The 72,089-nt window shown below is 50.2% G+C and overlaps 1 protein-coding gene across 1 annotated transcript; it reads right to left on the bottom strand.

The window, feature by feature from the left end:
- Positions 1-22,036: 22,036 nt before the first annotated feature.
- On the bottom strand, positions 22,037-64,217 carry LOC142576458 (uncharacterized). The gene is made up of 3 exons (XM_075686597.1): positions 64,145-64,217; positions 26,316-26,715; positions 22,037-24,272 (listed from the first exon to the last, which is right to left on the bottom strand). The coding sequence occupies exons 2-3, from the start codon at positions 26,481-26,483 to the stop codon at positions 23,136-23,138; spliced, it is 1,305 nt and encodes a 434-aa protein (XP_075542712.1). The 5' UTR covers positions 26,484-26,715; positions 64,145-64,217; the 3' UTR covers positions 22,037-23,135.
- Between the last annotated feature and the right edge of the window lie 7,872 nt (positions 64,218-72,089).

Below are 72,089 nucleotides of genomic sequence, written 5' to 3'. Positions count from 1 at the left end.
AAGGGGACAGCAGACACTGGAGGGCGCCTTTGAATAACAAAAGATCGACCATGAATGTGGTGATTTGAGACCAATAAACTCCAGAGCAGCACGGATAGCTGCGGATTCTGCAGCCGTCGATGATGTAACGTGAGACGTCTTGAATTTGATGGTGACAGATTGAGCGGGATGTACCACTGCTCCAGCTGAACTTTTAAAGGAGACAGAACCGTCCGTGTAAACGTGGGAGCGTCCGTTGTGTTTTTCATGTATGAATGAAAGAACGGTTTGTTTGAGGGCGAAAGATGACATCTCCGTTTTCTTTTTGATGCCGGGAATAACAAAAAGGGCCTGGAGAGGATGCAGGCACCACAGCAGTAGAGATGGTCGTGCTGCAGGTGTGAAGTTTGACGGTAAACTTCCGTGGCTGGCAGCAATAATTCTGCTAAACGCTGAACGAGGTCGAGCGGCAGGAAGGAAGGCGAGATGATGCGATGGAAGTCGGGCGGAGTGCCTGATGTGCACCCTTAAGGAGTCGACATGAATATACGTATTGATAGGGTGGTCATGCGCGATGGCTATTGTTGCGGCCGTTGATGCACACCTGGGAAGGCCGAGACAAATTCGCAGAGTTTGTGCTTGTACAGACTGGATGGCTCGGATGTTGGTCTTACCGGTCCCGCCTAGCACAGGTAAGCTGTAGTGTAGGAGACCCAGGAACAGTGCGTTACAGAGTTGGAGCATTGCACTCACAGACGCACCCCATGACTTTCCTGCAAGAAATCTGAGCGCGTCTGTTATCATGACTATAGTTTCCTTTTTAGGTAAGAGACGTGAGGACTCCAGCAGAGGTCTCGATGAATTATCACTCCTAGAAAACGGTGCGGCTTCTCGTAGGCAATAAGTTGTCCATTAATTCTAGCAACGTATTGTCTCATTGCTTTGCGCGTGAAAGCGACCATAGACCATATATTGGATGATTAGGAATTTGTCAACCGCGGTGTGACGTCACGTCCGGAGCTTTCCTAGGGGAAGCTCCAGTTATTTACATTCCAGAAGTTTACAGGTGTTCGCAATTGACCACCTCGCTCTTTTTGAAGTTCCAGTGCTTGTTCTCAGCGTACTGGAACGGCCGACAGTCCGACTGTTGTGGGTGCGGGAAAACAATGCGTCCAGCACCTGTTGCGCACGTGTTTTTCGTGCGACTTTCAACGCCTCTCTGTCCAGACGCCTTTGGTCCGGCTGGACTCCAGACCATTTTCCGGCTCGTAGATACTGGTACCGTGTCCCCGTCAGTCGCTGGCGCGTGAAGTCATTCGAACACTAGTGCAACTATTGAACCAGCCTGAGCGATCGCTTATGTAGGGTATACAACGCTGACGTCATGAAGGCTGGTGTTGGTGTGCACCCAGCACGGTGACAAGCTGGGATTGACCTCTATCGGCTTATCTCCAGCAGCACAGTGGAAGCTGCGAATAGCATATGCGAATGGCGCACATGACGTCACGAGAATACTCTCTGCGCCCATACAGCCTTTGCGTGCACCTTCCGTTGAGCGCAGAGCGCTCTCTCTCTTCCTATTTTCATGTTTCCATTCCTCGTTTTCCTTACGCGCAGTGTAGGATAGAAAAGCGGACGCTCATCTAGTTGACCTCCTCACCTTTCCTATTCTTATATACATTCTCTCTCAGTGCAAGAGCGTTGTTGCTCGTGTTTCGTGCAAAGAGAGAGAGAGATAGAGAGATAAACGGGGTGGGAAAGGTAGGTCGGTTAACTGGAAGACATTGTAGCTTGCTACCTTGCACTCTGTGAAGGGGAAGGGGAAATTAAAGGTGGAAAGAATAGCGTAGAGCAAAAGCAAAGGCACGAAAATAAAATAGACGAGGTTGGGAAGGTCCGTGAGAACTATAATCCACATAGTTATAGCTACACAGTCATAGTGCAAAGGTAGAGACTGTCCGATTGGCTAACTCTGCACAGCGGGAACGTGCGGGAAAGATAGAAGAAAGAACAGAAACATGAGAGAGAACGCTCGACTGACTATAGGAGGGACACCACTTTTTTCGAGAACGGAAAATGGGCGTCAATTGTGCGCAGGAGACCCGCGCTGCGACAGCGTCAGAACAGCGCCCAGTTACACAGCGGCATAAACTTCTCGGCGCTTTAACGAACCGCTCAGCCGGAGCAGTGTTCTGTTACGCACGATCGGTCCAGTGGTCAACGGTGGCGACGGAGTCGTTAAAGGATAAGCATGGTCAAGCGGGACTTCGCAATAACGGAGAAGCACAACGGTAAAAAAAAAAAACGGTGAAAAAAAAAGGGCAACGAGAAGCAGACTAAGAGAGAGAGAGAGAGAGAGAGAGAGCGGACGGCGCAACAACGGGAAAGGTCCAGCGCCACCGCTTTTCGGCGCGGCCCTAATCCTCGCTGCGGAGCCGAACAATGGGATGTGAGTCGTAAGCAGCGAAGAAAACGCGAAGCGTATATCGGGGTGACTGATCGATTCGCCGCGGCTGATGACTTCCTTTCCCATCGAGGCCACAGGCGGCCGCCTCGAACGGCGACGACGCGAGCTCGCGTGCGCTGCCATGGGCGCGGAGACACGCTACACCGCTCGCCCGGGGTGGAGCAGTTGAGGACGCGAAAGGAATTCTAGAATAAAAGCGAAAAGGTGGCGCGTACCGCGTTTGCCACCGTGTGAGTCGGCCTGGGAGACAGTAGCTGAGCGACACGCTCCCTGCTTTTCCGCCGGCACGGTAATCACGATTTGGAATTATGGCTATCTTTCCATTTCTTTCTTTCTTTCTTTCTTTCTTTCTTTCTTTCTTTCTTTCTTTCTTTCGCCTTCTTCTTCCGCTTCTTTCTAATCGCCATGCGAAGAAGACTGGATGCCCGTAAGCCGAAGTTACGGCGGGAATCGTAAAATTCCGATTTCGGACCGAAATACGCGGACAGGCCGATCGAGTTACGCGCGAGTTAATGCGTTACAAGCAGCGCTTTGCGTGCGGGCGGATAGATGGGGGCGATCACTTCCTGCTTTGCCTCTGCCCCTGCTCGGCTCGATAGCTTTTAGCCCGTTTTACGAGAGCGCCGCCACCGCCTTTCTGCGGTATAGTGCCTCGCTGAGTGCACAGCCAGTGCGTGTCCGTGCACTGCGAACGAGACCACTCGGCGTCCGAGTGGTTTCGTTGCCGGTGGGGCTTGTTACGTGCGCCTCGGCCGCGTCACGTGTAAGGGGCCGCGTAGAACCCGTGTATCTGATCGTCTGCGTTGAGCCGAACGAGGTTAAGGGATCGTCTGTTAGTTTCGACATCCAGGCACTCCCACCCTGTTATCGTTTCCCCGCTGTTGTTCTAGGTAGGGTTAACATGGGCGCATCAGGTGGAGAGGTTGCAAGCACTCGCTTCCGCCTTTTACACTGCTCTTCTATTACAGGCTACTGCGCTACGAGTGATGAAAATTATATTTAAAAAAGAACATAAAATTAGGTGTAAGAAGGCTAACTGAATCGACCGACAAAAGAAATGATGGCAGAAACAGTGGAGGGAGCAAAGCCGCACTGAAGCTCGAAGTGTAAAGAAATACGCAGAGAGAGAGAGAGAGAGACGAGCGAAGCTCAAACACATGCACATTGTCGGTACTTCGGAGCTAGGCGTACGATTTTTCCTGCTTGATACAGGGTTCTCCACTCCGCTGGGCAAACAAGCGGAAATGATAGGAGTGTACATACCAGATGTGCTGTACGCAAGCACACGATGATCTCGTTCTTGTTTTCAGGATACCGGCGCAAGTTGCCCGAGGGACATTGTAAAAAAATGACTTGCCAGTTAACGAGCGTCCATCGCCGATGTCCTGTACACCACGAAGCCATGTGCGAGAATGCCGACTGGCTGCTCTAGCGACAATTACATTTGCTTCAGGAATTCGCTACCATGAACAATCGTGCAGCCTTTGTGAAACGATTCGAGGTAGGTCAGTTCGAACGTCGTTTAAATTCGAATTTATTGCGTCAGAGTGAACGCCGAAGAAGAAAGAAGTGGATATGAAGGTCAACTGTTGCAATGCATGGTGGCCACTCCGAAACCGTTAACGCCTTGAGCGCGAGAGCGTTTCGCACAGAAAAAAGACTGATCAGTGATATATTTATTGCTGGAATAAGAACTGATATTCCTTTTTTCCGAGACAGGTCGTTTGCGGAACACTTCGATATGTGTCGGGAAACTCGGTTTTCAAAAAGGCATAAGCGCCCCCCGAAATGTTTCCTATTATACTCAATACAGTCAATCAACGAGCCTGTAGTGTTCTTCCAGGCAGGCAGGAACCAGGCAGTTACAGGGAAAGTACGCAAAAAGAATTTCTTTATTCCATGGACGAGGTGACTGGCGAGCGCCAGCACAGCTGGGCCGCCGGCTGTGATAAGCTGGGAAGAAGTGCGCCGGCTACGCTCGGCGGCGCGGTATATAAGCCCTTATCAAAGGGGCGTGTCGCAGTAGCGCACGTGTCGCTTATCGGTAGGCGTGCGGTCACTGCAGAGCCCTTATCTATTATTTGGGAAAATTGGCCAACAAAGAAAGTGTAGCTATTCTGAGCCAACATTTATAAATTAGCATGAAATTTTTTATGGTTAAATATGTTGAGCCGCGCAACAAAAGTTAGCTCAACTTTTATTTTTATTTTCCCCGCTTTTCATTTTATGTGTGTGTGTGCGTGTGTGTGTGTGTGTGTGTGTGAGAAAGAGAGAGAGAGAGTAAAGGGGAGGGGAAGATAGTTGAACCAGAAGGGAAAAAAGCCGGTTTGAAGCCCTACACTGGGGAACGGGGGAGTGGGAATTAGAAAGACGAGAAGGTGCAAAGAGACAGTGAGTACAGACTTAGCGTCACAGCCTGTGACTATCACCTGAGACTATCACAGAACAGCGTCACTTGTAGCACAAGACTACAAGAGACTGTGCAGGTCTGTTGCGCGAGCTATACCAGCCGGAATTTGTGGGTACCTACATGCATATTTCCGGTGGGTGTCGCATCGTTCCGCTCTGTGAACCATTCATTTCCACAGTGGCTGCAGAGTAGCGCAGATGAGTCGGCAAGTGGTGAAGCGGCGCACCGTTCTTCTTGCCTGTGTGTGTGTACAGCGTTCGCGCGCTTACACTTGCGAGCTCTCTGCGCCTGCTGAATGTCACGAGGTACGCAGCGGGTTGGCGAAACTATGGAGGGTCTGAAGTATTCCATTTGCTTTTTTTTTTTTTTTTTGGCAGCGCATGATCGGATCGACGTCAACTGGGTGGAACTTGATAATAATAATAATATTTGGGGTTTTACGTGCCAAAACCACTTTCTGATTATGAGGCACGCCGTAGTGGAGGACTCCGGAAATTTTGACTACCTGGGGTTCTTTAACGTGCACCTAAATCTAAGCACACGGGTGTTTTCGCATTTCGCCCCCATCGAAATGCGGCCGCCGTGGCCGGGATTCGATCCCGCGACCTCGTGCTCAGCAGCCCAACACCATAGCCACTGAGCAACCACGGCGGGTTGGGTGGAACTTGAGTTTACATTCGCGACGTAAGTGGTATTGTAATTTTCTTGGCTGCTGTTCATATTATTGTCATTAAAGGGAAGCGTTCTTTGCCTGTCTGCTTTTCCCTGATTTCGCGTGGCTGTCTGGCTGCTGGGTGCTAGTGTGCTGTTGGGTTGGTCGCCATCTCGGCCTATATATATATATATATATATATATATATATATATATATATATATATATATATATATATATGTGTGTGTATATATATATGTATATATATATATATATATATATATATATATATATATATATATATATATATATATATATATATATATATATATATATATATATATATATATATATAGTGTGTGGGGGGGGGTTAAGGTTATATGCAAGTACATACAATCATTGTATGCCAACCAACTAACCAGACAATAATAATTTACTGCGTTGTCAACTTCCTACATTAAACCTGAACATACAATGTCGTCTCACAGACGCATGTAAAGCACACCGATTTTTTTAATAGAATGGTGAAATTACATTTCACGAATTCTTTTATTTAGTTTAATTATTTTATTTTAGCGATTCCATATGCACCCCTCGCGCTGTTGAACCGCAAGGAATTTGTCGAGATGTCCACTGCAGGTGGAGGCCTGATGGTCCCAGGACTTCTCCCCTCGGGCTACTGAACTATACGTTCCCATAGACTGCTGAGCACGAGGTCGCGGGATCGAATCCCGGCCACGGCGGCCGCATTTCGATGGGGGCGAAATGCGAAAACACCCGTGTACTTAGATTTAGGTGCACCTTAAAGAACACCAGGTGGTCGAAATTTCCGGAGACCTCCACTACGGCGTGCCTCATAATCAGAAAGTGGTTTTGGCACATAAAACCCCGCAATTTTTTCTTTGTACTTTCACTCTCGTCTTCTTGTAAAGTAATCAAGAGCGACCCCGCAAACCGGCTCGCTCGATGAGCGCGCTGCGGGGAAAGCCAGCCTCGTAACGTGCGAAACACCTTGCGGCACAGATTGTGGTTGCGCGATGCCCCGATACTGCACGGCTCTACTCGTCGATACCGGCTCAACAACAGCGCAAGTCTTCACTCTTGAGGAGACGGCACTCCCGGTAAAGTTGACGAAAAGAGAGACAAAAAAAAAATCGTGCGCAGGTTATTTCCTGGCATCGACGTCGGATGTGACCATCGCCGACGTCGAGCCACAGCACCTGTACGGTTCACTCGGCGTTCGGCATCTGGCGGGTGCGTTAAGTTTAGGAAAGAAATGCTGAGCACCTGGCTTCACCTGTCCGAACGCGCTGTTTGGATCGCACCGCTGGCGCGATCGGTTGGGAACTCGGCGCTGACGCCCGTGGTTGTACCTGGGTCGCAAGCCCCAAGGGTAGCGTTGGCCTGGCGGCCTGGGGTACAACTGGAAGCATCCGAAGGTCCCGGCAAAGCAAGAGTCGACTGGTAACAACAAAACAACTTGTTTATTTTAACATCGCAAAGAGTTGGCGGTCAGGTTTGACCGAAGTAGAGAGACGGGAGAGCACTTCACTCAACAGAAGAAATCGGAGCCCTCTTTTTGGCGTCCGGGGGCAGCTGTTTTTATACTCTCGCAGTTGAGGGCAAGAAGGAACCCCTCAAAAGACGAGCACGTGAATGTACAATGGGCTAATGGTGACGCACACTGTCGTAGCGATGCCGTAGCACCATGTCGAGCACGATCTCGTAGCACCCTGTCGTGGCGCTGCCGGTCGGACACAATGACTGTAATGAGAAGATGGTCCCTGCTTTGGCATCGCCTGTTTCGGGCATAATGACTGGAACGAGATCCCTGCTTTGGCATCGCCTGTTTCGGGCCCAATAACTGGAATGAGATCCCTGCTTTGGCATCGCCTGTTTCGGGCACAATGACTGGAACGAGATCCCTGCTTTGGCATCGCCTGTTTCGGGCCCAATAACTGGAATGAGATCCCTGCTTTGGCATCGCCTGTTTCGGGCACAATGACTGGAATGCGAGGATGATCCCTAGGCGGTCGCATCGCCGCAGTCGCGCCTGGAAACACCTGGCGATGAGTGTTGCGGCGACGACGATCAGGCCAAAATGTCCGCCGCCCCGCCGCAGTCGCGCCGGCAAAACCACGTGTCGCAGGCGAAACGCAACAGACCGCCCCGCCGGGGGAAGGAGATCCCGATGGACAGGGGACTGCATCCGCTGTCCGGAGGGATGTCGCTCGATGATGCTCATAATCGAAGTCGGGCGTCCCTCGACGTTTCTTGAGCGCAGCGCACAGAGAAGGCCTCGTTCTCTTGTTCAGGTTCGCACGGGACACTGCAAAGTGACTTCGGGAGAGTTCACATTTTTGTTCTCGTTCCCGGCAAGCGTTAGAACTACGCTGAAACTCAACCGCTCAGTCAGCAAGCACGGCACAACCCTCACTAAGCCCTGCCAGGCTCTTTCCCCTTTTTATACCACTGCCTAGTTCCTTACAGTAGTCTAGCATCACTCAGAACGCGTCCACAAATTGAAAAATTGCACTAGAAAGCATATCATCACTTTGAAACACTAAACAAAAGCAATATGTTAAAAAAAAATCCTGCCTCAGGAAGAAAAACATCAGTAACAAACAATTTTGAGGCTGATTCCTACGTTAGGGGCTTCGACTTAAGCCATCGGCGTTACCGTTGAGACTCCCCTTTTTGTAACGCACCTCAAAGGAATATTGTTGTAAAGCGAGGCTCCAGCGCAGGAGGCGGCCATTTTTGGGAGAGATGGTCTGCAGCCATTGGAGAGGGCAGTGATCCGTCTCAATGATAAACCTCGAGCCGGCTAGATAGCATGACAATTTCTGAACGGCCCACACGAGACATGCACACTCTTTCTCGGTGGCGCTATACGCCTGCTCACGACTGGTCAGCTTACGACTAGCATACAGGACGGGGTGTTCTACTTCTCCATTTTCCCGTTGGCACAGTACAACGCCCATGCCTCGCTCACTAGCATCGCACTGAACAATGAACCCTTTTGTATAGTCTGGCGATCGTAGCACAGGCTGGCTTGTTAGGGCACTCTTTAGGGCGCTAAAAGCTCTTTCCTTTGTCTCGTCCCAGACGACTGTTTGAGGCTCTGTCTTTCTTAGAGCATCCGTCAGGGGAGCCGCGATATCAGAGTACCAAGGGATGTACCTCTGATAGTAGCCGGCGACACCTAAGAACGACCGAATATCGGTCTTTGTGCGCGGTTGCGGAAAGTCTCGCACAGCGGCCACTTTTATTTCAGAGGGGCGGCGACGACCCTGACCAATCACGTGACCGAGGTAGACAACCTCGGCCTGTGCTAACTGGCACTTAGGAGCCTTGACTGTCAAGCCCGCTTCGCGCAGGCGGGTTAGCACTGCCCGCAAGTGTGCCATATGCTCAGACCAGGATGCGGAGAATATCGCTACGTCGTCTAGATACGGTAAAGCGAATTCTTGCTGTCCCCGCAACACTTTATCCATGAGACTTGAAAAACAGTATGGCGCGTTCTTCAAACCAAAACTCAACACTTTAGGACGGAATGTTCCCATTGGTGAAATGAACGCCGCATACCTACTAGCCTCTTCTGTAAGTGGAACCTGCCAATAACCCCTGACAAGATCTAGGGTGGAAATAAACTGAGCGCTACTAACTTTCTCAAGGCGCTCCTCGATGTTAGGGATCGGATAAATTTGATCCTTAGTGATGGAATTAAGCCTGCGGTAGTCGACGCAAGGACGAGGTTCCTTGCCCGGTACCTCAACTAAAATCAAAGGGGAGGTATAATCACTCTCACCTGCCTCAATAACACCGAGCTGTAGCATTTTCTTTACCTCAGCCTCCATAATATCGCTCTGGCGGGGTGACACCCGATACGTCTTGGATCGTACTGGCTCTGTGGAGGTAAGTTCTATATCATGAGTAAGTACAGAAGTCCTACCAGGCCTCTCAGAGAACAGACCTTGAAACTCTTGTAATAGCTGGTGTAGTTCGGTTTTCTGCTCGGGCGACAGCGGTGCTTTACTGATAAGGTCACTAATGACTTGACCGGTGTCTTCCCTGTTCGTCACTGAGCCTAGTCCCGGAAGCTCGACCGGAAGCTCTTCAGGAACGTTTACCATCATGCACACCACTGCTTCCCGTTGTCTATAAGGTTTGAGCAGATTACAGTGGTAAACTTGCTGTGCTTTCCGCTTTCCTGGCAGACTTACCACGTAGTTAACGTCCGACAGTTTCTGAACAATTCGTGCTGGGCCCTCCCACTGCACGTCTAGTTTGTTGTTTAGCGATGTGCGCAATATCATGACCTCATCGCCAACCTCAAAACGACGGGCCCTGGCTGTCCGATCATAATAAACCTTGGCCCTCTGCTGGGCCTTTGTCATTGCTTCACCTGACAACTCCTGTGCCCTTCTTAAGCGTTCGAGGAGCTTAAGCACGTACTCCACCACGACTGGGTCGTCGCCCCTACCTTCCCATGATTCTCGAAGCATGCGAAGCGGAGATCGAAGCGAGCGACCGTACACCAGTTCAGCTGGCGAAAACCCCGTAGCCGCATGCGGCGCGGTCCTTAAAGCAAACATCACCCCAGGCAGACACAGCTCCCAGTCAGTTCGATGTTCAAAACACAACGCTCTCAACACGCGCTTCATGACGGAGTGGAGCTTCTCAACGGAATTCGACTGTGGGTGGTACACTGAGCTGTGTAACAGCTTTACCCCACACCTTTCGAGAAAAGTTGTCGTCAAAGCGCTAGTAAACACTGTGCCCTGATCTGATTGAATTTCTGCAGGAAAACCAACTCGCGCAAATATGGACAGTAGTGCATTGACTATCTCAACTGAGCTGAGTTCTTTAAGCGGCACTGCTTCAGGGAACTTTGTCGCTGGGCAGATCACAGTCAAAATGTGTCTGTACCCCGTGGCTGTTACCGGCAGAGGTCCCACTGTATCAATAACGAGCCGTCTAAAAGGCTCCGTTATGATAGGTACCAATTTCAACGGCGCCCTTGATTTGTCCCCTGGTTTGCCCACCCGCTGACAAGTGTCACATGTCCTCACGAAATGGTCTGCGTCCCGAAAACACCCTGGCCAATAGTACTCTTGCAAGAGACGGTCCTTAGTTTTCTTAACTCCTAGGTGTCCGGACCACGAACCCCCGTGTGACAAGCGCAACAGATCCTGACGATAGCATTGAGGCACGACCAGCTGATCGAACTCCACTCCTCTTCGGTCTAGATACTTCCGGTACAGGACTCCACCTCTTTCCACAAAACGCGCAGTTTTCCTGGCGATACCTTCTTTGACATTGCAGCGCACGTTTTCCAGGCTGCCATCCTTTTTTTGCTCGGCTATCAAAGCCGACCGGCTGACTTTTAGCAACCTATCAAGTCCGTCTGACGTAGGCGCGATGAGCAAATCAGTAGATAGCTCTTCTAACTTTCCCGTGTCGGGCGTTTCCTCTCCAGTATCTGGCGCCTTTAACGTTACAGACTCAAGTTTATTCAGTTCGGGCGTGCTCGGAATATCAGCTTGCTGCGCCTCTGACCCTTTTTCGTTGTTTGATAACGTCGACCCCGCAACTACCGCCTTTGCAGCGAGCTCCCGAACCTTCGATCTGGTTAAGGCCTGAACACTAGCTTCACCAAACAAAAGCCCCTTCTCGCGCAGGAGGTGATCGGACCTGTTTGAAAATAGGTACGGGTACTGGGGTGGCAGCATAGATGACACTGCCGCCTCTGTCTCAAGCGCTCCGAAAGGTCCTTCAATAAGCACTTTTGCTACCGGCAGACACACGCTATGAGCTTCCACGGCTTGCTTGATCCATGCGCACTCGCCCGTGAACATATGGGGTTCTACGTAAGACGGGTGAACTACATCCATCGTAGCTGCGGAATCGCGAAGCACTCGGCACTCTTTCCCGTTCACGAGGAGGTCTCGCATGTAAGGCTCGAGAAGCTTCATGTTCTCGTCAGTGCTGCCTAATGAAAAAAACACAACTTTTGGTGTTGTTTCCGGACACTGCGCCGAAAAGTGACCCGGCTTCTGGCACGTATAACACAAGCGCGCTCGCCTCATCTCGAACCGCTTTCTGCGTTTGGCTGCCGCCGTCTCTTTACGTTTGGTCGGACTGCTTTCACTCGCATCCTCACTACGCGTGTCCCCCTTTAATCTCATGGGTGTGAACTTCGGCCTCTCAAACTTCGAGCCAAATTCACCCTTTTGACCGTCCTTAGCTCCGCGAGCTCGACGCGTCACAAACTCCTCGGCTAGCTCAGCGGCTCTAGCCACCGTACTCACGTCTGGCCTATCCAAGACCCAGTATCGCACGTTCTCAGGTAACCGACTATAAAACTGTTCTAGCCCGAAACACTGCAGAACTTTATCGTGGTCACCAAACGCTTTCTCTTCTTTGAGCCACTCCTGCATGTTCGACATAAGCCTATACGCAAACTCTGTATATGACTCACTTCTGCCTTTCTCATTTTCCCGAAACTTCCGACGGAACGCCTCCGCAGACAGCCGGTACTTTTTTAGAAGACTCGATTTCACTGTGTCGAAATCCTCTGCCTCCTCTCTATCCAAGCGAGCGACTACGTCGGCCGCCTCGCCGGGTAACAAAGTGAGCAAGCGCTGTGGCCACGTTTCCCGAGAGAACCCCTGCTTCTCGCACGTTCGCTCAAAGTTAACCAGGAACAAACCAATGTCCTCTCCAAGCTTAAACGGCCGCATTAGGTCAGTCATTTTGAACAATACGCGTTCTCCTGCACCGTGTGCCTGACTTCCATTACGAGCGCGTTCCATCTCTATCTCGAGACGCTTCATTTCCAAAGCGTGTTGATGGTCACGCTCTTCTTTTTCTTTCTCTTTTTGTTCTTTAAGTTCGCGCTCCTGTCTTTTTGCAGTCTCCCTCTCTTCAATAGTCTCAAGGCATTCCGACAGCTCGTCATCCTCAGCCTCTAACTCAAGAATAGCCTTTATCAGTTCTGGTTTTCTGAGTTTGTCTGAGACATCCAGACCCAACTCTCTTGCAAGCTCCAACAATTTCGGTTTGCGCAACGACTTCAAATCCATGGCTGCTCTGAATGCTGCTTTCTCTACTGCTTACTATTGTCTTGCCGCAAACTAACCCGGCAGCAACGACAACCACAATTACCAGCTCTGTTTCTGACACTAACAAAAAGCCTGGCAAAGCTCAGAAGAAGAAAGTCCCGCACTCACCAAACCTCGCAGGCAGGAATTCCGCGCAGTCGTTCCGCTGCAGGCAACCAGTCGTCACACAGGGCTCGTTGCACTGCTCCCGGATCGTCGTTGAGCTGCTCAGCATACTGTCAACTGCATCTCTTTGCTGCTGGCCTCCGTTGTCGCGATCTCGCCGCTGGCAGACCGTTGTTTGAAGTCGTAGGCGATCTCACCGCTGCCAACCAGATGTTTGGGATCGGACCGCTGGTACGATCTGTTGGGAACTCGGCGCTGACGCCCGTGGTTGTACCTGGGTCGCAAGCCCCAAGGGTAGCGTTGGCCTGGCGGCCTGGGGTACAACTGGAAGCATCCGAAGGTCCCGGCAAAGCAAGAGTCGACTGGTAACAACAAAACAACTTGTTTATTTTAACATCGCAAAGAGTTGGCGGTCAGGTTTGACCGAAGTAGAGAGACGGGAGAGCACTTCACTCAACAGAAGAAATCGGAGCCCTCTTTTTGGCGTCCGGGGGCAGCTGTTTTTATACTCTCGCAGTTGAGGGCAAGAAGGAACCCCTCAAAAGACGAGCACGTGAATGTACAATGGGCTAATGGTGACGCACACTGTCGTAGCGATGCCGTAGCACCATGTCGAGCACGATCTCGTAGCACCCTGTCGTGGCGCTGCCGGTCGGACACAATGACTGTAATGAGAAGATGGTCCCTGCTTTGGCATCGCCTGTTTCGGGCATAATGACTGGAACGAGATCCCTGCTTTGGCATCGCCTGTTTCGGGCCCAATAACTGGAATGAGATCCCTGCTTTGGCATCGCCTGTTTCGGGCACAATGACTGGAACGAGATCCCTGCTTTGGCATCGCCTGTTTCGGGCCCAATAACTGGAATGAGATCCCTGCTTTGGCATCGCCTGTTTCGGGCACAATGACTGGAATGCGAGGATGATCCCTAGGCGGTCGCATCGCCGCAGTCGCGCCTGGAAACACCTGGCGATGAGTGTTGCGGCGACGACGATCGGGCCAAAATGTCCGCCGCCCCGCCGCAGTCGCGCCGGCAAAACCACGTGTCGCAGGCGAAACGCAACAGCGCGCACCTGCGAGACTGCTGCGTGGCCACGGACGCGGTCGTTCTGCTGAGGTTCCTGGGAAGCTCAAGTGCACAAAGCTTCATCGCCTGTCACGGCGTGGCTCGTCAATGAGGTAAGGGGACGCACGTGATTTTCTACTGAATAAATGTTATTGCGTTATAGTGGGCGTTATACTGAGTAAGTGAAGTAATCGATCGATAACAAAACGGTCAACATATGTAGTTGATTACAGAGTTACGTAACAATCTGGCACGTGACGGACCGACACGAGGACTCGTAGGGTACCTCTCTTGCAGAAAGAAATGTTACGTCTCGTGCACGCTGTGGCGATGGGCTTGCGTTGCGCCATTGTAACCACTTAATTTTGGAGAAGCGGCAAAAGCACGTTCACCATTTTGCTTTCTCGTGCGAACTACGCGTGCCTCGTCATTACTGGTCGGCCCGTCCTCATCGTGCACGTCTTCACTGTGTTCACCTTACTGCCAAGCTAGCACAAAGTATAGTTGAGAAAAAAAAAAAAGAATCAAGCCTGTAGCTTCTACTGCCCCCCCCCCTAATGTTTCTTCTCCTCCTAGTCACAAGACAGACCTGAATTGTGTAGCAGATGAGATGGCAGGAAAAAATCGTTGGCGTTTGTAGCTTCAAGTGAACTCTGCAATCTTTTCGGAGCACTGTGTGCGTGTCTGTGTGGTACAACAGGCAGCTGCACACAGCAGGGACGCTAATACATATATTGCCTAAAGCAAGGATGACGAAATATAAGAATTATTAAAGCAACTTGCAACTATGAAGGCAAGACTATATAGATTTCGGCCACTACACGTGCAAACTCGGTGCAGTTCGTATACGTTGTACAAGGTGGTACCAAGTTCGGCGAGTTGGTATATTTCTTACGCGGTAAAAAACAGCGCGAAGCAACAATACAGGGACGTCCTGGCTGTTTCTTTTTTGGTGTCTATTGCTCGCGGTGTTTTCTTTTTTTTCGCGTATGATGGTTGCGACCAGCCATAAAACTTGGAATAACAGGTTGCCGGATACCAGAAGAGTACCGCGGACTGCCTTCCTGTCTAGTTCTAATTTGTGCCGCGTCTGAACAGCATACCACTCCTTCGTCCTCTCCCTACTTGCACGCCGACATCCAAGAAAAAAAAAAGGAGGTAGCAATATTAGTCGACCGATTCAGTCGTAAACCTCTCCAAACGATAATGAAGTCGCTATCACACATGGAGAGAGAGACGCGGGAGGCTCGCGCGCTAATCGGTAACCGCGCGACACATCACCCGCAAGCTCGCGAGGTCGTGGCCCCCGCAGGGAAACGCTTCGCATGACGGCGCAACCGTTGCTCGGCAGTTGCAGCGAAGTATGCGCGCGACCTCCAGTTCTAAACTTGGGCCTCGAGAGACGGAAGTTGCCGGCGTCCGCGCGAGACTGTGCACCGTCCAAGCGTGACCGTGGGCATCGCGGAACGCGAGATGCGAATCGCTTCGACTTCGAAGCGCGCGATCGCAAGCGCTCGGTCTCGCTCCAGCGGCTCTGGCATCGTCGCCCCTCGATAAGCCGCTTTTACAGCCGCCGATAGTTTCGATGTTACGTGGGCCGCGGCGAGGCGGCGGCCCCCATCCGACCGCGCCAGCTTGGCTGAAAGGTAGATCGTGAAGCCTGCCGCAGACGGAGAGCGAGGAGTGTGCGCGCGCTCTCGCATTAAAGGGGGAGGAGGAGCGAGGGAAGGGGTCTGGGCGCGGACACCGACCCGCGAGCCAGCGATTAAAACTCCTCGATATGCGATCGTTCGGTTCGAATCACGCGACGATTCATCCGGCGCTAATACAACCACTCGGACGCGCTCGCGGTGTTCGACTCTGTTCGACAGTGCTGTATCACCGGGCATGCCGCGTGGGAACGACAGAACGTCACGCGACGCTTTCGTTTAAAAACGCTGCGGGGTGAAGCCAGCTCTGGCTCCGCGTGCAGTGCACGGAAGTGTGCTTGCGTGTGCGCCTGTGCCATCGCGTACCTTACCGAGTTATCTGAAAGCCTGCGCCGAAGACAAGCCTCGGTGATTCGCGTCCACTGTTGCAGCAAGTATGTGCGCTCGCCTCCCTTCGTTCGATGAGGACAGCGGCCCGTATACACCCAGAACCTCTTGCGTTAGACTCGTTCGTTAAGGAAAAGTTCAGCCTATCTCGACGATGGACGTATATCATTATCGAAGGCGGCGGGCAAATGGGAAAAGAGCGCGCACGAACGAGGAGCTTTGTGAATTCGGCCCCGCGTTCCTGCGTTGCGTACAGGAGCGACACTTTATGACTGTCGCCCGCGAAAACGGCCCTGGTGTTGGGATTCCTGCTAAGCAGACGTGACTTCACCGCTGCTGAGCTTCAATATTTCAGTTGTGAACAATTAAAAAAAAGTTGATTAGTGAACTTTCCTAATTAGTTGCCTAGACATCACGATTTGTAATTAACGTTAAGGTCTTCAAGTCATCCACCATGCAACAGGGTGGATGGCCCTATGTGCTCCAGATTATATCGTATATTTTTGTTTCAACGAAAGCACACACACACACGCACACACACACACCAACTCTATAGCTTATCGCAGATGTTCGAGGTTACAAACACATTCCTAGAAGGACCACATGCGAACATATACCGCCCATTAGGTGTGCGAGCATTCCGCATACTACAGAAGCTATTATATTTCTTTTCTTTTCTTCTTTTTTTTTTTTGTTTTTCCAACTGAACTTCAATGTTAGCTTGTATATGTACGGATGATTTTGTTTCCATGCGGACTGAAACCAAAGTTACGGCAAAAAAAATTATTCGAAGCCTATAATACTTAATCTAGCCTAGAGTTGAGCACTGCACTCCGAACTCGACCGCATGAACACTGCCCTGCACTTTTCCCTTTCTGGTTATAAGGATAAGGCACGAATAATGTGGTGTTTCCTCGCGGAAGCTATGATCCCTATGCTTTAGCTGTCGGGTATATGTTTCTGTCAGGTGTTTGCGTGAATGTCGGCGCGTGAGGTCTCTGTACAGCTACGTGCAGATAAAATATTTAATTCCTTTTTTTCTCCTCGCCTTCCACGCATTGGTGCGGCACCTTGGACGGTGGGGTCTCGCTCTTCCACAGGCACTTGCTTACCTTTCGGTCAATCGTTCTGGTAAATGTGATTTCGTTGTTACGGACATTGCAAACCTCTAAGTTCGCTCACTCGTCACTGGCGAAATTGTCGATTAGCCCCGAGGAAGCGCTTAGACAAACGACGAAAGGGCAGTGGACAAAAGTTGTGCCAAGTACAATTAGTTCAGTGATGCGAACTTTAGGACGTGCCATGTTATTCAGTGCCTGTAAGGTCTAACTACATTGTCCCTCTATTTTTGCTACGTTTACTTGCTTTGCTTGTCTGCCTCCCGCGATGCTCGTTTCAGTTATTTCCTGCTGTCAAGCACGCTTGGAAGCGCCGTCTTTTCCAAGCTAGCGCGTTAAACATTTCGCGCCTAAAGGAGGCACTGCAGTTCTAAATATACTTCTCTTCAAACCGTTTCATACGAAAAAAGAAAAGGGGGGGGGAGGGGCAGGAGGGAGAGACGACTGTAACTTAACGGCGGAGGATAGATCCACATCTCCGCAATTGAGCTTGCGAGCCTTATTGCGTCGCGCGCGCAAGGCTGCAGGGATTTGCATAACAGTTGAAAAAAAAATAATAATCGACGTTCTTTCTGGTGTTGCGACTACGTTACTTCGACGGGGTAATCCCTGAAGGTGTCCTGCGCAGCGCGACTTGACTGCGTCGTCTAGTCGACAGTGCGCGAGAGCGTGACAAGTGAGACAACCCTGTGGTATCGTTGGGCGCAGCGCGTTGTAGTCCATGTCGGGCGGTAAATACAGCCCGCTCCGCAGTTGCAGCAAGAGTTTGCTCTGGAGAAGCGCACACAGTGTTCTTCCCGCCTTCTCAACGGACTGCGGAGCATGGCGTTTACTAGAAATTTTCAAATTGCTTCCCACGCATGCATGAGATGGCGTTGCAACCAACGAGGCGGCGGATCCAATATTTCGTCAGGTTTGTTCAATATTTCCTAAATAAATAAGTGAATATGTAACCCAGCTGCATGTAAATCTATTATCGCGTGTGATATAGAGTTTGTGCATTTCTAGTGCACATTTTAGTTATGATCTAAAATTTGTATAAATGATTTGGAGATAAGAACCCTGTTCTTCAATTATTCTAGTAATTGCGTTGTTCCTTTGGTGTGTTGATGTTGCTCTTAGCTTATGTTCCCAAGCGTTTTCTTGATGCCATGTTTCTGCAATGTTTACTGCTTTTGCGTTCTACAGCGAAATGCAATGTTTTCACGAGGGGTGCCGACCCTTGGTCAAACCCTTGTAGATGTTTTTTTCTTTTCTTCTTTGTCTAGGCCACTAAGATCGCTGTGATGTGAAATAAGTTTCATTTGGTTTCATAGACTTCCTCGCGACGCCAACAACGAAGGTTCCTAGATACACTCAACGTCCTCTAAAACAAGCTATCGCCGCTCGTTTTCAGTATTTATGGTGACCACATTACCAGCCCTGCGTGAGCAAGGAACTGTGCAGGATACAAAGCGTGCTCAGTTCCAGAAGGCGGGCCAACGCGGCCTCGTGCGCGCGTCGCTGTTCGCGGCGCCTCGATAGGCCACCCCAAGGTGCACGTTGAGTAGTAGCGTGCTGAATGGCATGCCTGCCTCATACCTTTCGCGATTCTTAAAGGGCCCCTGAAACGGTTCGGACAAATTTTGTACACGCTTAAGCAGAACATTCGCACCACAATTTAAGTGAAGCGTTACGTATTAATAGAGCTACAAGCGATTACAAGTTACCCTCCTCCCTAGGCGTGCTTTTCCTCCTCAGCGCGTTCGCCGAGCGATCGGGGCTAAGCTCCGCCTTCACTGGTGCTGCGTCACGGTGCGACGTCACATCGTCCACTTCCGGTTGTTTTGGAGACCGCCCACGCCCGCGCGATACCTCTCCGCTAGCTGCTTGGCCGTCGACCCCAAGCGAGAGCTATCGAAGCAGCGTGCGTTGCGAGCATTCTGTCGCAGCGCCGAACGTGTCTGGTATTCCGGTGACCACGCACTAGCTGAACGTTTCAACAGAACGGTGGAGGCATAAACTCAAGCTTATTAAGGAACTTTAGCGTAGACGTACGTGAGCTGCCTGATCGGTCTCCACGGTCCAGCCACCCGTTGGCGCAGAGCTTAACCAGACAAAGAAAGAGCTAATATTGCTCTAACCAAGTGTGCAACATCTTAAACATTTACAAAAACAACGTGTTAACGATTACACTACTGCGAAAAATTTACACCAGCGCCAAAGAAGTATACATTTTGTTACTGCTACTGTGTCTGGTGTCTGGTGTCTCTATGCCACCAGGTGGCTGCATCGTGCAGACCATTCACATTTGCGCTTCTGTTCATCCCCTGAAACGGCACGCAAGGGGACACGGCTAGGCCCTGTCCCCTTGCGCTTGCGTTTACCCTAATACCGGACTCGGGAAACGCTATTGCGTTAGTAATCTTCCGGTGTAAAGTGACGGCCGCAATCGCGCAAATCCTGGCGCCGATCAGATAGCGGCAGTCCGATGCGCTGCAGCCAGTCCGCTCGTCTATTGGCTTGCAGAGGGACACTATGTCGCAGCTTTACATATTGCCAGTCGCTACGTTTGCAGTCCACAACGCAACATAGTCGAATCATAGCGCTCGCGAAAAGACAGACCGACACTGACGGCGGAGCTCTCGTCAAAGACGGAGCACGTTGTAACACAAGGAGACGACGCTTGCTGTGTGCTGGAAGTGATTAAGTGTAGTGAAAAATTGTTCTTGTGCATTCCCTTTATGTTACTTTCTTTTTATAAAAACAAATTAGCTAACATTCCAACTATAACGAGCATCATTTGTTTACCATAAAGTTGGAAAAATTATCGATCATGCGCCCAGGTCAGCCAATCGAATAGCTCGCCCCACTGACGTCATATGGTTGATATGCGTCATATGGATAGGGGCGGCTTAAACTTCCGCCGCGCAGTGTGCTGCGATCGGCAGTGATGTGCAGTTTTAAAACCTTATAATAAATTACACGCTTTACGCGGAGCACTTAGATGCGTCAAATAATGATCAGAAGGACCTACTCTAACGACTCAGTACATTTGTAGAAAATCGTCAAAATAGTTTCAGGGTCCCTCTATGCTTGGCTGAAGCAATTGAGCTTGGTGGAGCAATTGCCGGTAATATCAACAAGGGGTGCCATTCTTTACATCGTCAAATTCCGCCGCGCTGTCGAGTTGCGCAATGGCGTCTTTTTGAGCCAATCAGGGAGGTGGTAACAGCCCTTTGACCAATCAGATCTAACAAGATAGCGAATTTGGCAATATAGTGGAATTTCACGATGTCTAGGATAGCGCCGGAGGATAGGCGTGCCGGCAGCCAAGAAGATCCTTTTGCTGTCCTCCGGGTAACTTTTATCCCGTTAGATGAGCCCAGGTATTGTCAAACGCCCACTGGTCCTGCAGTATGTGGCATCCGTCTAGATTTGTCGCTGCTCATTAACGTCGCTGAGACACTGCAGTACAACTTTTGCAGGCTTGAGAAAGGAACGTTTTCTATTTATACTAAACCATTGGGACAACTGTCACATTTAAATGTAGCGAGCACCTCGCGAGTCATCGGCCTCAGGCGAGTCATCGCCCCAGGGCCCGTATTCACAGAAACGTATCGCGCTGGAATTCGTATGCGCATATTCCAGTCAATCACGAGTCTGGAGTGGGCATATAATTAGCGAAGGTGGCCGGCCGATGGCAAACAACGCTTTGTGAATTCCGCCCCGGTGTCATCAGGCAGTGCGTCTGCTCCGAAAAAGGATATGATAGATTATTTATTAATGCGATTAGCATTCGTAGTCTATATACTACCCCTCTTTGCGGGTTGTATCGTGTGTTCCAGCCTCTTTATTTCGGTGGTGATTGCAACGAAAACAATGACTAAAAAAGAAACTTCGATACTGGTCACTATCGAACCTGGGTCGCCGAGAACAGCAGTCCGGTGCTGCATTCGCTCGGCCACTCGAATTAGCCTAGGGAATGGAAGAAACTGGCACATAAGAAGCCGATCAATGAGCTAACAGTAAGAGGGAAAATGGAGGAATTCAGGGCCAAGCTACAGAACAGGTATTCGGCTTTAACTCAGGAAGAGGACCTTAGTGTTGAAGCAATGAAAGACAATCTTATGGGCAGCCTGGGCAAGGAAGGATTAACTCGAAGAGTTAGCACGCACTGGCGCAATATGGGAGACCGCGCGAAAGCAGAAGGACTACACGAACGTGCCACTGGATGGCACAGCGTGCCCAAAGGCAAGCGCGAGAAAAAAAAATTAAGTTATGGGGTTTTACGTGCCAAAACCACTTTCTGATTATGAGGCACGCCGTAGTGGAGGACTCCGGAAATTTCGACCACCTGGGGTTCTTTAACGTACACCTAAATCTAAGTACACGGGTGTTTTCGCATTTCGGCCCCATCGAAATGCGGCCGCCGTGGCCGGGATTCGATCCCGCGACCTCGTGCTCAGCAGCCTAACACCATAGCGGCAAGCGCGAGAGGGGAGCCCGCGGTTTCTGCACACGGCTCATACACTACGCGTTTCGGCGGTGGCTCTTTCCGTTCTCTCTCTCTATTTACCTTAAGGCCGGATCACACGATAAGAAAACAATGGCGATACGTTGTCAAGTGACATTTCTGAACAGGAACCTTCTCAATATAATCTTCTTTCACCGCTAATTACGTGTCATTATCACCTGCACATATATAATGAACATTGCACCTCTCACCATTCTTACAACACAACGAGGTTCATAATTATTAACGAATCTGACCAATCATCTCAGAAACCCACCAGCAAATTACATGTATGCGCATGACCACTTGAATTCTAATCGTATTAACGACGATAAATATCCCCAAAGGTTGACTTGTGCCTCAATTTCTTTCCTGATTCGAGAGTTTTGACGTGGATGTCGTGAAAACCTATATGTGCATTCTTTCTTTCTTTCTTACTTGATTCAATTTGATTCGCTGCCGTCAAACGCGCATTGTTACCGTGGTAGAACAAAGAACAAATATTTGCCCCCTCCATCCTTCTATTACAGTGGCATTTTTAAATCTAGCACAGCGTGACAATGTAACACACACAGAGTCCATGAGAAATCTGTCGCCTTTGTTTTACTTTATTACTAACATCATTTGTAGAAGTTGAAAAACAAGTCCACGAACGCGCCGCCGCAGCAAAGTGCACGCAGCTTCTTTTAGTCAAAATATTAAAAAAATAAAACAGCATCGTCATCGCGAGCGAAGCTCCTGGAAACGCGGTCCAAGCTTGTGTAGTTGCTTCCAGTGGTCGTTAGCTGGTGGCAGAGGCGGCGTTGGAAGGTCCGGTCTGCCGTACTCCCCCGGTGTTACACTATTTGCTATCCCTCGCCTTATCGGAGACCTGTTAATCAGTTGCGTGTATTCAATAAATCAGGGCACCGTTGGAGTTAACGCACTGCTGGACTTGACGCACAAATTGACGCACAGCAGCCTAGAGTGGCACTCCATTCGAATCAATCCCTCGTCCAGAAAACACAGACTTGCGAGATCTTGCGCATGCGCGACAGGTGCAGCCACGGCCAGGGCACGCGCACTGCAGTGAGGCGTACGCCTTTGAAAAAGAAACCCACCTCAGCGACACACACTTCGTTGGTCGTGGCAAAGTTGCACGCTTTGCAAGTCGTTACCGACTTTCCTGAAGTCTCGGGGTGTGGTTTTGTTTCACCTTCCGCGCTCATTTCCTGAACTATATAAACGCCACGTATATCTTCCATGGAGTCACTAGAGGTATTTCGGGAGCACCTGGATCGAATCCACACTGGTGCTCAAGGACTGCCGACGTGAAAGTTGGCTCGCTCGTGCACTTTTAAAGAGGAGGCTTCAGCATTTCGCAAGTCCTCTGTCCACTGTGAAAATGAACCTCGGCGCCCTGAAGGTACTTTCCCGCAACCTGACTCCAAATGTCCTCTGATGTGCCGTCACGCATGGTTCTACTCTGAGTGACCGTCCAGAGGCACGCCGCTCTGCACGACTAGTACAAATGTAAAGTTGTACAGCTGAGAGCGGCGCATAGGACTGCGCGGCGACAAGTTGGCTTCGTCGTGTAAACGTCGCCTCTTGAGCGGTTGGCATCTGTCTATATACTGTCTTTGCTTTACGCCGCGAACCGACGGCGGTTGCAAATCGTCGCCCCGTTATTTTTCTTTGCTTTCTTAGAGAGGCAAGGGCCTACGCGTCGACGGCTCCACGAAGCTGTGCCTGTAGTCCCTGCTTCTCTTCTGGTTGTGCTGCCTCAAAGGCTCTGGCTGTTGTTGCTGCTGCTGTTGGTGGTGGTGCGGCTGGTACGCCCTGGACTCGGGCGCAACCATCTGCCTGGACGTCGCCGACTGTCGGTGGCTCGGCGGGTGCTGTTGCTGCTGCGAGAACGGTCTCTGCTGCTGTGGCACTTGTCCGTTGCGGTACGGCTGCGGCGTCTGAATCTGGCGGTGTGGCGCATGCGGCTGGCGCTGCTTCTGCTGCGCTCCACCGAAGACCGTGGCGGCGGAGGCCGCCGGAAATGACACCGGTCGGCGGTTCCTGCGCTGCTCCCGCTTCTGATGCGGCTGGTGGGCGGGCCACTCTTCGTCGGAAGACGAGTCCAGCTCGCGGGGCAGGAGCTCGTCGGAGCCGATGCCGCTGCTCGACTTGGAGCCTCCCTCGGGCCTGGCCGAGGCCCTCTTGCACACGGTCCCGTAGTCCTTGGGAGGCAGCAGGAGAGGGCCACGGTCCGGGTTGCTCAGCTTCTCGCGTAGCTCGGCAGCCAGGGACGCGTACAGGCTGGCCATCCGGTCGCTAGACGTGGCCGAGCCGACCGAAGCCGCGCCGCCGCGGACCGGAGCAGGAAGGACCGCGGCGGGCCTTCGGGGCGGAGACGTGGCCAGACCCTCTTCGTCTTCCTCGGAGACATCACTGCGGTCTTCGGAGCCGTCCTCGGTCCTGCCGTCGGAGGGCATCCGCGGCGGACCCGAGTGGTGGTGATGGTGGTGGAAGGAGTGCTCGCGCAGCAGGCCCTTGGCTGCCAGCCGGTGTTCGATCTCGCGGAACTTGGTCTGGTTGTCGGGCCGCTCGACGAGCTGCTGCAGCTGCTGGCGCAGCATGGTGGCCGTCTCGGACGAGTCGCAGCGATAGACGTGAACGTGCACGGGGCACCTGGTGACCGGGTTGTAGAGCAGCAGGATGCAGCACACCAGGTCGCCGTCCTGGTGAACACACGTGACCGCGTGCTGGGGGATCAGGTGCTTCACCTGCTCCATCTTGCCCCGAACGCCGCGGGCGATGTTCTGAACCATCTTGATGCCCTTGCCGCTAACCTGCAGAGAAAAAGAAATTAAAAGACACACGCGTATCAGTAACAGTGGACCTGTTACGGTATACGATCATCGCAAGGAATGGCGGTATATGTCTTGCACCGCATATCAAGCAGTACAGCAAGTTGAGAAATATGACATGCGAGAGGTTTGCCTGGACGAAATTCAGCGATATATGTTGTATCAACTGTGTGCTATGCTAAAAAAAATCCTTATTTCTTTGGGGGTGGGGGGGGGGGGAGGGGGTCGGAGGGAGCTTAGATTCTTTATCATCGCGCATATTTATGTTTACTGCACTACACCTACGCGTCTCCCATGTATCCCAAGAATGAGAAAGCTATTTTAACGTTACCGCTGCTTTTTCGTAACACCGATGGCTCAAAACAAGGTCGCGCTTTGCGCCTTGTATGGTTAAATAATGTATATCGAAGATTTGTTTACCATGTTCATTCAAAAAATTCGTTTAACAAGACATTGCTGTGGGTATTTGCCGACATTGAAGGGACGAGCTCTTACTGCTATCCGGCACGCAAAAGGCCGGACACTCTCCCGGTTAACATCGTGCTTTCTCCATTTATTTATTTCTCCCTCTTTCCCCTTCATCGAGTAGAATTTATCGATTAATACCCGTGCCACACGGGTACAGAAAATGGTATTCAGTAGTTAAGGCCTTAAGTTCCCGAATGACATTTTTTTTTTCGGCAGAGCTGCCACACGTCCAAACTTAATGACATTTGACTCGATGATGTCGATGACAGCGTCTTCTGAAGTGAGCAATGTTAGAGTATGAATTAAAAAATAAATATGCACTTACAAGCTCAAACTGTCGTAATAAACAGTGAAATGTAAAACTAAGCATAATATGGCACAGTTAGCTTGAGTTTCTTGCTGTCTTTTACAATCGACCATAGCAACTGTGGCCAACGTATGTTAAATGCGAAGCCCAGAAACAAAATGGCGACTGCCGCAGCGAGGCCGTCGCAGCGCCGACCTGACGAAATTCGTCTTAACGCGCGGAGTCCGTAAGCACAAAGGCTGCACGTGAACGGCCTGCGCGCGACGAAAGACTACCGTGCAACAAATACAACCCATCCCTGCGTGACTTTCGTCTGCTTCACAGGTTTCCAACCTTTTGCGCAGCTTCGCTAGCCGCAACAAGCCGTGTGTTCTCAAAGATTGTTTAATATAAATAGAAAGGGTCCTTCTCATAAAAGTGCCAATTGTACTTCAAAGTTATGTATAAATGTTTTCTTACAGGTTTAAACGTTTCAAATGCTATACTTACACTGAGAAATGCGTACTCTCGACGCCGTGGCTTGCGAAGCTACGGCGTCGACAGTACGCATTTTTCAGTCGAATGAGTTCTGGAAAACGCATTAAATAACGAATGGCATTAAGGCGAATGCCACTTGATTTGCTCGTGTGGCACCACGCAAATGACATTAAATAATAAGGCATTACGAAGTTAATGCCATGTTCTGTGCTCGTGTGGCACGGGTATAAGTTGATTAAGGTCTTTCGAAACTGCGATTAACCCCTAAGCAGGGCATAGGTCAACTCTTAGAGGGAATCGGCAAGTAGGACGGTATTTCGTCAATGCGATTTTTCGTACGATGCGTGGGTGGCGTTATCGTTGATCCACAAATAAGCGCCCAAGTACGTTTTCGTCACGTGATGAACGAGAAGATGGGGAACGGAGGGACCTGATTTTTGTTAGTCACAATCATATCAAGCCAGCAGTTAGTGAGGCTGACGAAAGCACAGGGGCGAAAATATTTGTTGTTTTAATCGAAGTATGGAAACGATCAAGCAAAGGGGAATGAAAGAAGATGAAAAAATAAGCTTGCCACCGGTGGGAACCAGACAATCCGCCACACGTAACTCGTTACACGTAAGTTAACAGCAACAATTTCACAATTACCCTGTGACACGGACGATATTTTCGCGTGCCTATAATTGCCAATTAACTCAATGCAGGCAAAATGCTTCTAACACTTAGTTTTCAAGCACGCTTGGCTTCAGCTCCGTGGAACGAACGCGGCTCACCTGGAGGGTGACCTTGGGCGGCTCCACTTCCCGCTCCCGTTCGAGCAGGAACCGCAGCACGGGCCCGATGTACTCGAGGCCCCGGAGACCGCGGGACTCCTTGGCGCCCAGGAACCACACGTAGTACGACTGCTTCTTCATCTCCTTGGCGCCCCGGCGGAACGCCATGGCACCGCCGACCGCTGTGTGTGTGTGTGTATACGTAGCCTTCGCGCGGAGACGCGTTGGAGAGCGAGCCCGTCAGGGCTTCATGTTCGCATCCGCACTGACGCCGCGGTGCGAAGGCACGGTACCGGCCGGTCGGTCTCTGACGACGGCCCACGTGAGTTTTTTTCAGGACGGTCGTTCGTTCACGCCTGGACGAGAATCCGAAGGCGCGATTCGATCCCCGCGGCTCAACCTGCAATCAGAGGAGAAGAGAGCAATCCTATTGTAGGCCAGCGGGTTGATGCTGGCGCAAAAAGAAAGAAAAAAGAAATGCCTAAACGCCCTTAAGAAAATGCTGCCAGGCCCCCCTTTTCGCCACGCTTCACGAACTGGAGTTACAAATTATAGACACACGTATCTGGAGTGGCGTCAAGGGTCGAAAGGCTGCGACATGGAGGAAGGGGTCAATCCGTATAGTTCGCCATTTTTTTTTTTTCTATCGGCCGGACGAAGTGGAACGTGCCCTCGTGCACTCTTTATATAGGGTTCTACGTCGTGTCTGACGGCCGCGCGCGAAGATAGAAAGACAGAATGTGATACACTGACGCGCCGGACGGGGCCACGATTATAAGACGCGCGGACAGAGATCGCGCGCTTTCACGAGTATGTGGGACAAGTCTCACGAGCGCCGAACCTAGTCATTCGGCGGTCACACCTTCCAGACGGAAACCGTGGCGTGTCTCTCGCCAGACGGAACATTGCCGGAAAAGTATATACCGTCTGCGAGGTACGTCTGCCTGGAGAGACAGACGCCGACTGTAGTGAGAAGCTGCGGATTTTAGCCTGTCCGATGGGCTGGCATGCTACTCAAGGCGAGAGAGAGAGAGACACAAAGAAACAAAGTAAAAGAAGGGCGGTTCACCAGACGTACCTTACAATAGGGGAAGGGGATACAGTGACGAAAAAGAGGGAGGAAGAAGGCGGGAGAAAACGAGCACCAGTTGTGAGCACCCTTGGAGTTGCGCACTAGGTCTTTCGAGTTGACATACTCTATAGAGATTGTGTTCGCAGCACTTCAATCATACGCATTATGATCGCACAAACACACAAGCAGCGCGTACACCCACTGACGCGCACATATACTGGTTAAACACAACTCTCTCTCTCTCTCCCTTCCCTATCTTTCATCGCCCCCATCCCTCTCCCATGTGTAGGGTAGCAAACCGGTTAAGCTAAACTGGTTAGCCTCCCTGCCTTTCCTTCTCCACTTTTTCCTTCCTTCCTTCCTCATTAAGACCTGAAGGTATCGAAGAAAAAAACTACACTCGGTGGAAACCTACGAATAGAGTACTTTCGAAATGATCTGTTGTCCCACTCAAAGCAAATTGATACAGATATGCGCCAGCCATTCACGTTCGACCATTTCCGCGACGTCCGCGCGGGGGCGAATTAACTATGGTGAATACAACGGGCCCTCGACGTGGCGGAGAGGCTAGGTCTTTCTGTCCCGACGTAGGAGCGGCCCGTTACGCGCTAGTCCACGTTCCGATGGACCTCAATAAAGTTTTTCCCTCCATCATCCGTCCACTAATGGCGATTGTGGGGAAATACGTTCGGGGAACTACTACGTTCGGGGAACTAGTTCCCCGTAGTTCCCCGAACTACGCTCGGGGAACTACGGGGAACTAGCGCAGCGAGCAGGTGCACTGCGGTTTCGCGGGCGGAGCTTGTGCAGCGTTCTTAGTTTCTCACCGAGTATATGCTATAAGCACGTAGGTTACCTGTTTCCCCAGCACAGGGTAGCCAGCTAGTACTTGCACTGACAATCCTCCCTGTATTTCCTCCCCCTCTGTCTCTCTCTCTCTCTCTCTCTCTCTCTCTCTCTCTCTCTCTCTCTCTCTCTTACGGGCAGCCCGTAGGCGGTGCTTTTAGGCACCCGCCACAAAGTGTACCAACACATACGTTGGCAATCAGCGCGCTAAGGACGGCGCTCCAGGAGATGAGCCACTGCATCGCTAGATTTCACACACTACGAAGGAGCCTGGTAGCTCACTTAAGAGGAAGCTTTAGCTCGGGTGCTCCTATCTAAATACATGTAAAAGGAGAATTCGTTTTTCTCGGCAACCACTGCACCAAATTTGACAGGGTTTCCTGCATTTAAAAGAAAAACTTAAAATCTAGTGACTGTTGGTTTCGAATTTTCGATTTAGGTCGTCAAATTTTTATAAAAATTTGGCAAAAATCGCAAATTTTCAGAAAACGAAACTATGAAGTTTACAACTCCGTAACTCAGCAAGAAAAAATGATATCGCAATTCTGTGAATTGTACCTGATAGCACATCTAAAGCGGACAAAATTGATGTGTTACACATGAACCTCCAAAATGGAGTAATGTGTAATTACAACTTTTGCAGAACCTTCGTAAACAACGTAACAAATTCATGTAAGATGTAAACTGACACATCAAATTTGTCCGCTTTGAATGTTCTAATGGATGACGTTTACAGAATCGCGATATCTGTTCTTGATGCAGAGCTATTAGCTTGTAAACTTCGTGCTTCTATTTTTTTCAAACGTCTGAATTTTTGAAAATCCTTTTAACAAAATTCAAGCCCTAAATCAAACTTCCGCTTCCAACAGTCACTAGAATTTAACTTTCTCTCTCAAATGCAACAAATTTCATTAAAATCGGTCCAGGGGTTATCTCAGAAAAACGTTTTTGCGTTTTTACATGTATTTGAATAGGCCGCGTCGGAGTTGGGCCCGAGCTAAAGCTTCCTCTTAAGGAACAAGAAGAAGATGAAGAGGCCTTATCAGTGGCCGCCCCGTTCACCGAATCTCATTCGACTCCGTGGCATTACGGCACGCAGGCGTGTCCGCGTACGCACCGGCCCGCGCAGCCGTATACCATAGAATCAGCGCCGTGCCAGACGGGCTATCGTTCCAGAGAGCTGCCACGCTCACCGCGCCGGACGCCCAAAGCATCCGGCCACGCAAGCTGCGGCAACATCTGGAATCCGGCTCTCCGTTATCGGAGCGAAGGCCGCCGTGTCTCCCCTTTTTTTTCTTGCTGCATTCTTTCGCTTCTGTCTCTCTCTTTCGCAGCCTTTTGTGCCGTCTCGGTATGCTGGGCGTCCGGCAGGAAAACGGGGCCTTCCGATCCAGCCCCCCCTGCGCTGCACGGCTCGTGGGCACCGGCACTGCGAGGTCCGCTCCGTTACGCTACCGCCGCGCACGACGCCCTATACCCCGCCGCCGACGTCGCAAAGAAAAAAGCCGAGCAGACGGCTGCGATAGGGCTGTGCATCATTGCTCTTCGGCGGTTACGCCCGGATGCACCCACTTCTGGCGTCCCTCCGGACGCGATGTGCAGGAGCCGGACTCGAAACGTCCTACGCGTATACGATACAACCACGCATGTCGATAACACCGTTCGCGTGCCTAGGATGCCAGAGGGCGGGCGCGGAATCAGCTTCGAGTAGAATGGATGCGATAAGTAAGTGGCACGCTGAAGAAGGGACACCCGTATAGTATAGACCTGATTCCAGGGGAGAATCCCAGGTGACACAGTGGAGTAGTCTGTCACATTGCGCGAGTCGACAGGTCTCATGCGACCTCTCTTAGTCTTCGTTCGCACATTCAAGTGTGCCATAAGCTGGTGTGCTCTCTATTTCCTACCGTATAGACGCGTCTAAGCAGAGAACAAAGCGGACAGCGGCCGTCTTAAGTTTGTTTACAATTCTGACGAAGCCGGAAAAAGAGACAGTTTCACGAAGAAAGCATCGACGTAAGAAACGATGCGGGGTACTTTGTTGCCCCCCCCCCCAAAAAAAATGGCGGCTGAGCACACTGCTTGGAAACACGAAGGGAAGACCGTCTGCACCCAGGAAAACGTATTCGCTCTTAGTTACACGCTTAATGTAAGCTACTTCGTATTTCTTTTTTGCACAGGTTTGCACGCGCAAAGTGTTAAAAAACAGCGATAGTATGTGCTTTTCTTAGCTTAATTCCTTGAGGCAAGATGGCACCCCGTCGCTGAGACATTTTTCAGGTCATTCCAGATGCCTTCCATTACTTAGGCTCGAAGATATCCTTTTAGCTGCCAACGTAGACCGCCTCCAATGCTGGCCAGGATTTGAACACACACTTTCTCTCTTTTCATCCGATTATGCTTCCCCAGCGCAGGGTAGCGAGCTGAAGAGGCGTCTGGCTCCTGATTACTTTGATTTTCTCTCTGTATATATCTATATATATTCTTCTACCATTACGCTATGTTATGAAATGTGCTACGTAAAGATACGCTCACGATTACGTGAGTTAGCGCACACGAGAATTTTTTTTTTTTTTACACATCTGTGGACCTATCCAAACACAAAGCTGCACTAGGTATACATGCTAATCAAGTAACCCACTGTGTTCGTTTGTTTGTGAAGGAAAAGCGGCTCGCGTCTTTTATTCCTGGATTTATAACATATAGTTTGCGGAGATGGCAAACGCCGGAACGCCAAAGGGAAGTCCATGCTTAGTACAGGAGAACATAAGCATTCCGAGGAACGAATGAAAATCAGCGTCACCTCACCCATTTTCCCCCCCTACAGATACAACTGTAAGCGGAAAGACAGAGGAAGTTGACTGCAGAAAAGCAGAAAGATCGGCGTAAGCTATAGGTTATTATATGGCCTGCTGCTCTCCACTGAAATGTAGTGATGAATGAATAATTAGACAAGGAAGTTCAAATACACCAGTCCACAATGTTTCGGTATCTTTAAATCCAACAAAAGTATGTATTTACAGCTCATCGAAAACAGCGTAATCGTTCAAATAAAATGTAAAAATGAAAATAAGCAAGAAATATATGAGAAAAAGATCTGGTTTACGTTTATAAAGGAGCATCCGTATAGTAGAAAAAAAAAGGAGGTTCGGTATAATTCAGACCACCTCGGGTTAAAACTACTCCCCTGTCAGAACGCGACCGTGTGAATGATGATGGAATCCGCGACCACTGATAAGCGGGCCATCTGTATCAACGAAGTCACAAGGTGAGGTGTATACATCATGGTGTATACATAAACGCAATACATAAAAAAATATTGAGTTTTACGTGTCAAAAGCACTATTTTATTATGAGACCCGCCGTGGTGGGGGACTCCGGAATAATTTGGACCACCTGGGGTTCATTAACGTGCTCCTAGAGCTAAGTACACGGGTGTGTTCGCATATCGCTCCATCGAAATGCGGACGCCGTGGCCGGGACTCGATCCCGCGACGTGGTGCTTAGCAGCCCAACACCACAGCCACTAAACAACCACAGCGAATCTATAAACAATACATAAACACCTATATAGAGTTTCATCTGGCGAAACATGTAGCCGATGATGATGCGTTCCATACATATTCTGTCAGTCTGAGATTTGTGTGCAGGAGGGAGCACGACTTTGTTGACCTTGTTGTATTGAGAGTTCTTTTTTTTTATTGTGTAGAAATACCTTCTATATTGTGTTCTTTACTCACGGAGAAAAAGCATTTGTTGTATATATGCACCATATAGTATGTATCTAACATAGCATGTACACCATGTTATGTGTGCACGTAACATAGCATGCACGCTATGTTATATGAATATGTTACATTCACAATAGTGTCAGGTACATGTGTAACGGTGTGTGTAATAATCCATGTGTAAAACAACTTCCTCGCAAAAGAAGGATTTGCAGGCCCCCCCCCCCCCCCCATTCGTGCGCCTACCACTTCTTTTTGTTGTGTAAAAAAAATGTGTTCTTCATTTTGTTTTATTGCCATTGAAATTATGTGAACACTCTAGGCGCATTTCTGCCGTCGGCGACGCCGACGGCAAAAATGCAGCAGCCTGAGTGGTCCCCGCATCTTGAAAGCCATCTGCGACGGGGACAGAGCCCACGGTGCGCTGTGTTTTCGTGGCTCATAGTTCCTGTTGATGCGAGAGGCAGCGCGAAGGCAGTTCGCTCGCTGCTGCTGCCGCCGCGCTTCCTCACTCCAACGTTTTGACAGCGAGTTTCCGCGGTCATCGAGTGAGATGGCTTCATGTTTGCTCGTGCACGCCAGACACCATGCTCGCTAATTTAGTTAGTATGCCTATGTGTACAAGCTTATACCGCCGATAAAACTACCATCCTATACTTCTGTCCGCTAATTTGCTATGGCAATCGATGCTTCGCCTTTCGGGCGAAACTGCGACTTCTTTTTTTTATGTGTGTATCGTGGCTGCGTGCCTTGTGTTCTCACATTCGCATGCATGCAGGAGCGCTTGTCGTTCGACGCGTCCCCGCTTCGGCTACTTACAAACACGCCGGCGAACAAGCCAGCTCTTCGGTCGGCGCTTTGTCGCGCGAGCGCTTCGCCATCGTAATCGGCTTTCCGTCCTTGCGCATCCGTTCTGTGGCAAAGCAGCAGCTGAGGTTACGCAGCCGATGAGCAATCGCGTGGCAGGAGCGCATCCGGATCGCGCGGCGCCTTCTCCAGGGTCAACCAGCGCGGAGGCTTTATCGCCGAAAGAAAAGCGGACCACGCTCCACAGCGATCGACTCTAGCGAACGTTCGGCAGTGAAAAATATTTAAAGAAACGTAAAAAATATTAGGGAGACCGAGTCGGGCGATGTCGGCAGGCAGCGGATGGAGGCGCGCGCATACGCGGCGTAAAACGGGTCGCAAGGCCCTCTTACATACGCAACAGTTGGAGCAACGATACGACCAACGCTCGCTTAGCGAGCGTGGCTGGAGAATCGTAATGTTTTTTCGTCCTTTCTTATCCTGTCCTTTGATGTGCGGGGCCTCTTGTTCATTACCACTCGGGGAGAACCGTTCTTTCCTGCGGAGGTCGTGAGAGTTTTCTCGCATCGGATTAAAAGAACCGCCGCGAGCTTGTACAGCGTTGGCGCGGTTGGAGGAATATATTAGCGAGGTATGCCATGCCTCCTTCGAGCCGAGGGACGAAGCTTTCGTTATCTGTAATACTTTTTCATTTCTTTTTCCCCTCCACGAACGTGCGTTTTCTTTTTTTATCTCGGGCGGTCGCCCGCACCGTAAAAAGGTTACTACGAACCAGCGCGGAGCGCGCGGAGGAGGTAGGATCTGCGAAACGCCTTTCTTGTGTGTGTACGCACATATAGTATGTGCTACGTGAGCGATCGTCGTCAATTAAAGAACACGCACGCACGTAAGCGCCCGACACAGGCACGCCTGCAGACACACACCACACGCACATATGCGGGTCTCGTAGATTCCAGCGAATAAGCTTTCGCCTCCTGATCACCCGGTCACGCCGAAATACTCGCCAACCTATACACGCCAAGCATGAAAAACGAGCGGCTCCCACACCTTTCGTTCCTCTCTCGCTTTTCCGTGGGTCCCGTTGTATTGACTCGGTCGCTTACTTATGTGCCCTCTCTCTCTCTCTCTCTCTCTCTCTCTCTCTCTCTCTCTCTCACACACACACACACACACACGCGCTGCGAGTTCCCGTGTTCGCGTTACGCCGTGATTCTCTGGCGTGTTTACAGCCGCTGCACGACAACGTTCCTTGGACTTTCGTCACCATGTTTTCCCCGCCACTTGCTTCTTGTTTTCGCTGCGACATCTCAGCTTCTCATGTTTTTGGTGCTGTCGAATATTCTACTCGTGCTCGCAGAAGAATGCAATATTAAACAATAATTTGCGGACACCGTGAGCAGAATTTCACTCGAGCGACGAACACAACGCGACGTGATAAGCCGCGTGTTGCTGTGTGCTTTCTGTAGTTGTGCTATCGAGCTGAAAAAATAAATAATAATAAGCTAAGCGAAGTAGGAGATCCATCACAAAGCAGCTGGAGCGCCAGTACAAGATAATTAAACGCGGTTTAACATTCGGGCGAGTTAGTACGAATCCATCGCAAAGTGCGCGGGCCGTATATACGGCAAACAACGAGCCGCTTGTGGTGCATTCGTTCTCCGTTCTTTTCTGGCGTTTGTTGCACTGCACTAACTGAAACGACCGACAACGCTGCGTGCGACGTCTGCTGCTGCAGAAGAGAGAGCACCGCCAGTGTTTGCTGCACCACTGTCCTCGATTTCAATGGCAGCGGCAAACACTCTCCAACGCATCGCTACGGCCGGCCGATGAGTGCAGGCGCTGTGTTCAACATCACCCGCACCACTCGACGGCCCACGATGCTGTGAAGACACATTCGTGCTGCTAGTGGATAATTGGCCAATGTGAATGGCTTTGACTGCGTGCTGCAATTTGTGCAGCGTGCACATATTCACTACGCGATTCCTTCTCTCTCTCTCTCGCTCTCTCTCTCTCTCTTTCCGCCCTTCCTCCTGCCTTTCATCCGTGCATACCCCTATTATTTTACCCTGTGTGGGGGTAGCCAATCAGGTGCTCTTCTGGTTAACATCCCTGCCTTCTTTTTCCTCCTACGACGTTTGCAGCGCGCATTTTTATTTGAGTTTGATGAGACTTCTTGCTTTTTCTTCTTTTCTTTATTTTGATTTTTTTTTTTGTCATTGGTGTGCAACGTTTTATTTAGCGTGACCTGCGGTGATTTCTTGCTCCCTTCCTACTGCTGTGCTAAATTCCGTGTGGTTCTTGTACTTCATTATGTTTTCTTTGTTACATCTGCCATATTGGTGCATTTGCTTCCTCTTTCCTTCCTTTTATCCCATCTTCAATTTCTGTGTTTGTATGCCATCGTCTCTGAAGAGTAGGCCGGCGTTGGCCTCTCTGTCAACCTCTCTGGCAACGTTCCTTAATAAAACGGAGGCAGCCTTACGCTTACCCTTTTGCAATAATACCCCTCCCCTTTCTACCGCAGCGCCTTCGGCGCATTTTAATGTGGAATAAACGTGGTTTCATTCATTCTGACAACTGAATATGTGTTCTTATATCATGCAGCAACAACAACAGTTGTTTTTGTTGTTTTTGTTGTTGTCGTCATCGCTGTCGTCGTCGTCGTCGTTGTTGTTGTTGTTGTTGTTTGCAACGGCAAACGCTAATTTCCCAACGTTGCGTCCTTGTACTATCATTCACGGCAACCGCTGTATCTTTAATATCGGTTTCGCAGCGCGATGACCGCTGGCGTTCTCGGTGTAACCATGCAATAATGCTTAACCGTTTGCATCGCTGCATTCATTTCCCGTTGAAAAGCGAGCCTGTTGTTTTCTCCTTCACTCGTCGTGTTACCATTGCTACCGTTCTCCGTTTGCTTGGAGCAATAAGTTATGTCCTACGCATTCGCAAGTTTATAAGCTTTGCACCCCCCCCCCCCCATCCCTCCTACCGCAACATAGAGCCTGCGTTCGATTACTAACGCTTGCTAAAGCATGCGGTTGGGTTTACGTGAAATATCTCTTTCAAAAAAAAAAAAGAAAAAAAAGGAAGATTCGACCTTCACTTTCTCATTGTAGTAATCAACAACGTAATCAACGTATAGTAAGTAATCAACATTTGGCCTCACAAGGAATGATACTTCAGGATTAAAATAATACTTCCGCGTTCTGAAACTGACTTAGTCATCCTCATTGGCAGCCCCTTCGAAACGAATTACTGGGTATTCCCCTTTCTTCATTATCCTCACCTGCATTTCACTTGAGGTTAACGCACGTAGGCGCCTGCTACTCGCATGCTCCACTCGATGATTGTGTTAAATAATAGCGCTCGTAAGAGAAGCGACGACTACAAAGAAAAAAAAAAGGGGGGGAAGACGACGATGCAGTGACATACCATTGTTAAAGTTCCCGCGCACACAATGTGAATCTTCTTTGGCAAGTGCTAATGAAGTTCCTCTTGAAGGTAACTAGTTGGGTGAGTTGGTACACGGGCCCGCATTCGTGAAACCCTCTTACGCCCTAGACCTGTTCTCGATAGAAAATTCCACCCAAACTTGATGTTGGACGCATCACTGGCGAAGGCGATTCGCCAGTTGCGAAGAATACTTACGGAAGGAGAGCTCATAGAAATCGACCAGAGAAGCTTTGCGAATTTGACCCAAGGGCGCAATAAAGGCCGCGAAAACGCAAAACAAGTAAATGTGCGCGATTCCAGAACGACGAGTTCGTAACAAGATGTTTAAACAGAACGAGACGATAGCAACCCTTATCAGACCTAGCAACTTCCTCGCGTTCCCGATTCCTCCCAAAAGTGTATGCTACTGCGCCGGAGGCAATGTTTTGCAATTTTTTCCTAGTTACCATGGACCCTCCTTGCCTCGTATTCGAAGCTATACGGCTAGCCATCCTGTATATACAGACCGACTTCCACGACGAACACTTACGTTGAAATCGGCTCGCTCGCCTTTGTCGTCCTGCACGCAACGGGGACGAACAAAGCTTGGAAAAGAAGAAATAAAGCAAAAAAGGAAAAAAAAAAAGAAACTGGGTCGCGCCTCTGCTACGGCAACTCGCCGAGTGCTGCTGCTGCAGCTGGTTGGGCAATTAAGCGATCGGGGACGCGCATGCAAATGGGAGATCACCAGCCTCCGTTTTTCCCGCGCGTAATCTGCACGAGGGGGGAGGAGGAATGCGCGCGTCCCTATGCGCGCGACGACAGGAAGGAAGACGAAGAGTTGGGATCAACTCGGCGCGATAGGGCAGCTGCAGGGACGCACCGCGTTTGACGTGGGCGAAAAGAAGAAGAATTCGAGGAAGGAACAAGTGGTCCCATGGCCGCGGCTTTATTAAGGGCTTTCCCTGCCAAACCCTCCGGGATTTAGTTTATAACTATATACGAGGTAACGTTTCTAGCCGAATATGCGACCTATATATATATATATATATATATATATATATATATATATATATATATATATATATATATATATATATATATATATATATATATATATATATATAGCACTGAATGTTGGTCATCTATAGGAATCTCTAACCACCTGACGGCATAGGGCGTGATGTTTAACTCGATTTGTTTAATCTTGCAAATTTGTCCTGCGTTTCGCCTTTCACTTCCTTGGCCAAGAAGATATGTGTGAATGGAAGCTGCGGCTTGTATGTATAGTGCCCAATTTTGACGGAGAAAGCAGGAAGCGGAACTCGCGGTAGGCTTTCTTCGGGAGTTTGAGGCGGTACGTTGAAAGAAAAGAAAATGCATAAGGGTGTCCCCAACTATCATGCGCCAAGATTTCAAAGTATGCAAATGCAACGTATAGATGGACAGATCCAAGGTAATGTTGTTTGCCGTCGCTTGGAAACACTCAGATTATGTTTTTTGGATTTCGGCTAATTACATAACTAGTCTGAATTAATTATTCAACTTCTCAAATATTATACTTAGATGAAAAGTGTCAATGAGAAAATTGCACGGCGACACGAAAAACCCCCGAAAGAGCTTTCCGTTGCTGAGTAGGTGCTACATAAAAGCGTTTTTCCGAGTGTAAAAGAAACTCGCGAGTACACGCAAAGTGCCTCGAGCTGTCAGCCGCGCGGCAATTGGCCTTTAGCAATTGGAAAATGGAAAATGGCATTGCGCATGCGCAGAAACCACACAAGGCGTCGGTTATATTGAACGGAGGGTAGCTAAAGCGTGCGCTAACTTTGGGTACAGTACTTATAAAACTCATTTACGGTGTAAGTGAAAACGCAATGCTTAATCTCGGTTCGAGCCAACATAATATTAGTGGTTCAACGGGCAATTCCAATTTTGAATCGAAGAAGGCAGTCGCCCATTATCGCGCAAACCATCATAAACCGGCGCGCCCTTATATCAAATTTTGGTGCTAACACCGAGGGCGCTAAGTGCACGCTAATATTTTTACCACTTCAAGCACGCGTACTGTCTATGTTAGGCACTGTATATCTCTGGCACAATTTTACTATCTCGCTGTTCTAAATGTGAAATTTCCCGTTATATATATATATATATATATATATATATATATATATATATATATATATATATATATATATATATATATATATATATATATATATATATATATATATATATATATATAGGTTTTTCATTAGTCCGCCGCACTGCCTTCAAACAGCACGAACATGATCCCTGCTGCGCGTGCTTCTTTCGCCTCCTCCAGAACCGCGGGTATACGATCATTCGTGGGAACGACTTTAAACGAGTTAATTAGGCCACTTCGCCCGTGTCTCTAGCCGCAGGTGGCGCTAAACGCTGATCGCACGGGAAGGAAAGAGGTTGCCCAAAGTACTTAGCGTCGTTGACTGCGTGCCAAGCTTCGACGAAGCGAGGCCTTTTTAACGGGGCGGACTTATAGGACGTCGAGTACACGAGAGCTCCGGAGGGCTCGACGCAAATCCGTCTGGTGTGCGCATGCGCGTACATGCAAATGAAGTCGTTACTCGAGGCTCCCGCTGTGACGGCGCCGCCGACGGAGCGGGCTAAATTAGTTCGACAACGGAAGCATTAATTAGGGAAAACCAGTCCGCGCGTTTTTGACTCCGGTGAACAAGCAATTACTGGACTTGCGACTCGCAGGGGGTCGTCCTTGTGGCGCGCGTGCGCGTGTGCGCGCAAGGCCCGTTCGAACGGCTTGATCGCGGCCGGCAGGGATAGCGGAGACGTGTTGCGGACACGCACGATCGCCGATCGTGTCCGGCTGTCCGGTTCGGTTATCGAGGAGTGCGTACATATACCGGCCGTCCGCCGGCTGGGCCTCACGTTTCCTCCGCCTTTCTTCGTTGTTTCGGTGCAGCTGACAGCGGTATTCGAAACGCGGCGATATTCCCTCTTTCCTTTTTCTTCCGCCTTTTTCATTTTTTCTTCAAGCCGCCTTCCTTCCCGGAGTCCTGTGGCGCTACAAATTGGGCTAATTGCTCAACGCCTTCGTTTCTCGCCGATCTGCATTTATATTTCGTACACCCGTATGCTCGCCTGGCGTGCGCTTATACGCTTCTCATTTTAGTGTATATGCCCTGAATGTGGTTGCAAATGACTGCTATAGTAGAGAGCCCTCGCATACAGCAAGCGCCTCCTTTTTTTTTTCTTTTACGCCCTTAATCATGTTACCAGAGCGAAATCGACTGGGACGCGAAGAGCAGACACAGACACCGCAAACGCTCGACTATTGTGAGCGCCCGTCTGGCGTGACTGATCCCCTACAGCGCCATGTCCGGCGCCTCCTTCACGCCCGCACTCTCTGCTCCGTCCTGCTCCCGTCGCCGACGGACTGGCGTTTAGGTTGAGTGGTCTAATAAACGTGTTCCGTTCGAGAAGTTACGTCGCCTCGACTTGTCAAGCCGCACTAATGCCCTCAGCCTTCACATCCAGCCGTTCAGCGTTTATGGTGTCTGTGCCTTCTCTTCGTGTCTCGCTTGATGTCACGTTGGCAGCATGAATCGGAAGTCCAGCGGCTAACTGTGTAGCCCGTCTAAGAGCACTGCCGTATGTTTCTTTCCCTCGCCACAACTATGTGATCTGCGCCCCTACCTACCCTGAACATTTGAATACGGGGAACGCTTTTAGTTGGGACGGTCAGAGCTGGCAGCTGATGGCCGAAGCGGTAAAGGTATATAACGGAAGCGACAACGGTATGATAAAAAAATTACCGACGATTACGTTACTTCCTTATGCGAAATTTGAGCGCAGCAAATAAGCTGTTTCACCTTTTCGATAGATTGAGGCAAAGAAATCGAGCAACACATGTATGCGCTATCACAGAATTTTTTTTTTATATTTCCCGTACTCCTGGATCATCTCGACGCCGGCGACGGTAAGCTTCTGCTTCGGCGGCACGCACCTCTGGATTCTGACGGCGACGGCGCTGGGCCTCTGCTCTGGCAGCTCGTTTAGCAGCAGCAGCAGCAGCAGCAGACGGAGGACTTCCATCGGTCGTCTCGCTCATGGCTCAGAAAGAACTGGCAGATAATTTCGCAGTGGCGAACGGCAGCGGCAATTTCGGCTCGGGCGGTGCACATATACAGATCCGCCGCCACCGATCTGACTCTCTGATTGCCACCGCACAGGGGTTGCATTGGAGGAGGAGCGAAGAAAAGAATTAAGTTCGAGCCGGCGCTTTGACAACCGGAGACTCGCAGGAAGAGGGGGGAGGGGGGCGGCGTGTACACCCAGCGGCAAACGATGGGGGCAGAAGCGCGCGCAGCAAGCGGACAACACGATAAAGGGAGGAGGGAAGAGACAGCAGCGACTGACTGATGCCGCTGACGCCGATACAGGGGGGAGGGGGGGGACCCTTTCCTCCTCTTTCTGCATGGCGGCGACGGTGTTCTATGCAGTCACGTTATCTTGACTCTCTAGCGGCGTCAGCGGCATCCAGCGGTATCAGTCGGTCGCTGCTAGCGCTGGGGGGATGAAAGGGGGGCGGAGCTGGTTACGAAGCCGACGACGACGCGAAACCCAGGAACGGACGCCAAAGAGCTGCGCTCTAAAACTATATTGTTTTGTGCGTCGTAATCTCTTGAAACTACGCCCGCCATTTGGCCGCGCTCTTATTTTCCACGTGATGATGCGTGCTGTTCTATAGTGAGCAAGAAACATTACAAAACTAAAGCGAGAAGCATTACCCAACACAGTCTTCACAATACAACATCGATAGCCGGCAGCCTTTACAATACCGCGTTTTACAGAACGTTCCTTCAATCCCTATTACACCTTGACTCGATGATGATGATGATGATTTAGTGATATCTCCTTTGAAACGGGGCGGTGACAGTCACCTAGCCTGCTTGAGTTAATCACACGCTTCTTATTTTAGCCTCTTGCATACATGTTCTTAAGAGGAAGCTTTAGCTGTGCCCCAATAACGACGCCGTGTATTTAAATACATGTAATACGCAGAAACGCCTTACTGATCTACCCACTGGGCCGATTCTAAAGAAGTTTGCCGCATTTCAGGAGAAAATCTAAATTTTAGTGATTATTGATTGTTGTAAGCCGAATTTTGATTTATGGCTGAATTTTTCATGAAAATTGCCGCTAATTGGATAGCTTGAAAAAAAAATTGCACACAAGCAAGAAGTTTACAAATCCACAACTCTGCAGCAAGAACAGATATCACAGTTCTGTAAAATGAATACGTCAGAACCTCGAAAGCCAACAAATTTGATGTATTCAGTGCTATGTTATGTGAACGTTTTACAATGTTTGCGAAGGTTCCGCAAGAAACTACTCAGATATTATTGGCGTATATGAGAGCGATCCATAATAGATCAAATTTGTCCGTTTTACATCTACTACTAGATGCAATTTCCATAATTGCGATATTATTTTTCAATGCTGAGATATAGACTTGTCAACTTGATAGTTTCGTTTTCTGAAAACTTGCAATTTTCAGCAACCTTCCTTTGAAAAATGACGGCCTAAGTGAAAAGTTCGCTACCAACAGGCATTCGATTTCAACCATTTCCCCCTTTTAAATGCAGCAAACCTCATCAAACTTCGTACAGTGGTCGCCAAGAAAAATTATTTCTTCTTTCACATGTATTTAGATAGGAGGTCCCGAGCTAAATTTTCCTGAATCTTTCTTTTTTCTTCCTCAAAACTTCTCTATCTTGTACCGCTACCTATGCCTTAACGTATGTGCTCGTATCAAACTCTTCCCTGTGTTTTTCGTTTTTCACCAATAGTCTATACGTCCCTTTCCAGACAGACAGTAGAACGAGTGTTAGAATAGAAGAACAAATTCCAACAGAATTCATCTGCGATTATTATCCAACTGCACGAATAGCAGAAACACGTCGTGCATGAGACGTGCACTGCAGGCGGGCTCCTCTCTCGCAAGAAAGCCGATGGCAGCGCCACCTCTCGACAGAAACTGTCGGTTTTTATTGACTGCGACAGTGTGGTACGTTTGGCTACTGAAGAACCCGCTATGGCGAAATCGCAGTGAAAAATCGACACTAAGCGAAAGAAAAACATAAGCAGAAAAACAGAAATAATTGAAAAGCTTTCACAATACATTTAGAGTGAAATAAGAACCGTACATACAAAGAACGTTTACATAAGTTTGCAATTATATGCATATCGTGAGTAATTCAGAGTCAACGCATGAGCTGTGACAAGCGTCTCTACTGCTGATGAAACGGTTCCCTTCGTAGCAAAGCGCGTAAAAAAGTCACTAACGCGTAAAAAAGCAATAAGCTGAGACTAAAGAAACAAAGAACGCACCAAAGCACATAAAGTGTGAACGGCCCAAGAACGCCATCACATCTTACCGCGTGATGCAAATTATGTCGCACAAATAGTAGAATCTAATGACGGGCTGCCTTGGCTCCGGTGGCACCCCACGGCGATTCTTGAGTGAATTCATTTCGTAGTTCGGTGCTCGCAGCGACTATACAAATGCACAGGACTCAACACGCCTTTCTCAGGCAACCCCGCGTCATATAGAAATAACCGAGGAGTTTTTTTGGAGGGGCGCAACATTCTTTTTCAGTCGAGGTGCGACATCTTATTCGGTGAATTCGAGGTAGTGACTAGAGAGGAGGCTTGTTTCAGCATATACGGAGGCACGACACCCTGGTTCTTTCGCAAACGCTACAAATCACGGTATTGCCGTCGCTAGAGGAGTCGCTCACCTTTGTGACGTCACTTCCGATCGCCGGTATTGGTGATGCAGGAGTTCTGGGGTTTTACGTATACCAAAACCATGATTATATTATGAGGCATGCCGTGGGGACCGCGCATTAATTTTGACCTCCAATGCACGGCACACGGTCATTTTTGGACTTTTGGATCAAAATGCATCCGCCGCGACCGGCATTTGATCCCTCGACCTCGTGCTTAGCAGTGCAGCATCACAACCGCTAAGACGTCGCGGCGGTTGAGTACTGGTGGCGCCAGCCAGTGCTATCTAATGGCCCTTTGCGAACCGAGCAATGCGAACTGTGCATTGTCGTTTCAAAAGTACCGCGATCACGGTACGTTTCCAGTGCTACCCTTCCCCCCGTGAGGATAGCAAACCGGAATCGCTTCCGGTTAACCTCCTTTCCTTTCCCACTCCGTTTACCCGTTTCTCTCTCTCTTGGAGCAGGATCACTCGGCGCGTATCGGTGAAAACAAAGCAATAGCAGGGACGCGTCTGGCTATCCGTGATGTTAGTGATTCCCCGTCCACGACGCTCGTGCGAATTCTCAGGGAAGTTCAGGAGCTTCGAACACCAAAAAAGATGTCGTGCTAAAGTACGGGCCGACGGCACATTTGCCACACCCGCGAAATCGCGAACAAAATCGCAGTATGTGAACCAGGCTTAAGGCGTCACCGATGAATAAGATCCAACGTTTCCGGGGGAGACTTCCGCACAATGCGCGCTCACGATGAACATCTCAGTTCGAAAAGCACTTCCGTAGTGTGTGGCATATATGTACACTTGGCCAGCGGGACAAACGGAAGCCCCGAACCGTTGCCCGTATACCGCTATCTACCTGTATGTTCTGGCACACCCTTAAGAAGAGACAGACGCTGCTTCTAGTTATCTGCGCGCGTATTTCCCGCGAACTGTGCGAATCCCGAGATGTTACAGGGGAGTATTTGTAGCCACCAACAAGGGGGACCGGAGAGCACTATACCGATTCCACTCGAGATTAAGCGTAAAGGACGACTCGGGCGGAAAACGGGGCCGTCGGATGTGGAGAGATGAGCACATACGGATCAAGAAAGGGCAGCGGAAGTGGTAGTCTGTCGCAAAATATTTTTTTTTTTCTGTAAGAAAGAACAACAAAGAGGGAGAAGTCCAGGAACCAGGAGCGGCGCAAAGGAAGAGACGCAACGTTTGGAGACTCGCCTATACTAGAACATACACCGACCTGCTACAACCGAATCTGTGCGCTGCGAACGCCAGTGCAGCGCGCGAATCTCGGCATGCCCTTCCGTGTCCCAACAGTTGGCACTCAAGGGATGGCGTCGTTTATATATATACACACACACGCAACGCGCGTATCTGCGGAAGCAACCGGAAGAGGCGCGCAATCGACCCGCATTTTAACTTACACGCGCGCGACACGGAAAGGGCGCATATGGAAGAAGCAGGTCGCAGTATATATGTGTGCGAAGAGCTGCTCGGCGAGAGACACGGTGCGCGCGCGCGGTAGCACCACTTTCCCGGAGCGTCGCTCGTAACATACGGGAGCAAGCGCCCCGGTGAACCCGGATGTGTTATGTGGCGGCAAGCACGCGGCGGGTCTCGTTCGTTATTATACGGCACCGACGGCGGGCACGAAGAAGCCGCACTGCCGCAGCACGCGTATGTATACCTCCGTGGTATCGCGTGCGAGCCGAAGCAAAGTATGAGCGCGCTCTGCTTCTTTTTTCTTTTTTTGTAATGCAGGTTACACTTCCAGCTGCTTGACGGCTAAGCCATTGCGTTCGTTGCTAGCTATCTGTTATTCGTGGCGTTATTTCCTTGTGCACACGATGACGGCTATAACAATTAAGTACAAGCCCTGCACACCAAACCGCGATGCGCCTGCCTTGTGTACCTTCGCGCTCAAAAACATATAGTTCCTGAAGGGGGGATTGGAGCGGGAGGGCGGACACCTGCACTGAATAAAAATACATTCCCATCCACCGTGACGTCATGGAAACGAGAGTGCGTCGATGGCTGGTGCCATTTATACAAAGTGTCCGAGTACAGTACATTCACAGGGACGCTATATCGTAAATCTATTGCAATCTGTTTCAATCCCACTTTATACCGTTAGCCTCCTACGACTGGTAAAAAAATGTCTGGTCAGGCCCACTTGCGAAAACTGCCGATCCATGCCATGCGAAATCTCCTTATGTTATATGACGCTTACTACACGCTGAGTACGCATGGCAGGGTCGAACAACGGAATAAAATTTATTTCCGATTCCACTCCTTTTTTCGGCGATGGTGCAAAAGCTATTCGTCAGATTTTTATCGTTATGCACCCACTCGGCTAGTGCGGCACGCGAAGTCACAGAACCGCAACAACTCGCGACGTCAAAGTGGCGTGTACGTACACAGCCCGAGCAAAATGGAATTCTTTCTTCTTTTTTTTTTTTTTTTTGTAATAGACGGAGGGATCCCCGTTCCGAAAGGAATAGATGTCTGCCCGCCCGTTCGCTCTGGCACTGTCTACTCGGCGCTGGCTGCGAGATGAATTTTTTTATTATTTCTTTGTATAAATTTTTTTGCGTGCCAATATAACGTTGTCATGCTCTGTAGGCACATATATCACATCCCTCTGCCAACTCTTCTTCGCTGAGAACTCGTTTTAGTGGCATTTTGAATTTCCTTTTGCGCACCACCGCGACTTCCGACCAGCCACCGCAAGCTATGAGCAAGGGGAAGCGGACCGATCGCAGACGTCGGCAGAACACTCCTCATCCGGGTATCTACATTCACTGCGCTAGCGCGGCCCCATCGATGCCCTCTCCATTTGTATGCGCTCCTCTCCTTTTGTCAGCCAATTAGATAAGGAAAACAACTCGAATGTATGAGCAATGCTATTCGCTTTCAAAGCAAGCATAAGTGACCTCCCAAAAAACGAGGAGTGTAGTTGTTCGCGCTGTTCAAAGAAAGCTGCGGATGACCACTCGACGCTTGTGTCGGCAGTTACGTAAGTTTGACGTCAGGAGATCGGAATTAAGTCAGAATGGAATAGTTTTACGTGATACGGTCACAGGTTTTCAGCAATTACAATGAACAACGGTTACGCTACCGAAGATCCGTGCTATATATGTTACGGTCAAATACATCTGAACTTAATTTACAGGCCCAGTGCTTGTTGGCGAACCGGCGGCCACGGGCAGAGACCAAAGATGGCACCTTTGGGAACGTGCACATTTTCATGTTTTGCAAGAGGTAAAGGCAGCCCTGGAAACCGCAAGATAACGACAATAGCCACGCACGATTGAGTGCTCTCGTTTTTTCGTTGGGTTTGACATTAGCAGCCATGTTTATCGAAGCCTACAGAAGCAATACGCACTAGACTACTGGAAAGGTCATCGTGGAAACTGGCAGTTCTCCAAGTTCCTGTAAAGGTCGTCGAGCCAGGCATCCCAGCAAGTATAGGGAGCCGGTGCTCTGCGCGCATGCGCGCCCGGTGACCGTTTACACGTCTGGAGCAATCCGCGACGCCGCCGGCTCGATTTATCAGTCCCTTCTGCGAACACCGCGATGCAAACGCGCGTGCTAGGCAGCGCAGCCTACGGCCGCGAGCTGCCATGAAGCGATCCTCCTGCTGCACTGGTGACTGATGATGGCGATGACGATACACGCCATGGCATTAAGGGCCCCGTGTCGCAGAAAATCCGGTATCGGCGTTGACGGAGTTGTCCGTGAGCGAAAATTTCCGTACGTATTTAGGTATATGTACAGTATATGTCACGCCTTGTTAGACGACATGCGGTATATATGCGGGTTATATTGCCACAGCATTCTATCACTAAAGTTGTTCACACCTTGTCTTACATTGCTGACAAAGCTGTTCCTCGGAATTTTGAAAATGACAACCCGCAAACAAATCTCATCAAACAGAACACCGACAGCGCGTGTCTCTTATGTCAAATCTTCTCAGCCTTAAATATTCAAAGTGCGAAACAATGACATAAACCTGAAAATGATGTCTTTCTTTTTGGCGTCGCTTTGTGCTACCTCCGGGATCGGCCCACGCAAAAGGCTGCGTTTCTACAATGCCGCGTTTCCTTCAGAAAGCTCGCCTTCGTGCATAGTGTTCGCCGACAGCGTTTCCCGGTTAACATTGCGGTTACGTTAGCTGCAGTTGCCGGGAAGCGTGAGAAGCAGTCAGGGATCATTGAATGATATCGCGTTCCATTCTTGACGGCGTCTCTTGAGCGTCCTCCAAATTTTTACACTGCCGTGCGAGTTCGTATTTGTACGTGCTGCCTATTTCCTTTTTGTTTTATTTTTATCACTGTTGTTTATATTCTCACTTCTCACTCTGCACCTGGAGTACCATGGATTGAATTCTGGGGCTTTACGTACCAATACAACGATTTGATTACGAGGCGCACGCCGTAGTAAGGGGCACCGGAATAATTTTGACCACCATGGGGTTCTTTCACGTGTCCCCAATGCACGGTACATGGGCGTTTCTACATTTCGCACCCACCGCGGCCGGGATTCGATCACGCGACCTCGCGTTTCGCAGCGCACCACCATGGCCGCGAAGCCACCGGGGCGGGTTGAAGTATCATGCCAGGCTCTCACGTAAAACGCAGACGTTGGCAGGAAAGCAGTGTCCTTTATGCTCCATTTCAGCGCCAAACCTAAACAAAATAAATAAAGAGCAACGGACAAGACAAACAACTCGTGTCTGTTCGGTTACCCGCCTTCGCGTTGAAGATGCACAGCACACAGATGTCATCTAGCCCAATTAGCGTCACGTATTTTATTACAACTTATCCGTTTTTCCTCCTGCTATGCCCGAGCGCTCACTACACCAAAACGTCGAACCGACTAGTCCAGTACAGAGTATACCATTCCAACTTCTTACTCAAGCCAGCACATCGCTCTTGAGTTGCGTTAAAAGCGCGGTCCGTATACCCGGATATGGCCCCCAGTTTGTCCGGAACACGGTCACCGCAGCTCACTGGCGTGCACCCTCGGAATGATGTATTCGCGACCCTGGTGTGTTTATACAAGTGTGTGGTCGGCCGTGCGCGGTTATACTGGCATAACCAGTCGAGCTAGATCGCGCTGCTCTCAGTGTAAGGACGGACAGCGTATAGCGCAGTCTCCCGAAAGAAGACGAATGGCACGTGGCAACGCCGGTGGCCACGATGCCGGCAGGTTTTGTCGAGAGCAGCACGCTGAGGAAGCGAGCCCCCCCCTCCTCATCCTCCTCTTCCCCACCTCATATGGCCCGTCAAAATATAGCCTCGTCCATTTTCGCGTCGAGTTAGTTGCGCCACGGCCGAGAGGGCCGCCGAGCGCTTCCTGCCCGTAATGTTGGGGAGTTTATTGCCTGCCCGGAGATTGAGGATCGCGTAAGAACATCCGCCGCCGCTGCAGTCTCATAAGTCGTCTCCGTCCGGCTTTCGCGAGACCGGCTTTAAACGAAGCTCTCGTGTTTCCCGAGAAGCGCTCTGCGAAACGCAACGTTCGCAAAAACACCTGCGTCGCTACCGCCACAGAAACGTCTTCCTCTTATTCTTCTTCTTGACGGCATGTTCCGCATGCACGCAGAAATATTCTAGGAACAAGGTGCATTAGGGCGCCTTTTTCCTCCGGACGCGTCTGCGATGTGTGCTTCCATGCATTCGCGTGAGTACGCACGTGACGACAGGTGAAGGACGGCTCTCGGATTCGCACACGTATGCATGGGTGGGCGCTTTACTCACGCAAACAAACACAAACACACACACACGCATGCACGCACTCGCGCCATTGATTCCGGTGCTGTTGATGCGAAAAATACGCGACTTTCCAACCGGGCTTGTCGTGCGCCTCACATTTCGACGCGTCTTGCAGTTTTCTCCTGCAAGGCCTAAAGCACCGCTTGTAATTATGATTGTTTATTTCTTTTTTTTCTATATGGGTGAGTCAAATCTGTTAATTTCTTCACATTACGTAACTTGCCAAACTGTAAAGAAAAATGGTTACTAAGAATATGTTTGCACTTCAGTGGCAAAGCACTTGGCAGAGCAGCCATAGAGCACCCCAAACCTGAACCGCCAGATTGCCGTCACGTTTACGCCCGTCGTAGCAGCTCGAAGCAAAAGCAATCTGAGGTACGTCGCGTGGGCAAGTACGCTTTTCTTGCGGAGAGTTACCCCGTGTACACAACACGACATCTAGCGGTGCTAAACCCTTTTATGACAGTGGTGTCTGTGGGGGCGGGAAGGATCTACGTGGCATGCGTTTAGGACGAACAGCCAGACTCTCAGCGTACAGTTGACGGAACTATTAGCCATGCGAGGTCATGCCGCGTGTAGCACGAACTGGAGACACGGGGTTGGCGCGAAGGCTTTGTCGTATCTATGTAAATGGGAAAAAAAAAAAAAAAACAGGGCGTCATTCAACGCGAAGAGACGGAGCGGCTGGAGGGTCGAGGTTGTGCTCTTTTCCTCGCTCCGCGCGTCCAGCTCTTGACACCGTGCAGCTACGTGTCCCCAATGGGCCGCCCGCTCAAAGCGGCAACGAAATGTGCGTGGGCCCGTCCTCTGCGCCGCGGACCATCAGCGGCGGCTTGCACGCACCGTGGATGAATACACGCCGGGTGGTGTAGCATACGTATACACTCCTTCTTTTGCGACCTACCTCCCTTTTTGTCACCCCGGCATGTTTTATCATTTTGCGGCCCTTCTCTGACAGCTTCTTCGCCTCAGTATTTCACGCGACACAAAGAAAAAGAACGAAAGAAAGAAAGAGAATAAAAAATAAAGGAAGGAAGGAAGGAAGGAAGGAAGGAAGGAAGGAAGGAAGGAAGGAAGGAAGGTAGAAGCAGGAGGTAAGGCGAACGAGAGAATGGGAGGGACAAGATGGCGACGTTGGCCAGCTGTTTCAAATACGACAAAGACGTAAAAATGGGGTTGACTTTATTTATTTCCCCCTTTCCTTTTTTTCTCTCTCTCCTTCCTTGCCCCCCTCGCACCGGCACCCAGCCATTGTTTGGACCCCCTTGCTTCCTTCCGGATGCCGTGGTCGTGCGGGGCCGCGTGTGCGTGTGTGCGCGCGCGTGTGTGAAGAAAGCTGCACTATATGCGGATCGCACGAGGCGTACACGACGGGTCGACCGGCACCAAACTTCTCGCCGCCGCACTCTTACGCAAGCCGCTGTGTGTGTACGCGTTGTATGCGGCTCACGCGGCTATTCGCGGAGCGTCGCGCGGGCGCGTGTGTGTGCGTTTCGCGCTCGGGGTGGCCGGCCGCAACCCTTTTTCCGGCCATTGTGTCGGAAACCGGCGCCGCTCGCCCGAATTCGAGACGCCGTGAGAAGGAAGGGATGAGCGGAAGGGTTGAGGAAGGATGGCGGGGTTGGGGGGGGGGGAGGTGAAAGGGTGTGCAGTGCGCAACAGACGTGGTGCGAGTGTGTACATTGGAATGCGAAATACATTACCGGCACTCTCCATACACGATACGTGAAGAGACCTGAAGAGAGAGAGAGAGAGAGAGAAGGAAAAGCAGGGAGGCTAACCAGACTGAGTCCAGTTTGCTACCCACACGTGGGGACGGGAATGGGGAGTGAAAGAGAGAGAGAGAACATGTGTCTATACCGCACTTTCACATGCACTAAGTTAGATGCAGGATATCTATAGTCGGGCACTCAAGTCTGTTGCCTTCAGGTAGTGAAGAAGCGCTCGAACAGCTTCCTGGGCTAATGAACTGTGAGGCCAGGCTCCCAAGATCTTCGCTTCTGTAAATGGCCTGTCGTCCAGTCTATTCAAGGCACACTGGAGAGTCTGACGTTCATTGTCAAAGCTAGAACGGTGGCACCGGAGACATTTATATTTGTACACGAAGGCTGATTGGAGCGACAGTGATGGAACAAGAGACGCCTCTGGCGCCAATGTTTCGACGAGGGGGGTGTTGTATTCGACGGGGCAGCGAGAGACTTTACTGTGAAGCAGAAGTTTCCCTGGCGAAGACGGGTACCCTTGTTTAAACGCTGGCTTCCGGAGATGGCTCTTGTTCAGCCATGCACTGCCGGTCATTTCGAGTATACATTTTTCGACGAATACCCGTCTGGTTTGGATGCACACGCTGATATTTGATGTCACTTCCATGCTCGCGTTTACCTCCGCGCATGGTATAGATCAACGATTCCCCTCAGCGCGCAGTGTTCACATAGCACGGGATGATACAGACGTCCGCATTACTATCAACACAGCGCTCGCGCTCCCCCTCGCATAAGACAGTCCCGCTCGTACTTAGTCCACGGGGGTTACCTTGCTGGCTACGCACCCGACCGACGTGCCACCAGCGCCAGGACTGCGACCGGGCAGGGATTATACGCGAGGGAATGGAACACAGTTAACCCTACATTGGCGATGACGATGGCTAACCGGAACAAGGATGTACTGAACTCCAAAATGGTGGACGGCGACAGTGAGACAGAGTCGGGTAAAGACAAACAGGTCGTTTCATACCAGGCGTGTCCAGTCATTGCGCTGCGGCTTAATTAGGTTGTAATTGATAAATACCGTATATACTCCTGCAAGAGCACTTTTTTTTCGCACTCTTGACGAGGTGCGGCACTTGCACGGAGGTGGACTATTGCGGTCTAATTTTCTGACCATGCGTAATGGTGTTGATTTCTTTGTGAAAAAAGAGCAAACGCAGTTGTTCCCCTAACGCATGCACGCCACGAAGCCGGTGCCCATCTATAGTCCTCAGTACTTGCAGCTGCCAGCGCTATTCAGATTCGGTTTGGTAACACAACTATGAATACAGTCATTCTCAGTACCCTCCATAGCGTGATATATATGACTTTGACGTAAAAGCTTCTTGCAACCATGACAGCGCATGCCAGCCGCTCAGAATCCGAGAGCAGGCACCCATAAGCTGCGACGCTCTCTTCATTATTCGAATTCTTTAGTTTTATAAAAAAATCGAATTTGGGCTGTCAAGTTGGGCGTGCGGCCTTTCGACACGTGAGGCCCTTAGTTTGGTATGTACGGTAGTTTAATTAGGCTATTTTTATTTCTAAAGCTCAGCAATTTGTGATGGCTGGCGGAACAAGAAAAGTTCTGTGGAATACAACGATGAAAATCGCGCATTTCCAAAAACGCAAATCAAGACGTTGACTTTATGAGATCTAAATGCAACAAGAACATGCACCTCATTTCTTAAGCAGCTCCTGATAATGTGCTTAAAAAGGGACAAGAAGACAAGGTGTTTTAACTTATAGAATAAGCATAATCATTACGTCAGCTATGTGAGGATAGCAAAATCGAGATTCGCCAGAGAGCGCTACCTTCAACAGACATTTTTTTTTAACGATAGCTCTCTGAGCGTCACCGTAATGCTTCCTGTACTGCAGTGAACCCACGTGAGTACTATAGCTTGTTCAGAGGAGCTGTGGGAACAACAGCAGAGAGATGGAGCTCCTGGGCAATGTATTTGGCCCTTGCGCCAATAAACGCCACGCATCATCATCATCATCATACAGAAACGACCTGTTCTCGCTGTCCATTGCTGAAATGTATAAAACCAAGTACAATGCATCAATTTTGTGGCACTATCTTTGTGCTCCACGTACACTCCTGTATAGTGGTATAGTAATACCGCACTTGGGCGCCAGCTAGAGATATAGCCGCTCTCGAAAGACCGTATATATGATTCCACCAGCCGCTTTCCTCGCGGGTCCCCAAGCAAGATGGCCGGCCTCCCCCCGCTAGTAGCACTGTCGAAACTTTGATGGTGGGAAGAACGGAAGGCGTTATGGACGATGGTGCCTTGTTTACGAGAGTAGCCCCGCCATGTTGCTTAGGCGAGACGAGTTGTGTATGGAGACGCGCACTATAGCGAAATTTTGCATACTGCTTAGCCCCCTTCCTTGCTCTGCGTGTCTCCGTGCAACGGCGTCGTCGAGATGGGATTCACGTGGCGGTGTTTTTTCGATATCGGGGTATTTCACTCACTATTGCTAGTCCGTCCATCCGTCCGTCCGTCTATCTATCTATCTATCTATCTATCTATCTATCTATCTATCTATCTATCTATCTATCTATCTATCTATCTATCTATCTATCTATCTATCTATCTATCTATCTATCCTTCCGTCTGCGGCGTATTATTTCTCTATCCATCCATCTATCCATCTGTCTATGGGATCCGTATATCCATATAACCAACTATCTGTCTATCTGTGTATTCATCAACTTATCCAGCTATTTAGCTATGTCTGTCTCTATGCCCAACCATAATCTCCTATCTATCCGTCCCTCCCAGTACGCGGCGTTTTCTCTTTTTCGCCACACTCTCACTGCGGGCACGAATTCCCACCACAACGGAAGGGAACAAAGAAAGGAAGCTGCCTCGCTGCGTTCCATGCTCGATGCCGCAGCGCGGAGAGAAGAAAAAACAAACCGCCGCGCGGCGTCTGGGAGGGCCCGTCGGCTCACGCTCGTCGTGTCCCACTCGGCACGCGCGCGCGGGTGGTGGTGGTTGGTATTATGCGCAACAGCCGCCGCTTCTGCGCAAAAAAGCAACACTGCGCAGATGCCGCGAGCCGGCGTGTATATGCGCCAGGGCTAGGAAAAGGGTTTCCGCATTTCTTCCGCGTCCCACGCCCCCTACCCCCCCCCCCCTTCCCTCTTCCTTTGCAGACGTTTTCCTCGGCTGCCCCCTACGCTGCTGCCTACGCAAGCTGTGCTATTAGCGGCAGGGAAGGCGGGGGAAAGGGGGGGGGGGGGAGCGTCGTTGCGTACACAGTTTCGCAAAAGTTCTAGCTAGTGCAGTTCCGCTCGCAAGTCGTAGTAGCCGCAGCTGTTCGGTGTGCTCGGTCCTACTACGATACTGAACGCCAAGGAGACCGCGCTTGTGGCTTTGCCATCGCCTAAAGTTAAACTAATGCAGGGGCACTACCTTTCTTTCTTTCATCCCTCACAATCTCGCCTGGGCGCCAATAGTGCCACTCGGCTAACCTCTCCCAGATACCATTAAACTTTCTCTCTCGGGGCCGCGTGGATAATACGCCAAAAATGGGCCTTGTGCGGTTGAACGAGCGAAGAAAATGATGCCCTGTGCGCCGAGCAATGAGACACAGAAACTCTGACACTGAGCCTTTGGGAAAGCGGGCGGTTCAAGAACAATTGGCACCTTTTATGCCTTGAGCTTATTGGCCGGTTTCCCGTACTCCTTACTTCGCACGCGAAGTGACGCAATGTTGACGGAATGTTCCGCATCTACGTGGGGTGTGGAGGTGTGAATGGCACTGGATAGCGCTCTGAGGTGTAATTTTATATACACGCACGCACATGCACGCATATAAACACACGCACATGCACAATATCGACACGTGTATTGTTTATCTTTCCCCGGCCAACAGATGTTAAACGCTATCGCTCAGCACAGGATGCGCCTGCAGTATCGGAAGTTTCTCGAATGTTATCGATGGTTCTATCCGTCGTTTGTTATCATCGAAGCTTGTGTAATCTTACTGTACGAGCGACGCGAATTGTGTAGCACTTTCTGGAAGACCATGCGGGCACCAGCGATTACTCTGGAAACTTCGATGACTCATGTGTAAAAGTCGACGCGCTTGATACGCAGATCAGATTCTTGACGATCGCCGACTGCTTTCGCCGCGATCGTTGTGCTATGAGCGTAGCCTATTTCTGCACACAGGTTCGCCCAATAAAGAGTTAGTTTCGCCATTCACAGTTTTGTTACTATGTTCTTGACCGCCCCCCACGACGTGACAATATACGCATACACAACCGCCTGCACAGATCAATTTGTAATGCCTTTCCTCCTCCCCGTTAACGCGCCAGCTTGTGGGCTCGGCTACCACAGGCGACAGAGTTGTCTTCTGGTTTATTTTCCTTTTCGTTGTAATTTTTACACATCAATAGAAAAAAAAGGGGGGGTCATGTCATTTCCTATAAAATTTTCTTGGCATCATCGTCTATCCGAGCTTCATTTATATGTTACAACAAACTGAATCCCTGCCCCCCCCCCCCACCCCCGACTCTTCAAGCCCCACAGTAATGCGACGTTCAGTCAGGCAAGGAATGCAACTGAGGTGGCGAGTGGGAATGCCGCGCCATTATAATTATCCAAGCAGCAGCAGCGAAATGAGTTTTCGGGCGCTATCTCGAAAAAGCCATTTCTACGCGGCTATTCTCCGGGTAATTACTATATTGCCTAGCGGATGGTTTTCTTTGAAGTACACCGGAGTGTTGTATAGGCATCTAGTTCCTTCCTTTAATTATGTCTAATGATATTTCATGTTGCGCCGTGTGCACTCGTCGCGAATGCTCCGACGCAGGGAAGTTGTAACTTCAAGCCGCCACGGTTTCCACCTCGAGATTTTTTTCTACTTTCTAAACAGACGTGGCTCATGGCTCACTGGTTCATTTTGGCGAGTGTCAGGAATTGACTTCTGTTGTTCCAATGGCACTCGCAAGTTGGAAGTTTTAATGAACGTATCTTGAGTGCGTGTGTACGCTTGTGCGTGCCATGCTTTTTTACCCGCCTCTCCTTTCCTTTTCTCTCCCTTGTTTCCTTTGAGTTGTTCCCGTGAATATAGCAATGCCTTCTCTAGAATACACTGCGCGTAATCCTTCCACTGGTGTGCTCTTTCCGCGCTCAGCCTTCATTGAAGACTTCATTTTCACGAAAACAAACAAACAAATAATATTCGGTTCCCTAATAGAGCTGCCTCGTAATGCGCGTCAATGCTGCTATAACGACGATACGGCTCGTTCACTTCAGTCAATTAGGCAGTGGACCACCCGCGTGTTACGCATTTCCTGATCTTCCGTCTACGGGCCACACAAATGTCTGATACAATTTTCGAGAGCCGTCGCATACCTTCAGTGTAGTCCGTTCTGTACGTCTGAGCATACGCATATGTGACCTGTAGCCTTTCTTGTTTCTTTTTTTAATTCAGACAACTTGCCCTGCGGCATACATGTGTACTTAAACGAAAGGCCGGAGGCGTTCCTTATGCATAAATTCTAGTAGCAACCTAAAGAACTTGTCGCCCACAGGTCAACGCCTGTATAAAGTGTTTGTCCAGCGCTTGGTAGATTCTTTAAGATTCTTTCTCGCGTAGCTAAAGTACACCTGTCTAGAACCACAGCAGCCGGCAAATGTGCGCTGTAGATAGATGCTGATGCGAAACATTCAATCACTACTGTTTCGTCCTACATCACACTCAACGCGAACATACGAGACTCGAAAGCAAGAAGCGCCGGAAAAAAAAAAGAAAAAGAAGAAATCGGTCGCAACCAACTCGTCCGAACATTCACGCTACTGGGTTACAAGTTCCGCAAAGCGGAGAGGCCGTCGCCTGTTAGTCGCCGTTATAGGTCGATTACAGCGCCAAATTCGCGTCTTCCCATCCCAACGTCCACGGGCGTTGCCACGTCCGCGGTGTGCTGGCTCTGGGTTCACCTTTTCCAGGAGACGCGCGCAATCCCGAGAAGGAACGCGTCGAGGAAAACAAAACGCCGCGTGCGCGCCAGGCAACCGAACGCGCGCGCGCGGTTAGCCCTGTCCCCGATGGAGCAAACGCGACCGCCGTGTATATAGAGAGGAAGAAGAGAAGCACGAATTGGGGGGTGGAGGGGGGGGGGGGGCATATCTCGTCTTGCCGTCCTCTCTTCGGAGCGCGCGACCACGCAAAAGAAGCGAGCCAGGGACGAGTGCGTGCCTACAAGAAGCAGCACTCCTTATTCTTCCTCGCCTCCTTATCGCGTTTCGCCGAGATCGGGCGCTGCGGCACAGTTGGCGGCGCTGCCGTGCAGCCGTGCGGCCAAAAACAATAAGCGGCCAGGACGGGCGCGGGTCGTCGACGGCCCCCGGTGGGTAGGTGCGACCAGTGGGCCGCTTGCTGCGTGCGTGGACTGCCAAAAATTGAGAGGAACGAGCACGGCCGATGGAGTGTCGCACACGCGCACGATGGCGGGGGATGTGTTTTAGGTGTGTCGAGCGATGAGAGAGATAGTAGGGAACGTCGTTTTTTTTGTGGTCGCTGTCTCTCGGAGGACAACGACGGCTTTCTTGTAGAAGGGATCGTGTTTGCCTCCCCGAGGATATATGCCAGCAAATAAGACAAGAAAAGAATGAAAGGCGGAGAGAGAGGCCCCGTGCGTCGGCCCTATCACGCTCACGCACTGAACTCCGAAGCGGTAAGATCCTATACGCGCTTAGAGACTATACGCGTGGCATAGGTTTGATGCTACTTTTTTTTAAAAATATATCTATGTTTATCTCACCGTATGTCTGTTCTGCCTGATGTGTCCTTTCTCTCTCTCTCTCTCTCTCTCTCTCTCTCTCTCTCTCTTTGTTTGCCAGTGAAGCGGCAATACTGCAAGACCCAAAAGTGTCGGCCCCCTTTTTTTTTGGCATATAACGCGCACGTATTCGAGGCTGCTAAAACCCAACCATTTTATTCTTTCTGTCCTTCTTTCTGTGTGACCAGCGACCGAAGTGTAGGGATTAGCCTGCTCACGTGCGTCCCTATTTCGCAATATTCTTTTTTTTTTCTCAAACGTTAGCTAGCTTCTAGAAAGGACGCAGGAACTGCATTAGCGATACGTCTGTTTATCTCTTCAGAACGAGTTCCAACTGTCTGGCAGAATTAAATGCGTCTTCTTTAACGTAATTGCTGCACGCATGCGCAGGTGTTGTCTTCCTGCGACTTCGCTCTGCGAATAAACAGTTGGAGGTTCGGCGATCACACTGTTCTTTCCTACTCCCTCCTACTAAGTATTTGTTTCCACGCCGCGCTAATATCTAACCGCCATGGCGGAGGTTCATAGGATAGTGAAGACTCAGCGTCACGAACACTGGTTGAACAGGGGATGCCTCCCGGTGAAGCCAATGTTGCGACAATTGAACTTGTCTTCCTAGTGTTGCTTCAGCGTGAGACACACCTTGTTCAACCACTGTTCATCACGGTGGCATGCAACTTATTCACCGGTGCAAATTCAAGTGGTGCAGGGGTCGTCAAAACTACGCGCTTGAGTTGTGACGTGGGAATGCGACTTGCCTGGCATAGTGCTCGAGTGTGTCGAGTACTGTGTCGTGAGTCTGCGGCATAAACGATACTGTTTCCATAAGCCTGTCGTCGTCTTCTCTTTTTTTTACATACTCATAGTGCCGTATAGGCGACACCGTGGGGGAGGGCTGACACAGACATACGGCAATAATTCAGGTACGCATATCTCCTTACATCGAAGGGACCGGAGTCACTAGCGCTGGCAGGAAGATTACACAGGAGCAGCGCCGACTCGCACGTCAAGCAGTCAGCGCAGCGACGCGAACACGCATTATACCGCGCACCCGCGCACGAGAAAAACACACATGCGCGCGTGCTTGCCTGCTTAAGTTGAGACGAATAAGGAATAGACGTCGATACGGAGCAACGCGAAGGCGGTCAGCCGAGCGTAAGCTCCGGCCAGTCGTGCGGAAGAATTCCTTCCCGAAGCAACGGTCACTCGCTTTATCCACGAAAGTGGCCCCGCAGAGAGAGGCCTCCGGAGACCACCAGTCGAGACAAATGTGCTGCCGTTGCTCTTTCTTTAATATCATTTCTTATTTGTTGTTCCCGTTCCTTTGGCTCCAGAAGGCAACGCAAGCTAACAAAGCAAAATACCGGGGGCTCGCGCGGAGCGCAACTACATAACTATCCGTGACGTGACCGGCTCGTAATGATCGCCTCCCCATCGCAGCGCCGGCCTGCCCGCCCGTACAAGAGAATGCACGCGCTGTCGTACGCACATAGCGTACGTGTCTTTCGCTCGCTTCGGGAGCCCGAGCGAACGGTCGACAAGCGCTGCCCCTTGGTGTACGCAAGAAGCTCGCATGCAGAGCAGCGCGCGCTGGCCCCGATAGTCCGCGGACGACGCCCCCTGGCGGCCCAATCGTCTTAAGTGTAGCTGCTGCGCGTCTACGAGGAAAGGCAACCCCTACAATAAGCGCTACGAAGAAATGAGGGCCGCGCAGAGATCCGACTACGACCTATTCGGTGAGATTTCGTATATCGCGAGCACTTTTAGCGAGTCATTTCTGATTTTTTTTTCGTCTCTGTTTTCCTTTTCTTACGTTTCGATACAAAACTAAGCGTGCCGCTGTATTTGACCCAAAACAATATGCCTGGATGCTAAGCTAAAGGCTTCTGCGTTCTTGTATTCCGTTCGTTTCTAAATGCTTGGGCGACAGTGTACAGCGCGCCTTTCGTTATATGCCTTACACACGTAGGAATACACCTCTCTCTAAATTGCGCTGAGGTACAGCGGGAAAAGAGCGTGATTATAGAAGATGGCCGTGGGCACTCCATTAAACCTGCGCACTACAAAAGATAGATCGAAGTCCGCACACGTAACGGATCTCGTTCGTTTCATTACCTTCACGCGGATGCCGCGGTGGTTTCAACCTACTCGATTACTCGCAGAGCCTGGGGCCATGCAAGCACTACTGCACTTTAATGACGCAGTATAAAGGTTATTTAAAGACGAATAAGATTAATAGCAGCAACAATACACAGAGCCTGGGGCCGGCTATGCACTACTGCGTTTTTATGACGCAACGTGAAGGCTATGTAAAGAAGAAGTACAAGATCATCAATTCATCGCCCGCTGAGGGTAAGTTGTTGTCGTTGCCTCATAACACGGTTCGTACACAAGGGGAGCGTTGGTCACACCGGAGTGATCGAAAACACTCAACAAAGCACCAAAAGGGGTAAAGGCAAACATTCAAAACGAAGCATTTGGAAACGATAGCACAAGTTCTGATATGGGGGTAAGTGGCAAATTTGGAAGGATCATCGTCCTTCTCATCATCATGTTCATCATCACTAACATCACTAATGGCAGCCGTGGTCGAGCCTACGCAGCTTCAGCGAGCAGCGGGGCCGCGCTATTAAAGACGGAACGTTTTCGCGACTGGTCTCTCAAGACGCAATTACCAAAAACGCCGGATGCGTCGGCCCATTTCCGCTGCGAAGACGACCCACGAGAGCTGCGTAAGAAAAAAAGAAACAGAGAAAGAAAAAGAAAAAAGGGCGCGCATTTCATGTGCTCCACATGGTCATCGCGGCATGCAGTTTTCCTGCACGCCGCGTTTCCGGGCATCGCACGCACCGAGTGTGGCCGTGTCGGCCCGGGGCTGGCATCTGAGTGAAGGATTGCGGCCGGTCTCGAGGAGCGAGTGCGCCGTCGCGTGCCCGCGGAAACAACACGGAAATTGCCTCCCGGTCGGGTGACGGCATACGTGCTTAACGCACGCGTCTACAGCTTTGTCCTTTTCGACGTTTCTTATGGATTCGAGAAGTCCGTCCGCGACAAATTGGTGACGCATATTCTCACGAGCGACAGCTCAAATCTCTGACATCCGCTGCGTCGTAAGTGTGGCGTATTTCGCCGCAGACGCTCGATCACGGACGAAATCGCGAGGCCAAATTTTGAGCTCGGGGATGTGAGTCAAGGGGACGCTCAGATTGAAGCGGCTGTTTTTTTTTCTCGTTCACTTCGCAATCAATTCTGCGTGTCTGCTAAGGCGGAACTGAAAATTCGTTGTGAAAAGTGACGACTCATCTGCTCGTGTCCGTCCTCGTCTTTGTGCATGCTCCAACGCAGCTTGAACGAAACCTGCGACGTTTTGATTGTGCGCGGCTCTGCCTATATAGTTGCCGTCTGAACCTGAACTATGCGCACGCGCAGTAGAAAAACGCCGTGGCGGACAAATCACAAACTGCGAGCGCACGCTTCCACTCATCGCGACTCGGCTGGCCCTAACACGTTTACTTTTGGACAAGTGCGCTGTGCCACGGTACTGCAGAACTATCCTCGGAGGCTCCTCGGCTATAGTTTCGTTATCAAGCGTTGGAAGGCGCTGCAAGGGAGCAACATTCTTTCGACCGATTCTTCGCGACGGTTCTTCGCTGATGGAGCCTCGCTGAAGCGCGCCCCTTGACTTCTCCACTCAGAGGACTGACGCGCATTTTTTGGGGGGACACGTTCCAGACATTATACACGCTCGGAAAGTCGACATATGGTCGAATCACTGTATTCTTGGGGAGAAATATAGTAAACTGTGCAAATAGGTGACGGTTCACAACTATCAACGGCGCCATAAATGGGGACACAGAAATGCGGTATTCTTGAGTCGGAACGCTCAGAAGTTGTTAAGGGCCACGTCTTGTTACCAGCCACGGAGGCTCGGTGGCCATGACGTTCTGTTGTTTAGAGCGAGGTCGCCGGTTCGGTTTCCGACCGCAGCTGCCGAATTTCTATGGGGGCCAGAATACAAGAACGCTCGCGTAACTTAGGTGTACGGGCACGTCAAGCGACACCGCACGGTGGTCAAACTAAATTAATCCCACTGCGGCGTTCTCTCACAGTCCCACCCTTGCTCTGCTACGTCAAGTACCAGCAACCAACGAATTTCTCGCAACGAGCTATGTAAGAGTCGTAGCCATGCAATCGAGAGCGAAGAGTATAGCAATAAGGGGACCAATGGACTGACATGACGTTTTCGACGCCTACTTATTACTTTCTCCATCTGTTCCCAATGCGCAACCTTAAAATCATGATTAACGGCCCTATCGCCTTTTCACAAAAGAAACGCGACGTGTGAAAATGACGACGACGGCCTGTTAACGAAACAACGTCCGGAAACGTGTAGCCTCAGGGGCACTAGTCACGTCGTTTATTTCCTCGGCGAAGCGTATGCAGACTCTTATCGCATCCTTACCTCTTAATCGATAAGAGTTCGGATAAGAGAGCTGCCTGCAAAAATGCTTGGTGCTGCGATTATTGCCACGCAAGGACGGAACGAGTCGTGAAGCGAGAGAAAAAAACGGGAACCGAGGGTACCACGCGCGGCGAGATCCAATTTCTTAGATGTTAGCGATCCCCCGATATTCAAGTGGTGCGCGGGCATTTGTGATTCTCAAGCTAGATTTGCCAGATGCGTACAGCGCGTAAGTCTCTTCAAAGGCCGCGAAAAAGCAGAAATCGAGACATGTGCGTTAACTACCGACACGGGTGGCTGGCTATAGAGAAAGAGGAGGAACAGGACGAGGCAATTTAACAAAGATCAAGATATGAAAAAAAAAAAGAAATAGAGAAGGGCAATGGTGACTGCGTGCTGCTAAAGGAGCTGCATGGCTAAGCCGTACAGGCGAAGCTGTTCTTATTTTTCGAAACAAGGCGAGCGCTGCACACAGGCGTCGCGGCCCACTTCGCCGATTCTGACAGCAGAGACCTCGCTCGCGGCAGTGATCGCGATATGCACAACGCGCGGCTTTGGAAACGCTCGCTGTGTCTCGGTCCAAAGCGCGCGGGCGTCTTTGCTTCTTTGTTGTTGTTTTTTTCGGCTGCGCGATTCAGCGACGTTTCTGCGCCAAATCGCGTACGAGGCCGTGGGCGCCTGGAAGGAGCGACCGAGCCGAAACTCCCCGCGGCGGTGTCTAAATTATCGCGTGCGCGACGTTCAGATTTGGTCCGGAGAAAGTGGCGCGACGCGTCGCCAACTCGTTGAAACGGCGCGCCGATATCGCGACGCACGGGGACCTTCGTGGGCAGGCGCAGGACCGTGTCCCGTTCTTCGAGATGGCAGGTATAGCTGCAGTACGTAGCCCGCCCAGGCACACGTTTCGTTGAATTCCAATAAAAGCGAAGGGAGGCGGGCAAAAGAGCCTCGGCCGTCGTACGGGCGCCTACGCATATCCGCGCGATCTAAGCGGATATAGGAGAGCATCGCTTTAGAGATTGAAGAACTAATTGCGACCGTCTCAAGCTTTCCGCGTCTTCTATACATTCGAAATTTCGCGCGAGCGAGCCGCATCGGAACGAGGTGGTGGGAATCGCCAGAAGCGCCCACGGTTGTGAAACGGTGCTGCCCGTATGCCTGCTTTTCGCACGGCATAAATATTTAATATCGTCGTAGTGCGGCAGCTCAGTACAGTTCGGCGCAGTCGCGAGATTTACGCCGCCCGGAGCCCTTCGAGCCTATCGCTTCCCTTCGTCTTTCCCCCGACGCGCAGCTGATACGTTTCCGTTCTTTACGCATTTTTTGAGCTGATCTTATACTCGTCGCACAGTGGTCGTGTCGCGATCGCGCCGTTTATAAAACTACACGGCCTGGCTAGTTTTGTGTGGCAACACAAGTCAAATTAAACTATGTAGGCGCTAAGGCTTGAGCTAGAAAGTTATATATACACGGTGCATTAAAACAGAGAGAGAGGAAATATTTTATTTTTATTCCGATGCTGAGTTCGCATCACGGTTGAAAATATTAAAGTTCGCTTGGGAGAGGGAAGATATGAAAGAAAGTGACGAAAGGCAGGTCGAGAAAGAGATATACCAGAGCGGAGGAGTTGATAGATAGAGGCGGAAAAGTCGTTCGAAAGCGAGTGTCAATACCCTCCTACTTCTCGCCGCGGTGCAGGGTCAAAATGGGACACGTAGATAGAAGGTGAGAAAACAATAGTACAATGCGCTGTGGACACTGTACATCCAATACACGTAAAAGTAACGTGACCAGACAAAACGCGCTCGTGCAAACACATTTCGCACGCTCACGTTCACGTCATACCATGTGGTAGAGCCGAGCGTTGAAGCCCCTCTCACCACTCCTAAACTCCAAGAGCGGCATATCGCGACGCGTCAATAAAGAAATAAATGAAAAGCTGGGCAGCCTGAACCATTCGATCTGGGGTCGCTCAGTGCCTCAACACGCTTTGCCGGAAACTGAAGTTTTATGCCAGACGCGCACTGCCTGCCTATACTCTTATGGCACATTCCAAAACCTGCCCCAGTCGAACGTTCTGCTGCACCCGGGACAATCGGAGGAGCCACGTGATCGGGTTTCTGTCGCACCTCGGTCGTAAGAGCGCTCCCGAGCGCTCTGAGTTGGAACGCGCGTCGCTCTGAATTAACCAAGCGAATGCATTTGCAAAGCTTGATTTTGGCGCGCCGAACATTATAAACCGCACCGCGCGAGCACTCGGTGGCGCTAGAAAGCGACCAGTCGAATGCACAATCAGATTTGGTGGACGTGATTACTTATTGTGCTTCTGTATATATGCATTAAAGAAATACAGCAAAAGCGATCTTACCACCTGCACCACCCCTGCGCCTAGTCCATGAGGGCAACACGGACTTCACCTGTAAAAGAACAATCTGCATTACTGTGCGTGCAAGTATTAAAGTGCAAGTGTTATACATGCGCCCAAGCACAACGGTTAAACGCGGGTATATGTACACGTGCGCTTGCCAGGATATTCGGGTCAAACAAAGTGACAGCTCCACAGCACACTTTAAGTATTATTGTCTACGCTTGATTTTCTTTCTAAACCTGGTACACACGTTCACCTCTGTGAACACATCTCTAAACAATGCACGTGTCTTAAAGCCAGCATTTCGTTCACTCGACATATGCACCTCACCAAGGAGCAGAGCTGCCCTCCGAGGTTATACAATTCCTCCCCGTAAGGCCCCCAAACAGTTGCATGTGCACACGCACACAATATACGAGGTGCTCAGCGCATCACTGAAGAAAAAACGTTGATTGGCTATTGGTGTTTGCTATACAGACTACCAACGCTAGCGCAAGCAAAAAACACTGACGATCGTGACGGTAGGCATGCCGACACTCAAGTGTTCGCATCGACTGCAAAACGAGGCAGTGACGACAGCGCAATCGCTCGTACACACGTATATTTGCCAACAGAACGGGTGCCAAAGGAATAGAAGCGCCGTCTGTAGGACGACAGATAACCATGTTGTGCTACGAGTTAGGAAAACTTGCAAGCATGGGAGCGTAGGACTTAACACGAGAAACGGGTAATTGGAGGTCGCTCGCAAACGCCTTGGTCGTGCGATGGGCATAAATTCAGCCGCTACTGCAGATAGATATCTTAAGCAAGCGTGTCGCAACTGCTGGCGTCACTCACTGCGTCAGTGCGCATAGTGCGTTGTAACACGCGTTGATCTCTCGTTCGCAGTTGGTCAATACCGGTGGCAGTGCAGTGAGCGAAAGTCTCTTTCAGCTGCCGCTGGATAAGTGGCTGTGCTTCGAGTAATACGACAGAAAATAGTATTAAGCGAAAAGAACAATTGAATCTGAAGGGATCCATTTTACAGCGAAGCTGTATACAGATAGGGTTCCGTATATTTTTGTTCACCGCGAACAAAAAACTATCATCGCCAATGGCTCATACACCCACAAGCATTCGTGCTCCCACAAGGAAGCTAAAAACAAAAAAATGCAATGGCTCATAGCCCCGTAAGGCAGACGCTACAAGCACTGAGCCAAGTGAAGCGAACAGTGCTTATTCTTTCTAATCACGCATACAACATACAGAACAGCATGTCGAAAACTGCTATCATCAATGGCTCGTACCGCCCTGAGCAATGGCTCATACCCGTGTAAGCAAGAAAAAAACGCAATGAGTCGTGGCGTCATACGACTAATACAAGCCGTCGTCATTTCGCAAATAAAGTACATGGCAGCGTTTCACAACTGGACAGTAGCGGAAAGAAACAAGCTCAACGCCCTCATACGCAAGGCGTACAAATGTGCGTTGGGACTTGCGCCCGGAGTCAGCACCACCAAGCTCTTAGAACTAGGCTTACGCAATACGCTCGAGGAACTCGTGGAGGCGCCACAAGTGTCCCAACTCGAGCGCCTATCCAAGACCCGCCTGGGCAGACACGTGCTCGAAACGCTCGGCATCACATACCACACGCAGCACAGCATCGAAGCAAAAATTCCAAGCACCATACGCGAGCAACTATACGTACCCCCATTGCCTCGCAACATGCACCCCCAACACCACACGGGGAGACGTAAGGCCAGGGCACAACACATGAACCAAAGTTACTCCAACAACAAGGAGGCGGTCTTCACCGACGCAGCCCCCTATCGAGACGGGAAGAGTTTCGTGGCCGCAGTTACTAGCCACCGAGGCAACCACCTCACGAGCGTCACCGTGAACATGGCACATGCCGAAGCGGCAGAGGAAGCGGCCATAGCACTGGCCTTCACACAAACCAAAGCTATATACGTGATCTGCGACTCGCAAACGGCAATTCGCAATTTTGCAAATGGGCGCATCTCGCAAGAGGCGTATCACATACTCCAGCGACATCCCATACACCAGGGAGAGGCCGACTTCGATAACCGAAGGCACTTGCTATGGATCCCGGCACACACTATATTGAGCACGCCCAACGAAGCGGCTCACCGCGTTGCTCGAGGCCTCACTCACCGAGCATCATCGGAGGAAGAGCCCCCACGGGGTACTCTAAACATCTGGGCGTGGGAGGATCGTATGACCAGGTTCCACGACATCACGACACACTACCAGTTACAAAGACGCGTATACCCATTCGTTCCCGCTAGGTTAGACAGGACGCAAGCAGTACACTTCAGACAATTACAAAGGGATTCTTACAGAAATCCCAGACTCATGCACGCCATGTATCAAGACACGCACACTGCAAACAGATGCACATCGTGTGGCGAGGTTGCCACACTTAATCGCATGTTGTGGGAGTGTCAGCACTTAACAAACAAGTCGGGCAGTGCCGACCCCTCCGTCTCTTCCTCCACCAGCCTCCGGTTGCGCTGGAAGGCCGCACTGCTCAGCTCGAACCTGACAGCACAACTCTGGGCCGTCCAGCGGGCCGAGGAAGCCGCTTCGAGACAAGGTCTCGGAACCGCGTCTGTGGCGGGTGCCAAGACCCACTAAAAAGATGCCGGTCTCAAATCTTATTGATTTGAAAATAAAGTTTACGCTCTCGTAGTCCCGTAAGGTTCATGGCTACTCACTTTGCGTGCATTAGCTCCGGTGGCACTACCCTGTTGTCGTTGTTGGTGATTTCAATGTGCATGTGTTGGTACCGAAAGGGGAGCGGTTTACGCGTTCCCTGCTGCAGACATATCCCTTGCAATGCCACACCCATCCGGCCCAACCGACCACCCAGCGGCGTACGTGCATCGTTTTGACATTATCAAAGAGTGTGATCGCAGCTGCGAGTGAAATAATGACCACCGATCAAGACAATACATGAGTGTGCGTGCTATTCCTCACGATGGCCCCCCATCGAGACCATAAATGAGTTCGTGCCTTTGTTCAAAATTACGTGTCACCTCCGTGTCGTGTGCTAAACAGCTTCGTTGGTCAACCACTTTCACAGAATGGAATGGCTCATGATATTTCTTTTTCTTAGTGCCAACTATACGAGGAACGGAGACAGTGAAACAAGAGAAAGCATGAGGAAATTATAATGTCTAATCGAAATCATGAAATAATTAGGTAAAATGCAAACGAAAGGGTACGAGAACTTGCCGCAGGTACGTGCGAGGCAGACCCATGCGTTCCGCATTGCTGCCTACTTCGCTTGCATACCTATTAAGATACGTTGGCAGCCATCGAAACTCCCACCCACTTTATCAGGTACTTGTGCACAGGTACGCAAGATTAACCTCGGGGAGCTCGTGTTAGCCAGCGGCGCTCCCTGCCGAGGCAGCGGATATGGAACACCCTTTTTAAGCGCGGGACCTAAAATAGTTATCAGCTCAAGCACCACATGCACCGCATTCAAGAGCATTTCGCGGCCACAGCACCCTCAGAAGACGACGCGTATAGCTCGACTCCGACTTGAGCGCTTCAAAATAATGTTTGCTATCTCTCTTTCTCTCTCGCACACACACACAAGCACGTGAACACATGGCTCGCACACAGAGCCGTTATACGGCCGTTATACGAGCGCGCAGCCAATAAATTAGGAGTCCTTGGTTCTAAAAGATCGCGCTGTTTTTATCGAGCCTTCGCGGTCCACCGCTGGGTAGACGACAGCGCATATCCACATCCGCTGCACGCACGGCTCCCATTGCCTCGGGGTCAGGCGTTTAATCGGCGGTTGTATCACCGGCTCTCCGTTCTTCGCGCCGAAGACACGCTGGCGATCGAGTGTGCTTCCATTCTCGGACATGCATGCGCGCGCGCGCCAGGGCGACTTGGCAACGCGCCCCGCGTCGCTCTCTTGCAGAGCGGGAATGCGCACGGCGCGCGCGTTCGCTCGCATAAATTTGCGAGCCCGAACTTGTTGGCTTTCCACGGGACGCGTGTCATCGATGCTTTAGGCGCTGCCAATCCTTCGCTCGAGCTCGTATACATGTATGTGTTCGGGTATAAGTGTACGAGCACGCGCGAGCGAGGACGGGTTATTATCGGGTGAGACTCGATTGTGCGGTATATACGATCTGTCGCTCCGTGATGGCGAACGGGTGCGCCGTTAATGACTGGAGGCACGCGATGGAAATCCGTCGCCGCACTTTCCCTAGCAACATGCGTTAATTTACAGGTTTCAACGCAGTAGGCGACGTTGCAGTCGTGAGCAAAAAAGTATGAAGACCGCAAATAATACGAAAAGAAAAAAAAAGACATTCGGAAGTTGAAGTAAACCGGTACGTGGTATGCATGCGTCTGTTTGACCGTTCAATGAATTGAGGCAATTGCACGCGTTGCGCATCGGTGCTAGCAAAAAAAGAAAATTAGACGTTTTGAAGCGATGGCCTTAACACTTCAGTTTGTGAACGTGCGCATACGAGACGCGACTTCATAAGCGATGCTTAGCGGTCGTCGGCAAAGCTGGTATAACAGAGTCGATGCCTAGATGCGAGCAAAAAAGGCTGCCAACGTCGACGCCTTCCTGTGGCGTCGCCGGTCGGCACTTAGCGGGAATCGAATAGCGCCTGCTGGCTGACGTCACGGTTATGTTTGCCTGTCAGTTGCCTTGTGTTTGTCATTCGAATAGACAGCAACTTATTTGCGCGGTTTTTCTAATCAGTGCTTCGAAATGTATTTGTTTGTTGGTTTGTTTGTTTGTTTGTTTGTTTGTTTGTTTGTTTGTTTGTTTGTTTGTTTGTTTGTTTGTTTGTTTGTTTGTTTGTTTGTTTGTTCGGCGTTATACTGGCTCCACGCAGGAAGTCAGCTAAAAGACTTTATACGGCCGCAGCGGTGAACGTCGACGACGCGTGGAATGTGCGGTGCATGCCGCCAGTCTTCAACGGTGCCTGCACGGGGACCGCGTTCGAGCGAGCTAAAAGCCGCGAACCAGCAGACTCGACGTCTGAAGGGTGCAGTGAGGAAACACTTCTAGAATTCACCATATTAACGAGTGATACGTTTAAACGCGAACCCCACCATGCACTCACCCATACTTCACTGTTTTCCGCCTCTTCAAGTCACCGAGCTGTGTGCCTACAAGTTCTTGACCGTGCATGAGCAAAAAAGCGCAGTTCTAGGTAATACCGACATTTCATTTGTGCTTGTTCAGACTTAACCGTCCCACACCTGTTTATGATACGCGGCAACCATCCAATGGTGTCAACCCGCTCCTCCCCTCCTTTTTTTTTTTTTCGCACCACATATTGCAAATAGACAATATCTGGTGCATCGAGGTACCTTCATATCCTTAATGAAAATAACATATCTGTTGAACAGCTCTCAAAGGAGATACTGATTAACCAGCTTCACTTATTTGAAAGTGTTTAATAAATATATTGTGACCAGTTTCACTAGGTAACCTTATATTTTCCCGTTATTTATATTAATACTTGTGCGATCAGCCTAAATAATTGATCGGGTTTCAAAGCGATGTTTATTCACAAGTATACGACGTACAAAGGCGAGTGATACATGACAGGATAGGCACACTCACCAAGTTTCTGGTACATTCTACAAACGTTCAATGTGTGCGCATTCGGTCACCCGGCAGACATGCAAACGGTAATCCAGCTCCGTCCATGCATTCACTAGCGTGTTTCTGTCAACGCCCGTCACAGCAGCAGTGGTGCGTTCCTGCAGTTATTGCAGCGTTGTTGGCATCGCGCCCGCCACCTAGCGTGAGCGCGACCCACGATGCGGGCTTTTGAAACTTGGTGAGTGCATTTATCCTTTCATGTATCACCCGTCTTTGTACTACGTATTCTGGTAAATAAACTGCTCTTTGAAGCCTGATGAGTCCTTCAGGCTGATGCTAATCGGCCTAGCGAAGCCGGCACGTTTCCGTAGAAATGAATTATGGGGTTTTACGTGCCAAAGCCACTTTCTGAGGCACGCCGTAGTGTAGGGATCCGGAAATTCCGACCGCCTATAGGGTTCTTTAATGAGCACCTAAAACTAAGTACACGGGTGTTTTCGCATTTCGCCCCCATCGAAATGCGGCCGCCGTGGCCGAGATTCGATCCGGCGACCTCGTGCTCAGCAGCCCAACACCATAGCCACTGAGCAACCACGCCGGGTGTACGTTTCCGTAGAATTGTCTATATTATATAATTGTTTTATTTTTTTTAAACTCTGGTTGCGTTTTGACCGATGAACGCAAAGCGCATTCACCGCACTTCAATCACTGTCCTCAAAGCATCGTCGGTGTTGCTATTATGCTTTTTTTGCGTGCACTGTGCATCTGTACGAATTAGATGTGACCGACGGGCGCCTAGCGGTTTTCAACCTGCAGATAGCAGCTTTTCACCCAGCGCTCGCTCTTTATGATTTGGAACTCTGTGCCACAAAGAGAAATAAATCTGTATTGTAGTTGCATATGTCTGTAATGATGCAAGTGAGTTTTTTTTTTTCCCCGACAGAGATGGATGGTTCATCTGATGGGAGACAGAGAGGTCGGCCTGAGCAAGAATACTATGTAGCCTGCTGTACTCCTTTGGGGGAGGGGTAGCGGGGCCGTAAAGGTGGGCCGAGGGATGATGATGACGACGACACAAAGAGGGATGCACAACGGTGAAGGCAAGTGCAGCATTCTGTTTATTATCTAGAAAGTATGAGTGTCACCGGGGAAGGCTGTGACCTTTCGCAACACTGTTACCAGGAGGCCGCACACGTAACGATCTCTCATTAGCGGAGCGCAGAAATGGCTCAAGGCTGAAAACACAAAGAGCACTGCGGACAGAGGGCGCCTTGACGAACTCCACGAGCAACGGGAAATGGTGCACTCTCACGACCACCGAGAAACAATGTAGTTCGGATATTCGAGTAGGCATTCCTAATAAGTTCAACAAATTTGACGAAAAACCAAACTAGGTTACTACACTAAAAATGTAGCTACGTTCAAGGTAATCGAATGCCTTTTCTTGATCTAGTTAAACTAAGAGACCACGTGCTGACCTGGTCAGCGTGTATGTCATATCACGCGTAACGAACGAGAGACTGTATCTCTCTGCCAGGTACCGATCATTCCTGATGGTCAAGCTTCCCAAGCGTCGAGCGATAACAGCTGTAAAGGTTTTGTAATTAGTATTGAGAACCGTGATTGGCCTCCATTCCTCTGGACGAGCTGATCATAGATCGCGCTTGGGGAAGCGGGTCGTAAAGGTGGGACGAGGGATGATGATGATGACGCACATGCGACCGTTGCGAAAAGTAACCGGAAATTAGAAGTTCTCGAAGCAGCGGCTAATAACGCACATGAAAGTGAGACGAATCACGTTCTATAGAATATTAAATAAAAACTCATCGGGCAAACCGCCTGGGCCTGGGGCTGAGCCACGCTTCTTCGAAGGTAACACCGCCGCGTACATACGGTCGTTTTACATACCTTCGGGCCCCTGCCTTTTCTTAATAAATAGACCACTTCACTGCTTACAAACATAGGTCCTGGACGGCTTCCGGTTTTGTTCATTGACGTAGCCCGCTAAGTTTAACGAGTAAGAAAGGCATTTGCTGCGGTAATGAGTAGCAGGAGTGCGTTAAAATCTAAGCCCGCAGATTTTGAACATTTTTCCTCTGTACATAACGACAATTTTACAAGTGCATATTGCCGTAAGTTATACAAAAATTTTATGTATTAGTCTTGATGCATAATGCGCATGTCTTTTATCTCAAAACTTAAAAATAGGCTTTCCGCATATTAAAACAACTTAAAAACACGCTTTGTGTTCCGGCGCAGTAGACGGATAATGGCCGTGACTGGAAGTTTCTTGGGGCCGTATTCTGGTCGTGCGAGTGAAGCCGTCTATAAAATCATTCATTTACGTAT

The sequence above is a fragment of the Dermacentor variabilis genome, chromosome 3, assembly GCF_050947875.1.
Source record: "Dermacentor variabilis isolate Ectoservices chromosome 3, ASM5094787v1, whole genome shotgun sequence".
NCBI classification, from domain to species: domain Eukaryota; kingdom Metazoa; phylum Arthropoda; class Arachnida; order Ixodida; family Ixodidae; genus Dermacentor; species Dermacentor variabilis.
The sequence above is the reverse complement of the archived record's forward strand: the minus strand, read 5'-3'. Positions and strand labels throughout refer to the sequence as shown.

Bases quoted from the DNA above. Each gene is read 5' to 3' on its own strand.
- LOC142576458 (XM_075686597.1), bottom strand. From the start codon at position 26,483: ATGGCGTTCCGCCGGGGCGCCAAGGAGATGAAGAAGCAGTCGTACTAC. The intron at 24,273-26,315 runs GTGAGCCGCGTT...TTTTCTCTGCAG, and splicing joins CGCCCAAGGTCACCCTCCAG to GTTAGCGGCAAGGGCATCAA.